Raw genomic sequence first — 72,089 nt, 5'->3', positions numbered from 1 at the left:
GATTAACAAATAGGATTAGCATCTTATAAATAACAGCAATTAAGTGTTTCAAGGCATATAGATGTCATGGCTCCAGGGTAATGAGCCTTTGCAATCAAATGTTCTTCAGACAATGGATGTCGTAAATCAGTCGCTATGACAACTGTATGAAAGAAATCGAAACGTATTTCATAAACGTATATGCTATTTCAATAAGCTACACTGCAAGTTCATAGGTTAAACACATTTGGGAAGTCAGGAATATTTCAGGAATGCACAGTTGTTTCTTCAATAAATTATTATCTTGAACCAACATTTCTAGTAATTTACACTTTGATAGACGGAACCTATTTTTTATACATATTTTGATAAGTGAATGATCTCATGTGTCGCCAGCGGGGTTTGAACCCGCCTCGTTTGATTTGAAGACTCCTAATTATTATCGATCTCGGCTACGGCGACACATGACAGAACAGTGTGAAAGTTACAATTAAATATTTTCAAATATTTGCATAATCCTTAAAAGTTTAAAAGAATACTGCAGGTTACCTATAACAGTGGTCATATTTAAATCAATTTGATAAACCTTTGACGAGAAAAAGTCGGTAAACATACATATCCTTTTTCAGGGCTCTACATTTCCTATAATCCCCGTCAGCATGTATTTACAACGTGCTAGCGATTGATTAAATACTCGTTTAGAACCCAACGAAATTATGAAGAGCCGTGTATACATGCATCGTAAATATCAGCTCGCGACGGAGCTTGGTGAAAGTGCAACAGCGGCAGAGAAAGTATTCGTCGTGCATCACGCAAAGGCGACTCACGCAGTATACATACCGTCAACAAAGAGTTCTGGTTTATTTTTCAAATATTGTAAATAAGAGCAAATGTTTTCCAAGTAGGGATGTGTTTTCAGAAGGGGAATATCCTAGTAACTCTCTATTCCTTTAAAATAATGGGCCTCGGCTCCATTACTTTTAAGGAATGGAGTTTTACTTGGACATACCTCTCTTCCTACATATTGAAACACAATATCGTGTTCAAATGCATTATAGAGACAATATTTTGCATTAGTTCATGATGTGTTTGAGCACACATATCGTGTGTAACTCTATGAAAAAAGCAACAAAAGTAGAACTGGCCCATTACAATAGTCTACTATTGTTAGTTTAAAATTGTGCATAACTACCTACTGGTAGACCCTTGAAGATGCATGTCATGAGAGGCAACATGAAGGGACAGGCACATGCACATGCACAATACAATAACTTCATATTTATCCCTTCTGGTTGCAGATTCCTGGTGGCAAAATTCAAAACCGAAAGGGCCCTTATGTCTTCGATTCCCACCAGTATTTTAAACAGGCTATGTTAACATCTCAAGTGTTAATTTTTAAAATCTTGTTTCTGTTATATAAGGCCACTATTTTAAGAAATCAAATGCTTTTCAATTTTATATTGTTTCATTGCCATGTTAACATATTAATTATTAGCCTTTTATAATCGTGTTTCTGTTAAATGAGGCCACTTATCTTAAAGAAGCCATACACATTTACTCGTAAGTTCCTTTCAATCCTTTATTGTTCAGTTGTACCCTTTTGAGGCGTTGTGCTTGCTTCGTTGTATACTCATTCGTGGTTTGTTACATTTCATGATAACCTGTATTTGTGTGTGTATTTATGTCACATGTTTTTAAGAACTTTTCTAAATTAAACCAAATTCCAAAATCTCTGATTTAATTCTAAATATAAAATCCTTATAAATATAATCAACACAACCCTTTTTCATAAACGTAAGACTGTACCGTTCTGACTATATCATGAGCATGTGTTTATGAATCCCTATCAAATAGTGATGATACCAGGTGTTCGCAAAAGGGCTGGCATATCCTTCTCCGCAGGTGCCCCATGTTTCGATTAAGATACCAGGAATGATTAGTTATGGCTTCATTATTTTTAAACGTAATTCTTCATTCAGATAATTTGTAATTTGTAATTGGAATGTTGGCTCTCATGACGTAGCAGATACAATTCGTGTTCAACGCTACAACGTTTTATCCATGAAAGACAAAGCCACAATACTACAGGTTTTGTGTCAACGAAACTAAACTTTTCTTGGTGAGGAATATGAGTACTGTGATTTTTGTCTGCAACAAGTGTTTGGCTTAAGAACATGTTGTGCTGAAAGAATATACTTCTGTTGTTCATTTTATCGACAGTTATACGTTTTACACCAAATCAAACAGGTTTTGTCAGTAATATCATATGGTTATTTACCCAAAATATCTACTATGGCGTCAAGTATGTTCGTTAATGCTATGTTCTTTAAACAATATGAAATGACTGATAAAGATATTTGCTATTTATAAAAAACATTATGTCGCATTGATGTGACAATAAAAGCGACAAAACCCTTTCCGTTTTCACAAACAAATCTCTGCTAAAAGCATAGTCGATTGGATATTTGCTATTTATACATTTCCGTTCATCAGAAAGATATACATTCTGTGGCACATACACATAAAATATGTGCTAAAAGCAGAGTCGATTGTACGATTCCGACTATGTCTTGAGCATGTGTTTATTAATCACTATCAAACAGAGATGATTCAATTTGTTCACGAAAGGAAATGTTAAAAGCTGTCTGCCATAGAACACATACAAATGATATAGTTCTACCTTCGCCCAATTTGTGAAAGAGTATATAAACTGTTTCCTGGTTTGCATATCGAGACACCAGTTTCACCAAACTACAAGTAAGTGTTTGACCATTTGGAAATGAGGACAATCTTTCCTCTCGTTTCTATTATCATAATGTTCAAATGTGCGTCCTGGATTATATTATTTCACATAATTAAATATTCTTTTCGAAGTGTGCACGGGTACTGTATGTACTAATATCCTTTGCATGACTATGGAAACAGTCTGACGTACAGAAATGATAAAGCAAATAATTACTTCCTTCAACACTCGGCAGATTACATTCCCAGTAGGGCAGAGTTGAGGTGGCACGGGTGTCGAGATGGACGTTGTCAGGTGGACTCTTGTGACAGTGATTGTCATCTCTGTTCAGTGTGGTATACAAGGTAGGTCAATTCCATCTCAAAGATTGATGTACAGGTATGTGTCAGTACAGGTGAAACGCCTAATGCATTTAAAAATTATCGCATGCAAAGAGGAGACCTGTATTTGTTTAATGCTCTGATATTTACTTTCGTTGATTAATGAATGAGATTGAACATATGTTATGACTGAGAGAGAAGACACATTCGCCAATAATTTCACCAATTGTGCTCCCCTCCTTGTTGATCTGCTATGCATTTGAAACGAACAATTTGATTGGATTGGCAAAATGAAAACAAGGAAATTTGGCCTAGGCTTTTAATTTAAGTTTCATTGATGATGTGATATCGTTTAGTAAAGGTCAAATATCCGCTTTCCTTGCTTCCCCCACCTGAACGAGAAATAAAAGAGATCAGTCAAACCACCTCATCTGTTTCATATTTAAGATCTATGCATACAGACTGAAAACGTACAATTGACTGCTTTTAGCAGAGATCGCCTATAACTATGAATGTTTGTTTTCTTCATTACTCAGTGGTAAAAGAAAAGGAACTATGTTAATATTTACCAGTGTGATAATGCATTGGTGTGTTCAATTCCCATGCATTTAATATAGATCATGTACATCTGGTAACACGATCGTTTATCTGTTAAAGCTGCAGAACGTTGTGAAGCTTCAATGAAGTGGATTGAAAAGAATGACTTCCTGAAAGAAAGCACGTGTAAGTACCACTCTGTAATAAAACAAGGTGTGTGTTATACTGATATTAAACACTTCTTATTATATAACAGCGTTAGCAAAGTAGTTATTACATACTACATATATCACGTGTACATTCATTAGGCATTCCGGACAATACAGCACAAAGCATACAAGGAATTCTTTCTCTGTTATATTGTTAGGGTAAATGCTGTAAAATTACAAGCCACACAGCCGCTACATATATAGAGGTTAACACATTTCGGCCAAATCCAACTTTTTTTATTTGTGGAAAAGATTTCAAGCCGCAGAGGTCTGCAAGCACAGATATGGCTACTGATCCCGCTTGGCTAGGCCTCGTGCCCTCGCAAAGTTGTTTCGAAATTTATATCTCCAAAGTTGCCAAAACTTATAAAATGCCTTAGCTACGTCACAGTTAGACACCGATTTTCCGTATATTAGACTGCATTTTGATAATGATAGCAATTATCCCTGTAGTTTATCCAGATTCCCGATGGTTAATTCTGACTCGATCGCCGAATGACAAGGGCGACGCCATGTTTGTTTATAAACACTGAAAGTAGTCCCCACTTGACCTTTGATATTTGCATCTCTATCCGTATATGGCCCCAACGGTTATCGTTTTTATCCGTTGGCTTTATCCTGCCGAGAAACCTACCCATTATATGATAAATCGATATATCACGCTCACGAGTAGTGTTAAAAGAGACATACATTCAGTTCTTGAGGAGAATGTTAGATTTTGTAGCCCCTAGTCAAGGGCAATTTTATGTGAATGTTTAAGTTAGTCCTTCGGAGATACGCACTGATACTTACTAGTATGACAATTACATAATATACACAAATTACAACATGAAAGTGAACAAGTTAGAGTTATTTGATCTGTCTACCTTCACTTTTATGTACTATACAGGCAGCCTTGATGTGTGTGGAACACCAGACTCGAGAAACATAACAGTCAACAGTCCTCTGTATCTTCATTCTCCGGAATATCCGAAAAGTAAACCTAGCAGTGGAACCTGTACCGCCAACATAAAGGGAAATTTTTTGAAAATCATTCGCGTTGATCATCGCCAGTCAAAAGGGCTTCTGACCGTCACAGCTGATGGAATCTGGAGTCACTTCAACACGTCGAAGGCCATGACTGACGAAACACTCGCATTAGCAGAGGGAGCTTCAACTTTGAAAATTGAATACAATAACATGGGTTCTGAAATGAACGTGGTTGTCAAGGTTACCAGTATGTATATCCTCTCTTCTATATTGTTATACGCATTAATCCTTTCTGGTATCAGCACAGGGGGGGGGGGGGGGGGGGGGAGTCGTCTAAGGCGCCGCAAGTCGCTGTCCAGAGTTGCCTTCCCGTGGGCACGCGAGAAACCTATGAATGTAGGTTCGAATCCCGGTCCGGCCCGGCCCGTGATATAACCGGAATACTTGTGGCGTTAAACCAAACTTACTCACAAACAGGAACAGGTTCACTGAAATGTAGCCAGAGAGTAAAGTTTGACCTGCTCATCGATATCGACATCAGGAGGACATAAACAAATGCCCAACCTTGTCACTATCTTTCCATTATCCTTTCTGGTATCAGCACGGGAGGGGGGGGGGGGGGGGGGGGGGGGGGGGGGGGGGGGGGGGATTGAGCATATTGATAGCAGGTGTTACAATGTTCGTTTGTCTGTTATGCACGTAGTTGTTCGTATTCGTTGCATACGTCGTTCTATCATGTGTGGTAAAGGTATTGTGATAGTTGTGTCCCGAATATTAATATTGTTTCATCTCTAGGTATCGGATCCATGTGTGTAACGCTCACTAGAGAGTCGGAAACATCCCGCATACCTACGTGTCTCCCTCCACAAACACCTGCAGCTACAGAAAGTACAGCGAAGATCACAGCAACAGGTGAAATCACCGCATCAACACTATTCTGTAATAAAACAAAACAACACATCAACAACCGCATCACCCATAACATGTAATTAAGTTAGTATCTAAGTAGAACATGATCAGTGCCCGTCTGGCGGAGCAGCGTGATAAACTCGTTCATTCATATATGCTAAGTATTCCCTAGGATATTCTTTCCCTTATCACAGGCCATACACATTTACAGACATGTCTGATAATATCAAAGGATAATTGTCACACAACATGTATCTTTACCATCTGTGTAGGAATCACAAGCATAAAGTATTTTGCCATTCATCTTAAAAAAGACACCGACCTTTTGATTTACATGACACAGTATATTTGATTAATAACTATATATCATTTTATTTGTGTACCTGCTTGTCCCAGCATCAACACCTTGAATAGTTGAGGAACATCGGTTATGGATTTGTTGAGCTTTCAGCTGGTCACAATTACAACATTTAAGAGGACCTGAGTGCCAGGATTGTTCCCCTGATTGGTAAACATGATCATGTAATCTCTGTTTGAAATGTGTAATAAACCCGGCATGATTTCCTATTTCCTGGCTACTCCAGAAAGAGAATAGACACCAAAACCTATGCACCAATGACTTAGTTGCTATACCTATGTTACAGAAACTATTGGATCACTCACAACAAAAATACAATGCTCTTCCTAAAACACAATTATTTTATATGAAACAGTTAAGTCACTACAATTGCCACATCATAATCAATATTCTTCCCAATATAACAGTATTCATTTAGTACAAGATTTCTTTGGAAGACAATCAGCGGTATAGATCAAAGAACTTGACGACGATCATCTTGATGTAGTTTTAATGGTTGCCATGTGTTGATGTAGTTGTAATGGTTGCCATGTGTTGATGTAGGTGTAATGGTTGCCATGTGTTGATGTAGTTTTAATGGTTGCCATGTGTTGATGTAGGTGTAATGGTTGCCATGTGTTGATGTAGTTGTAATGGTTGCCATGTGTTGATGTAGGTGTAATGGTTGCCATGTGTTGATGTAGTTGTAATGGTTGCCATGTGTTGATGTAGTTTTAATGGTTGCCATGTGTTGATGTAGTTTTAATGGTTGCCATGTGTTGATGTAGTTTTAATGGTTGCCATGTGTTGATCTAGTTTTAATGGTTGCCATGTGTTGATGTGGTTGTAATGGTTGCCATGTATTGATGTAGTTGTAATTGTCGCCATGTGTTGATGTAGTTGTAATGGTTGCCATGTGTTGATGTAGTTTTAATGGTTGCCATGTGTTGATGTAGTTGAAATGGTTGCCATGTGTTGATGTAGTTTTAATGGTTGCCATGTGTTGATGTAGTATTAATGGTTGCCATGTGTTGATGTAGTTTTAATGGTTGCCATGTGTTGATGTAGTTGTAATGGTTGCCATGTGTTGATGTAGTTGTAATGGTTCCCATGTGTTGATGTAGTTGTAATGGTTGCCATGTGTTGATGTAGTTTTAATGGTTGCCATGTGTTGATGTAGATGTAATGGTTGCCATGTGTTGATGTAGTTGTAATGGTTGCCATGTGTTGATGTAGTTGTAATGGTTGCCATGTGTTGATGTAGTTTTAATGGTTGCCATGTGTTGATGTAGATTTAATGGTTGCCATGTGTTGATGTAGTTTTAATGGTTGCCATTTGTTGATGTAGTTGAAATGGTTGCCATGTGTTGATGTAGTTGTAATGGTTGGCATGTGTTGATGTAGGTGTAATGGTTGCCATGTGTTGATGTAGTTGTAATGGTTGCCATGTGTTGATGTAGTTTTAATGGTTGCCATTTGTTGATGTAGTTGAAATAGTTGCCATGTGTTGATGTAGTTGTAATGGTTGCCATTTGTTGATGTAGGTGTAATGGTTTCCATGTGTTGATGTAGTTTTAATTGTCGCCATTTGTTGATGTAGGTGTAATGGTTGCCATTTGTTGATGTAGTTGTAATGGTTGCCATGTGTTGATGTAGTTTTAATGGTTGCCATGTGTTGATCTAGTTGAAATGGCTGCCATGTGTTGATGTAGTTGTAATGGTTGCCATGTGTTGATGTAGTTGTAATTGTTGCCATGTGTTGATGTAGTTGTAATGGTTGCCATGTGTTGATGTAGTTTTAATGGTTGCCATGTGTTGATGTAGTTGAAATGGTTGCCATGTGTTGATGTAGTTTTAATGGTTGCCATGTGTTGATGTAGTTTTAAATGGTTGCCATGTGTTGATGTAGTTTTAATGGTTGCCATGTGTTGATGTAGTTTTAATGGTTGCCATGTGTTGATGTAGTTGTAATGGTTCCCATGTGTTGATGTAGTTGTAATGGTTGCCATGTGTTGATGTAGTTGTAATGGTTGCCATGTGTTGATGTAGTTTTAATGGTTGCCATGTGTTGATGTAGTTTAATGGTTGCCATTTGTTGATGTAGTTGTAATGGTTGCCATTTGTTGATGTAGGGGTAATGGTTGCCATGTGTTGATTTAGTTTTAATGGTTGCCATGTGTTGATGTAGTTTAATGGTTGCCATGTGTTGGTGTAGTTGTAATGGTTGCCATTTGTTGATGTAGGTGTAATGGTTGCCATGTGTTGATTTAGTTTTAATGGTTGCCATGTGTTGATGTAGTTTTAATGGTTGCCATTTGTTGATGTAGTTGAAATGGTTGCCATGTGTTGATGTAGTTGTAATGGTTGCCATGTGTTGATGTAGTTGTAATGGTTGCCATGTGTTGATGTAGTTTTAATTGTCGCCATGTGTTGATGTAGTTTAATGGTTGCCATTTGTTGATGTAGTTGTAATGGTTGCCATGTGTTGATGTAGTTGTAATGGTTGCCATGTGTTGATGTAGTTGAAATGGCTGCCATGTGTTGATGTAGTTGTAATGGTTGCCATTTGTTGATGTAGGTGTAATGGTTGCCATGTGTTGATGTAGTTTTAATTGTCGCCATGTGTTGATGTAGTTTAATGGTTGCCATTTGTTGATGTAGGTGTAATGGTTGCCATGTGTTGATGTAGTTTTAATTGTCGCCATGTGTTGATGTAGTTGTAATGGTTGCCATGTGTTGATGTAGTTTTATGATACTACAAGTAATTCATTGGTTGCATTTGCAGATACTGCAACAACTTCAACAACTTCACAAGGGATGACCCGACAACCCCCACATCCGCCCCAAAACGCAACCTCATCAAGTGCACCAAAGCAATCGCCTACAACAACCACGCAACCCGCAGCGCTGCCAACACCAACAACCTCATCAAGTGCACCAAAGCAACCTCCAACAACAGCCACACCAACTGCATCACCGATGACCAAACATCCAAGTAGGACAGAAACACTTCTTATTGTCTATATTTAATGAAGATGAAAGAAATATGGACTTGGTTACCAACATTGATGATTGGTAACAGAATGTTGAGCTCAATACATAAGACACTTGGGTAGATGTCAGATTTCTTCAGGATAAAAACATGAGATAGCATCGCGGATCATGAATCCAACAAATTCTGGAACACATGACCTGTCATATTTCATAAAAACAACAACAACAACAACAACAAAAAACTGCTCTTCAGATATACATTTTGAAATTAGTTAACTTCCTCAAAGAAACAGAATCAAACATTGATATTTACTCAGTACACTTATCATTGTCCGCACAAGGTTGCTGAACTAGTTGTACACGTCGCTGGAGTAGGTTGTCAACATGTTTACATTTTATTGGACCCGGTTGCAAATAGTTATACTTAACAATTGAGTAGTTTATTAACTAGTTATATCAATATCACAGGAGTAGCTTGTCAACTAGTCATACATGACACTGGAAGAGGTTGTCAACTTGTTACACATGATGAGTAGTTTATCAACTAGTTATATGAAAGGTACATGATGAAGGTAAATGTGGCTGATGTTGATAGAGATGCCTTAAGCATATAGACGGTGTTTCTTGTTACAGATACCGTCGTGATAGCAGGGACAATTGCTGCAGTCATTGGTGTGGGCGTTCTCGTCATAGCCGTGGTTGCAGTTTGCAGGTAAACATTTAGGAGATATGATGAAGTCCCATTTTAGAGTAGATACCGCTTTTGTTAATTTTGAACCGAGCGCTTTGGCAAATGTATAAATAATCTACTCTTCATGGGACCACATCAAAACTTAAACACACTTTTATCTCCATTTTACCTTAACGACAAGACCGTCATGCAAGACAAGAAATGTGACAAATATTACGAATGTTCAAGATTAAAATACTCCTAGATTCGACTACTTCAAAATAAGTGTTCAAAACAGTTACATAAACCGTGTCATTTGTATGCAAAAATATGCCTTCGTTTACTGTTGTCATCTCATCATCTGATATATCAGGGTTACGGCCTGGGGCATTAAAATCGTCGCCAAAATATCAAACATAAAATGTACCGTATTTTCTCTATTAGACACCAGGGCGCCTAATAATTGACCCGTTGACCCGGCATGGATTATAGACCCCACGTCTAATAGAGGAATACGGAATGCAGTTCAGTTGGGTTATCGGCAGCCGATATCCGATTATTTATGCTCAATATGAATGCTAATCAATGTATTCATACGCATGTTTGTTGTGCAATTGCAAAGGCTTACTTTAAAAAAGGTTTCAGTAGGGAACAGGAAACTCCATAAAACCCATAATAATCAAGCATTCTTCAAATTCTTCAAGCACTGTTTCACCGGTGTTACGCATTTCTGTGAGAAGATAGACTGGGTTTAACTCCTCTTTAAACAGTACTTCTCGGTTAAATATATCGGATGTTTTGTGAAAACCACAAGCGCGGCTAATAATCCGTGCATATTTGGATTTCGAACGAAAGATCAATTCATCCTGACTTTGTAGCGGCCATAAAATTTCCGAGTACCTTGATGGGATTCGAATCACGGACCTTCTGATCCGAGGTCGGACGCCTTGTCCACATGACCAAAGAGGTTAACCCCGTCAGCAAGCTGACAAGGTAAGGATGTCATCTGTTGGATGACTCCACGCCCTGCTACATACTCCCCCGTCAACAGAAGGCACGTCCCGGGCCGCATAGTAGGGTACTGAGGCTTATTTAGCTCAAATTTAATATAAACGTGCTCAGCCCCACGTTGGGCACCAATGTAGCAGCTATAAACTTTCCGAGTCCCGTGATGGGATTCGAACCACGGACCTTCTGATCCGAGGTCGGACGCCTTGTCCACATGACCAAAGAGGTGAACCCCGTCAGCAAGCTGACAAGGTAAGGATGTCATCTGTGGGATGACTCCACGCCTTGCTAATGGGACGACCAATGTCCAAACATGTTGTTAAATACGTCCTCGAGGTTAGAATGAATAGTTATATACACATAGAGTTACATATATCACACTCAACTAGGCGTTGTTATGGTACCTGAAAAAGCCTTCAGGCGATATTTATGTTGTTTTTCAAATCTACATGTCAAACTGTAGAATGACAGGATCACATTCGATTTGCTTCAGAGGGAAATGTGCTGAGGCATCTTTAAGCACTGATGGTGATGATGATGATACCTTGCGCTGTCCCAAACCCGGTCCGTCGAGGAAGACACCTGCATCTGTACCCGAGGATACACACGTGGAAATGATGGAGAACAATATATATGAAAGGGGAACCACCCCTTCTACATCGCACTGTTACATGGTAGATAATTACATATACACAACTGGAAAGGGCGATGTGAGTGATAATGCTATGTATGTAACTGGGCGCCACACCGATGCAGACAGTGTTGTGTCGATGGTTGATAATGCTATGTATGTAACTGGGCGCGACACCGATGCAGACAGTGTTGTGTCGATGGTTGATAATGCTATGTATGTAACTGGGCGCGACACCGAGACATATGTGAGTGGAAATAAAAGGGATTCATAAATAGAGAAACGATATAACGCTGACATGAAATTTGTAAATAATGAGTTGATTGTTGACAACATGCATTATAAGTAAAGAGATGGTAGACGTACAACTTCTTTGTTCACGACTTTGCATAAATTCTAATATTGGTTAATTGAGGGCAACAATACTCATCACATGACCATCATTATGCTACACCTCTTCAAGATGAAATAGCATAGTGTGTGTGTGCGTGCGTGCGTTCGTGCGTGCGTTCGTTCGTGCGTGCGCGTGCGTGCGTGCGTGCGTGCGTGCGTGCGCGCGCGCGTGTGTATGTAAAAGAATTTAGGCCAGAGTCCATACATCTGCTGTCATAAACGAGTTTAAACAGAAGTATACGTTAACCATTCATCATTTCATGTTACATATCTGCACACGGCCTGCAGCAACTCTTCACTACTTCATACAAATGTGTTTGAAATGATTGATTTCTTATTTCTATGAGAGTAGAGGTTTTCCTTTGAGGAAACTTTTGAACGCTGATTAGAGCACATTTGTAAATGATACGGTATTGTGAAGGGTTTATCAGATCAGAGAATTACAAATTCAATATAATGTATATCATTATATTCAAAATCCGTTTGTTCAATCTCACACGCTGTTACATCCTGTGAGTGTTTCAGGACGTTGATTGCATTTGACTGAGTTTAGATAACTGGTTTCACTGTTAGGAAAAGAATACACGATATAGTGTGGCTACTGTGTGGTCCTATACACAAGGAAATGGTATATATTTATTCTGTGCTGCAAATAAAGTTTCAGAAAGGAGGAAGTACCTAGATAGAGTGAGTGAGTGAGTAAGTATGGTTTTACGACGCCGCTTTTAGCTCCTTTATACAATATTTAATTGATTTATATATTTATGTGCTAGATGTGTTTAGGAATACTTTTTGCCTATATTATTGTTATTACAGAGTGTCATGTAATAGCCACATTATTTGTGTGGAGCTTGCAGCGACCGGTCGTGTTCAACACGTTGAAAATAACCTAGTTGTCTGCTAATAATTGACTAAAGGTTACATTGAAGGACATTACGTTCAATTCTGATGTGCTTTTAAGTTATTGCAGTACTGAGTTTGTTATATACTGAAAAACAAAAGTTCCTGTGACATTGAATAAGATTTAATGCAAAGTTATGTTTTTGACCAAATCTGAAACAATTTCAGTTTGCAACAGATAAAAGACTCCTGTAAGTGTTCAAATGGTTTTATTTGCCATACTGACTTCAGAAAATGCATTAAATGCATCCCAGGATGATTTCATTTTAGAGAATGAAAGTGATGTTGAATTGCTGGATCTAGGAGAGATGTATGAAACAAATTTTTTCTGTGAAGGAAGAAAATCACAAGATGAGAAAACCAAATAAGTTTGGTTTGTCAGCATTAAATATATGTAAACAGTGGGGAATTCATATTGTAAATGGACAGAAACCAGGTGACTTTGAATGCTGTTTTACGTACAGAGGCCCAAATGGGACAAATTTGATAGATTATTTTCTTGCATCTTCAAACAGTTTTAATGCTATCAAAGATTTATATGTACACAGCAGAACGGAGTCTGACCACCTGCCCATTTCCTGTCAATGGTTACATTACATTAGTCAGCCGCCGTCACCGAGTGACCAGGAAACATTAATTACAATGAAACTTCCCAGATATGTGTCGGGCGAGGATGGATATAAGTACTATAGAGACAATATCTCTTCTCCCCCAGCAAAAGCAATCATTGACAGCTTTCTTGATTGCATTCACGTGAACGGTACTGCTGAGAAACTGTGGAGTTTATTTCAGATTACTGGTGCGCACATGGAAAAGACGCCGACAAATGATAAGGCTGCAAATAAGCAGCCTGGATAGTATGATGAGGAATGTTCAGTCAAATAAACGAACTAAATATAATCGATTACATATTCTTCGAAAATCAAAAACGAAAGCAAACCTAGATGTGTATTTAGAGTCCAAACGTGATTTTAAAAAGACCTGTAAGGAAAAGGAGATTACTTTAATAAAGATGCGACAGAACGTCGGCGCAAACGGATTTTTATAGCGCGGTATCCGAGTTTGTTAAAGAACATGATTGTTTGACATGTGACGATTGCAATAATGCGGATTTTATAGCTGGAGATGAAGTAAGATGGGTCATTAAATCATTAAAACCGGGTAAAGCTCCAGGAGTAGATGGTTTGCCACCGGAGTTTTATAAGAATGCTTTGCAATTCGTTCCATATATATACATATATCTTTTGTTTAATTCTATTTTGGATACTACAATTTTCCCAAATTTATGGAATGTAGGAATAATATTTCCGCTGTTCAAGAAGGGAGACACGTCCGATCCTAATAATTACAGGGGCATTTCACTGCTAAATGTAATGGGGCAAATTGTTTAACTCCATTATTGAACGTAGATTACGGCAGTGGTTGGAAGTAAATGAAGTTTTACCAGAAGCCCAAGCTGGTTTCAGACACGATCATTCGACTAGCGACACTATCTTTGTTCTACAGTCTTTAGCGCAAAAATATCTTCGAAAACCAAAGCATCGTTTTTATGCCGCCATTATTGACTTCCGGAAAGCGTTTGATTCCGTTGATAGAACTAAGTTATTATACCTGCTTTAAATGAAAGGCATGCATGGCAAAATGTTTAAAGTGTCAAATAATATGTATGAAAATGTTTTTGCTGGTGTTCGTACGGGAAATTTTAGAACTGACGCATTTCAGACCTCTAGTGGAGTCCGACAGGGCTGTATGTTAAGCCCTCTGTTATTTATATTCTTTATAAACCAACTTTCAACCGATTTAGATAATAGTGTAACAAAAGGAATTCTTGTTAATGAATGTATTGGTGAAATCAAATTGTTGCTGTTTGCGGATGACATTATCTTAGCAGCGGACTCTGTAATTGAGTTACAGAGAAAATGAGTGAAATTGGAATATTTTTGGGGCCTGGAAGTCAATATGGATAAATCAAATATAATTGTATTCAGTTATGGTGGTGTTATTAAACAAATTGAAAAATGGTACTATAAAAATACAGAAATGAAAATAGTAACATATCATAAATACTTGGGCATTGTCTTTTACATCATGTCTTCTGTAGTCTAAGGCCTGTGCAACCAAAGCGACACAGGCCAAGAAAGCATGTTTTCCTAGTTTTAAGTTGACTAAGCTCTATCCGTACTTGTCATTTAAGGTAATTGTTTCTATATTCAATAGTAAAATAGCTCCGATTGCTTGTTATGGAAGTAAAACTTGGGGATTTACTTATAGAGAAAATATAGAAAAAGTCAAAAGTTATTTTTTAAAGAGATATTTGTCAATCAGTAATAAAGCATCATCTAATGCGGTTCTTGGTGAAGTTGGCCGTTATCATCTAAGTGTTATTTATTTCAGCCGATGTATAAGATATTGGTGTAGATAGATGTGGATGAATTCAAATCGACTTCCACATGCTTGTTATAAAATGCTGAAAGTACAAGATGATAATCGTAGTGTTAATTGGGCATCTCATGTGAGAATGCTTTTGTTTGAAACTGGTTTTGGTTATGCGTTGATATCGCAGGACTGTGGGCATATACATTGTTTTACGGGATTATTCAAGAGAAGATGTATGACATTGTTGTACAAAAGAGTCAAAAGGTTGACAATTCTGTGTTCTTGAACCATTATGCCTCATAGAAATCACTATTGGAAACTCTATTTAATCTCAGGCTTTGATAAGGATCTTGTAAGAGTTTTGGCGAAATTTCGATGTTTAGCACATGGTTTAAAAGTACAAAAACAGCGCTTTGGCAAACAGTTAATACCACCTGAATTAATGTTCTGTGATAGTTGTGATTTATTAGAATGAGAAGATGAATATCAATTTGCAATAGTTTGCCCATATCACGAGAAAAGCAGAGAAAGTTTAATTCCACGTTATTTTCATCATTGTACATCAAGACAGATAGTTGCCTCCCTGATGTCTGAAAAAAATGTTAATGTTATAAGAGGTTTTGCTCTTGATCTGAACAGAAATTTGCCAGTTCACCGTTAAGCTCTCTCTCTCTCTCTCTCTCTCTCTCTCTCTCTCTCTCTCTCTCTCTCTCTCTCTCTCTCTCCCTCTCTCTCTCTCTCTCTCACACACACACACATTACATAGCGGGAATAAACATGTGTCTCCCACTCTGCCGCCTTGGTCCTCATTCAGCTAGACCCGCAGATGCTGCAACATCTGTGTGCCAGTACATGAGTGTTTAGGGGACAGTAAAGAGTAACGATCAATAGGCCACGTACTCCTTGGCTTGGCCAGACTCCGATGACCAGAATTGAAGAATGACATTATATGATAAAGAGCTCGAGGTTGTGTTTGGGGATGGTAAATATCATGTAATAGGAATAAAACACACACGATGTATTCAGCTTGACAAGAGTCGCTAAGTACAATATTTAATTCTAATACAGGATATTTAAAATCCCCAAACACACTCGCGTGATAACCTTTATTTGATACAATTTTCAAGAATACATCTAAATTTTGTCAAAGGTTTTTTTTAACCGTTATTTCAAAGTGGAACCCACTGAACTGCTGCTGTGGCAACTCAAGTAGCTTCTACAACAACCGAAACGTCACAATGCACCAGCACGTGACACAGAAACATGCTTTGCGTTATGGCGAGTACTATGAAATTCTGGTCGTCTGATAACACCTTAGGTGTCCTGGGTGAGGTGATCCTGTACACTAATTACTACTCCTAATTATCAGTGCGCTGCTGTTCATTGCCAGTGACACTAACCCTAACCCTAACCCTAACCCTAACCCCAACCCTCATCCTAACCCTCACCTCGACCCCAACCCTAACCCTAACCCTAACCCTAACCCAAACCCAAACCCAAACCCAAACCCAAACCCCAACCCCAACCCCAACCCTGATTTATGATGATGTCACACTTGCACGTGCACATCTTTACTTCCGTGGAGGGAGTGGATATGCACGTGGATACACGCGAGTGTTATAAGATGTTTGGAACTCACACATTTGCATTCCAACAAGCATCATAGTTTATTCTTTGCATCAATTTTTTTATCTCTGATACTGAAATATTAGTATTACACACTTCCCTATAAATACATCCGTGTAATCACATACTGAACAACAAAAGTCCCTGTGATTTATTGTCAATTTACAAATCAATAGCGTGTGTGTCCACCTCTGGTTGCGATGCAAGCAACACATCTTCGTCTCATGGAATGGACCAGGCGTCGCACAAAGTCCTGTGGGATATCTGTCCATGCACCGATCCATCTCATCCCACATGTGCTCGATTGGTGAGAGATCAGGGGAGCGAGCCAGCCAGGGGATGACATTCAATTTGTTCTGTTGAAGAGAATCCTGAACAAGTCGAGCATTATGAGGCCGAGCGTTGTCATGTTGAAAGGTAATGCCTGGGCCATGACGACGCAAAAACGGCAGAACAACAAGGCCCATGATCTCGACGCGGTAGCGCTATCCATTGAGATTTCCCTCTACCACTATCAAACGGGTCCTCTGTCTTGCTGTAATCCCACCCTATAACATAATGCTGCCGCCCCCGAACCGATCTTCTCCCATGGCACAATGATTGACGTAACGTTCACCTCGGCGTCGGTACACTCGAATCTGTCTATCGCTGTGACTGAGGTGAAGACGAGACTCGTCAGTGAAAACTTGTCCCCACTGCATGGCCGTCCAGCGTAGACGCTGTCTGCATCGGTGTAGACGTGCTTGACGGTGGTTTCCTGTCAAAATGGGACCTCTGGCGGGTCTTCTGGCAACAGTCCCTGCACAAGTGAGGCGGCGACATACGATTTGTGAATATATTCGTCGAAGACCAGGGATGCTTCTTGCTGTCACCGTTGCTGGCTGGAATCGATTTCGTAGGTGTGTTGTTCGAATCCTGTTGTCTTGTCGATTATTGGTTACACGTGGCCTGCCACCCCGAGGATGGTCTCTGACTGCATTCGTCTGTTGCCAACGTTGCCATAAACGCCAAATGGTGTTTCTGTGGACGTTAAATTGTCTTGCAACATCACGCTGACTCGATCCTGCTTCAAGCATAGCAATGGCTCGCAAACACTCATTTACGGACAGGCACATGGCATTTCGTAATGTTGAAAGCGTAATTTGTTTTTTTTCTGAGTGGTTGTTTTAGAGCACCATGGTAAACAATGCATAATTATGGAATCCCGTTAGCGTACATGTTTTTATATCCATTCTTGGGAAGTGAAATGCATGGGGCTTGCATAAAAGTCAACTTAGGCATGGAATGCATGCTTTTTCTGTAGCAGTGGCGTTGTTGTGACTTGATTCCATACATATACTACAATATTATAAACCAAACTTTACTTGTTTGAAAAATATACTAAAATATTGGTAAGTATTTATTGCAAGACCACGAATAATGGATGAAGCAATCATAAAATGAAAAATGTTCCCGTTCATCACATCAACTCCCACTGGCATGTGAACACAGTCTGGGGTATGCTGACTGCTGTCTCCCACTGACATGTGAACACAGTCTGGGGTATGCTGACTAATGTCTCCCACTGACATGTGAACACAGTCTGGGGTATGCTGACTGATGTCTCCCACTGACATGTGAACACAGTCTTTGGTATGCTGACTGATGTCTCCCACTGACATGTGAACACAGTCTGGAGTATGCTGACTGATGTCTCCCTCTGACATGTGAACACAGTCTGGGGTATGCTGACTGATGTCTCCCATTGACATGTAAACACAGTCTGGAGTATGCTGACTGATGTCTCCCACTGACATGTGAACACAGTCTGGAGTATGCTGAGTGATGTCTCCCACTGACATGTAAACACAGTCTGGGGTATGCTGACTGATGTCTCCCACTGACAAGTGAACACAGTCTTGAGTATGCTGACTGATGTCTCCCACTGACATGTGAACACAGTCTGGAGTATGCTGACTGATGTCTCCCACTGACATGTGAACACAGTCTGGAGTATGCTGACTGATGTCTCCCACTGACATGTGAACACAGTCTGGAGTATGCTGACTGATGTCTCCCACTGACATGTGAACACAGTCTGGAGTATGCTGACTGATGTCTCCCACTGACATGTGAACACAGTCTTGAGTATGCTGACTGATGTCTCCCACTGACATGTGAACACAGTCTGGAGTATGCTGACTGATGTCTCCCACTGACATGTGAACACAGTCTTGGGGATGCTGACTGATGTCTCCCACTGACATGTGAACACAGTCTGGGGTATGCTGACTGATGTCTCCCACTGACATGTGAACACAGTCTGGAGCATGATGAGTGCTGTCTCCCACTGACATTTGAACACAGTCTGGAGTATGCTGACTGATGTCTCCCACTGACATGTGAACACAATCTGGGGTATGCTGACTGATGTCTCCCACTGACATGTGAACACAGTCTGGAGTATGCTGACTGATGTCTCCCACTGACATGTGAACACAGTCTGGAGTATGCTGACTGATGTCTCCCACTGACATGTGAACACAGTCTAGGGTATGCTTACTGATGTCTCCCACTGACATGTTAACACAGTCTGGGGTATGCTGACTGTGTCTCCCACTGACATGTGAACACAGTCTGGAGTATGCTGACTGATGTCTCCCACTGACATGTGAACACAGTCTGGAGTATGCTGACTGATGTCTCCCACTGACATGTGAACACAGTCTGGAGTATGCTGACTGATGTCTCCCACTGACATGTGAACACAGTCTTGAGTATGCTGACTGATGTCTCCCACTGACATGTGAACACAGTCTTGAGTATGCTGACTGATGTATCCCACTGACATGTGAACACAGTCTGGAGTATGCTGACTGATGTCTCCCACTGACATGTGAACACAGTCTGGAGTATGCTGACTGATGTCTCCCACTGACATGTGAACACAGTCTGGGGTATGCTGACTGCTGGCTACAGCTGCATGTGAACTAGTACTAGTACACTCCTATTTATTGTCACAGTACTGGTACACTATTACCTATTGTCACAGAGGGGCGGTCGGGTAGCCTAGTGGTTAAAGCGTTCACTCGTCACGCCGAAGACCCGGGTAAGATCCCCGACATGTGTACAATACTCCGGTCTATTGTCACAGTACTTTGTCCCCGCTCCGACCTATTGTCACAGAACTGGTGCACTCCGACCTATTGTCACAGTACTGGTGCACTCCGACCTATTGTCACAGTACTGGTGCACTCCGACCTATTGTCACAGTACTGGTGCAGGAAAGATAATGATAAAATTGTACAAACAACTACATATCTTCTTACATTTGCTTGTCCAAAAGTACCAACCTCAATTAAAGCTGGATATTTCAACATCGGGGTGGATGTGTACATTCCAAATCCACTCCGATGTTTCAAGTGTCAGAAATTTGGACATGGAGCCAAATCCTGTGTCAAGTCCCCAGTTTGCTCCCGGTGCAGTAAAAGTCACGATAGTGCTGACTGCACAAATGATATCCAATGTGCAAACTGCAGCGGTGAACACTTCTCTTCATCAAAATCTTGTCCATACTATCAGAAGCAATCTCAGCTTCTAAAAATAAAACACACTAATAACATTTCCTTTTCAGAAGCTATGAAACTCTTGGCTAAACAAACTCCGACTACACCTTCCTCCTTGTCGTATTCTGCGGCCGTTTCCACTTCAACTCGCAAAGTCGACTGTGCATGCCAGACAGACATCTGCTGGGTCTCTGACAAGCAGTCAATCTTACCTCCAGTTTCTCGAGATTCTTCTTCGTCTGCATCTCAGACTGAGCTTCAGTCTGAGTCTGTGCCTGAGCCTGTGCCTGTACCTTTGGCAGTACCTGTGTCTGTACCTAAACCCGAGTCAGTGAGAGAAGTACCTAACACTAAACATCTCACGAACAAGGAAAAGAAACAATTAAAAAAGAAAGAATTGAGGGCCCTCAAACAAGTAGAGGTGCCATCTCCTTTGATAATCCCTGTAGAGGTTCATAACACTTTTGAACCTCTAGCTATGGAGGTCACTCCATCGCTGACATTGCAGCATAGAGGACCTTCCCCCAGATCGCGATCTCCAATTGAACCCCCATGAGCTGCTCTGCTCCCTTAATACAATGGAATTGTCGAGGACTTCGGAACAATTTCAATGACCTTCAGCTATTAATTCAAGATTTAAAACCTTCTGCTTTTGTTTACAAGAAACTTTCTTTAAAACTACGGACAAATTTGATTTAAGACAGTATGATTCATACCATTGCTTTTCCCCTCCAGGGGATAAAGCAACTGGAGGATCTTCTGTTATAGTGAGGCAGGGCGTCATTCACAGTCCTGTACCTCTCAATACCCCTCTTCAGGCTGTTGCGGTACGTGTAACATTAAATATTGTTTTTACTTTATGCTCTTTGTATGTACCTCCATCGTGCTCTCTTCGACAGTCTGACCTTCAGTCACTAAATGACCAGCTCCCTAAGCCCTGTGTTATCATGGGAGATTTGAATGGCCATAACCCGCTTTGGGGTAGTTGTGACACTAATAATAAAGGAAAATTACTTGAGGATTTTTTTCATAAATAACGATTTGTGCATTTTTAATGATGATACTCACACATATCTACATCCTGCAACTGGCACTTACTCTTGTTTAGACTTGTCAGTTGTAGATTCTAATTTACTTCAGGAATTTGAATGGTCAGTCCACGATAACCTTTGTGGAAGTGACCATTTTCCTACCATTTTAAAATCTGTGACACCATCTGATGTTCCTCCATCATCAAGATGGAATTTTACTAAGGCAAACTGGGCTTTATATGAAGTCCTCTGCACTAATCAACTAAAACCTGATGGTTTTCTTGATGTTACTGATCCTATTAAACTTTTTTCCGATGAACTTAATAAAATAGCTGATGAATGTATTCCGAAGTCCTCCTCAAATCCTGCAATGATTGCAAGCTAGCTAGGAAGGCAAGGAAAAAAGCTGAACACTATTTCCGTCGCCATCCTATGGTCCACAATTTAAATAAATTTAAAATATTAAACGCCAAAGCACGGCGTACATTTAAACAAAACAAGCGTCAATCTTGGCACCATTATGTCTCCATGATTAATTCACGTACGCCAATATCTAAGGTATGGAACATGATCCGGAAGATTAAAGGAAAGGGTTCAACATCTAGTATCCATCACCTTAAAAATGGGAATGAATTACTAACCGATACTTCTGATATTGCTAATACAATTGGTGAAACTCTGGCTCAACACTCTTCATCCTCAAACTATGTCCCTAAATTCCAAAAATTTCTAAAGCAGCAAGAAAAGAAACCTGTAAATTTTAGTTCTGATAATGGAGAAGATTACAATGAAACCTTTTCCATTCATGAGCTCAATACTGCCCTTGGGCAAGCTCATGATACTGCTACAGGGTATGATAATATACATTATCAACTCTTAAAACATTTACCGCAATCATGTTTAGAAACCCTCTTGATGATATTTGATAAAATCTGGACGTCAGGAGAATTTCCTTCTTCATGGCGTGATGCTATAATTGTTCCCATACCCAAACCTGGACGTGATCATACTGATCCTTCAAATTATCGACCAATTTCATTAACAAGCTGCGTTTGCAAAACCATGGAACGCATGGTCAATAACAGATTAACATGGTACTTGGAATCAAATGACTTAATCACAAATATCCAATGTGGTTTCCGTAAAAATCGCAGTACCATTGACCATTTAGTTCGACTGGAATCATTCGTTAAGAATGCCATTGTAAATAAGCAACATGCAGTGTCTATCTTTTTCGATCTAGAAAAAGCATATGACACTACATGGAAGCACGGTATTTTAAAAGACTTACATGGCCGTTTGCCTCAATTTATATCCAAGTTTTTATCTGACAGACAATTTCAAGTCCGCGTGGGTACTACCCTGTCTGATCATTATAATCAGGATCAGGGTGTCCCACAAGGCAGTATTTTGTCTGTCACATTGTTCAGTATTAAAATAAATAGCCTTTCTAAGGTTTTATATGACTCCATTGATGGATCTTTATTCGTTGATGATTTTAACATATCATGTCGTGGTAAAAACATGCATACTATCGAAAGACAATTACAATTATGTCTAAATAAGATAAATAAATGGTGTTTAGAAAATGGTTTTAAATTTTCAAAATCCAAAACAAATTGTATACACTTTTGTAGGAAATACAAACCCCATAAAGACCCTGATTTAATTTTAGATAGCACTCCGATTAAAGTTGTAAAAGAGGCTAAGTTCTTGGGTCTTATTTTTGACCACCATTTAACGTTTTTACCTCACATAAAATATTTGAAAAATAAATGCCTGAAGGCCCTTGATCTCCTAAAAGTTGTTTCAAATTCCAAGTGGGGAGGGGATCAGAAAACCCTCCTTCAACTGTACAGAGCACTTATTCGCTCTAAACTTGATTATGGCTCCATCATCTATGGTGGAGCCTGCAAAAGTAATCTTAAACTTTTGGACTCTATTCACCATCAAGGTCTGAGACTCTGTCTTGGATCTTTCCGAACTTCTCCTATTGACAGTCTGTACGTTGAGGCTGATGAACCATCCCTCAAACAACGCCGACTTAAATTATCCTTACAATATGTCACTAAATTACGCTCTAATACCTCGAATCCAGCATATGACTGTGTTTTTCACCCCCTTTATGAAAATTTCTATAAAAGAAAATCATCGGTTCTCCCCCCACTTGGAATACGACTTCAATCTGATATTTGTGCCGCTAAAATTAATCTTGCAGGTATAGCCCCCACGCAGCTTTTGTCTTCTCCACCTTGGCAGTTGGTAAAGCCAGAGGTGGATCTGACATTAACTAAATTAAAGAAATCGGAAACAAATCAACTTATTTATCAACAAAAATATAATGAATTAAGAAACACATATAATACTTACAAATCTATATTTACTGATGGTTCCAAGGATAGTGGCGCTGTTGCTAGCGCCACTGTCATTGGATCCAAGACTATCTCCTCCAGATTACCCGACAATAGTTCTATTTTCACAGCTGAGGCCAATGCCATTTTAACAGCTTTACAATATATCAGTAAACAGTCAAAATATCAGAAGTTTATCCTATTTTCCGATTCTCTTTCTTGCCTGCAGGCTATCCATAACATCTCATGTCAACATCCACTTTTAATCAAAATTATTGAATTATTTAATGAACTTGCTACTGGCCAATACGACATCGTCTTTTGTTGGTTGCCCAGTCATGTGGGCATCAAAGGCAACTCAATGGCTGATGCTGCTGCAAAAGCAGCACTCAACAAATCTGTGACACCACTTCTTATCCCATACACTGATTATAAACCTGTAATCAGATCTTATATCTGTGATCTGATGCAAAAGAAGTGGGACTCCCAAGTCGGTATCAATAAATAACATGAAATTAAACCAAATATTGGTTACACCTACTTGGGCTGTCAGTCCAGATTTGAAGAGGTCATTATGCGACGATGTCGTATTGGCCATAGCAGGTATACACACGAATATCTTTTAAAAGGTGAGGATCCTCCATTTTGTATCCCTTGTGATGAGAGAATCACGGTCAAGCATGTCCTGCTTGACTGTATTGATTTTTCCATCACAAGGGATAAATATTTCAGTGCAACTTCAATAATGGATCTTATTAATAATGTTTCGTCTCATTTAATAATTAACTTTTTAAAAGAAATAGAACTTGTACATAAATTTTGATAAACGTGTTTTGTAATTAATAAATTATCTTTTAATACTGGTCGAATAAATTGGATAACTAAGATTGTCAGTGGCTGTGCTTCGAAGGGGGTTGAAGTAGTGTAAAATGATTGTCCCCCGGAGATGGTACGTAAGTCCACGTCATTCACAGTGTATTTATTACTACCACGTTTTTAATTGCAGAATATATGTTCTTTTAATTCGGCTAAATTGACAATAATTGCCAACCACTGAAGGGATGGTGTAATTCCTGCTGGGGTCCATGCAGGTAGCAAAAGTACTGTAAGTCCCCATGGACCCTAGCGTGGTGATCTACCTTCAGTTGTTGGTGATCTATAGCCTGTTTTTAAAATGTAATGTATTTGTATAGTGCTATTGATTTTATTATTACATACTAGTTTTAAATTTTATTGCTGTGATACGTCTAGTTGTTTTACTGTCCCTCGTTGGCAGGTTTTTACATACTGCCGATTGCCGATTGCCGATGTGACTTAAAATTTTAACTCACTCACTCACTCACTCACAGTACTGGTGCACTCCGACCTATTGTCACAGTACTGTTACACTCCGACCTATTGTCACAGTACTGATGCACTCTGACCTATTGTCACAGTACTGTTACACTCCGACCTATTGTCACAGTACTGGTGCACTCCGACCTATTGTCACAGTACTGATGCACTCTGACCTATTGTCACAGTACTGTTACACTCCGACCTATTGTCACAGTACTGGTGCACTCCGACCTATTGTCACAGTACTGATGCACTCTGACCTATTGTCACAGTACTGTTGCACTCCGACCTATTGTCACAGTACTGATGCACTCCGACCTATTGTCACAGTACTGATGCACTCTGACCTATTGTCACAGTACTGTTACACTCCGACCTATTGTCACAGTACTGGTGCACTCCGACCTATTGTCACAGTACTGGTGCACTCCGACCTATTGTCACAGTACTGGCCCCCAATCCGACCTATTGTCACAGTATTGCCCCCCCACTCCGGCTTACTGTCACAGTACTGGCCCCCACTCTGACCTATTGTTACAGTACTGGCCCCCACTCCGACCTATTGTCACAGTATTGCCCCCCAACTCCGGCTTACTGTCACAGTACTGGCCCCCACTCTGACCTATTGTCACAGTACTGGTTCATTCAGCCCTTTTATCACAATACTAGAACACTCCGAACTATTGTCACAGTACTGGTACACTCCGAAATATTGTCACAGTACTGTTACATCCCGACCTATTGTCACAGTACAGGTACACCCCGACCTATTGTCACAGTACATGTACACCCCGCCCCTTTATCACAGTACAGATACACCCCGACCTATTGTCACAGTACAGATACACCCCGACCTATTGTCACAGTACTGGTATACTCCGACCTAATGTCACAGCACTGTTACACTCCGACCTATTGTCACAGTACTGGTACACCCCGACCTATTGTCATAGTACAGGTACACCCCGACCTATTGTCACAGTACTGGTATACTCCGACCTAATGTCACAGCATTGTTACACCCCGACCATTGTCACATCACTGTTACACCCCGACCAATTGTCACAGCACTGTTACACTCCGACCTATTGTCACATCACTGTTACACCCAGGCCTATTGTCACAGTACAGGTACACCCCGACCTATTGTCACAGCACTGTTACACTCCGACCTATTGTCACAGTACTGGTACACCCCGAACTATTGTCACAGTACTGGTATACTCCGACCTATTGTCACATCACTGTTACACCCCGACCTATTGTCACATCACTGTTACACTCCGACCTATTGTCACATCACTGTTAAACAACGACCTATTGTCACAGTACAGGTACACCCCGACCTATTGTCACAGTACTGGTATACTCTGACCTATTGTCACAGTACTGGTATACTCCGACCTATTGTCACAGTACTGGTATACTCCGACCTATTGTCACAGTACAGGTACACCCCGACCTATTGTCACAGTACTGGTATTTTCCGACCTATTGTCACAGTACTGTTACACCCCGACCTATTGTCACAGCACTGTTACACTCCGACCTATTGTCACATCACTGTTACATCCCGACCGATTGCCAAAGCACTGTTACACCCCGACCTATTGTCACATCACTGTTACACCCAGGCCTATTGTCACAGTACAGGTACACCCCGACCTATTGTCACGGTAGTGGTATACTCCGACATATTGGCACAGCACTGGTATACTCCGACATATTGTCACAGTACTGGTATACTCCGACCTATTGTCACAGTACAGGTACACCCCGACCTATTGTCACAGTACAGGTACACCCGACCTATTGTCTCAGTACTGGTATACTCCGACCTATTGTCACAGCACTGTTACACCCCGACCTATTGTCACAGTACAGGTACACCCCGACCTATTGTCACATCACTGTTACACCCCGACCTATTGTCACAGTACTCGTATACTCCGACCTATTGTCACAGTACTGGTACACCCCGACCTATTGTCACAGTACAGGTACACCCCGACCTATTGTCACAGTACAGATACACCCCGACCTATTGTCACAGTACTGGTATACTCCAACCTATTGCCTCAGTACTGGTATACTCCGACCTATTGTCACAGTACTGGTATACTCCGACCTATTGTCACAGTACAGGTACACCCCGACCTATTGTCACAGTACAGATACACCCCGACCCATTGTCACAGTACTGGTATACTCCGACCTATTGTCACAGTACTGGTACACCCCGACCTATTGTCACAGTATAGATACACCCCGACCCATTGTCACAGTACTGGTATACTCCGAAATATTGTCACAGTACTGTTACATCCCGACCTATTGTCACAGTACAGGTACACCCCGACCTATTGTCAAGGTAGTGGTATACTCCGACATATTGGCACAGCACTGGTATACTCCGACATATTGTCACAGTACTGGTATACTCCGACCTATTGTCACAGTACAGGTACACCCCGACCTATTGTCACAGTACAGGTACACCCGACCTATTGTCTCAGTACTGGTATACTCCGACCTATTGTCACAGCACTGTTACACCCCGACCTATTGTCACAGTACAGGTACACCCCGACCTATTGTCACATCACTGTTACACCCCGACCTATTGTCACAGTACTCGTATACTCCGACCTATTGTCACAGTACTGGTACACCCCGACCTATTGTCACAGTACAGGTACACCCCGACCTATTGTCACAGTACAGATACACCCCGACCTATTGTCACAGTACTGGTATACTCCGACCTATTGCCTCAGTACTGGTATACTCCGACCTATTGTCACAGTACTGGTATACTCCGACCTATTGTAACAGTACAGGTACACCCCGACCTATTGTCACAGTACAGATACACCCCGACCCATTGTCACAGTACTGGTATACTCCGACCTATTGTCACAGTACTGGTACACCCCGACCTATTGTCACAGTACAGATACACCCCGACCCATTGTCACAGTACTGGTATACTCCGAAATATTGTCACAGTACTGTTACATCCCGACCTATTGTCACAGTACTCGTATACTCCGACCTATTGTCACAGTACTGGTACACCCCGACCTATTGTCACAGTACAGGTACACCCCGACCTATTGTCACAGTACAGATACACCCCGACCTATTGTCACAGTACTGGTATACTCCGACCTATTGCCTCAGTACTGGTATACTCCGACCTATTGTCACAGTACTGGTATACTCCGACCTATTGTCACAGTACAGGTACACCCCGACCTATTGTCACAGTACTGGTACACCCCGACCTATTGTCACAGTACAGATATACCCCGACCAATTGTCACAGTACTGGTATACTCCGAAATATTGTCACAGTACTGTTACATCCCGACCTATTGTCACAGTACATGTACACCCCGACCTATTGTCACAGTACAGGTACACCCCGCCCCTTTATCACAGTACAGTTACAACCCGACCTATTGTCACAGTACTGGTATACTCCGACCTATTGTCACAGCATTGTTACACCCCGACCATTGTCACATCACTGTTACACCCCGACCAATTGTCACAGCACTGTTACACTCCGACCTATTGTCACATCACTGTTACACCCCGACCTATTGTCACAGTACAGGTACACCCCGACCTATTGTCACAGTACTGGTATACTCGACCTATTGTCACAGCACTGTTACACCCCGACCTATTGTCACATCACTGTTACACCCCGACCTATTGTCACAGCACTGTTACACCCCGACCTATTGTCACATCACTGTTACACCCATGCCTATTGTCACAGTACAGGTACACCCCGACCTATTGTCACAGCACAGGTATACTCCGACCTATTGTCACAGTACAGGTACACCCCGACCTATTGTCACAGTACAGGTACACCCCGTCCTATTGTCACAGTACAGGTACACCCCGACCTATTGTCACATCACTGTTACACCCCGACCTATTGTCACATCACTGTTACACTCCGACCTATTGTCACATCGCTGTTACACCCCGACCTATTGTCACAGTACAGGTACACCCCGACCTATTGTCACAGTACTGGTATACTCTGACCTATTGTCACAGTACTGGTATACTCCGACCTATTGTCACAGTACTGGTATAATCCGACATATTGGCACAGCACTGGTATACTCCGACATATTGTCACAGTACTGGTATACTCCGACCTATTGTCACAGTACAGGTACACCCCGACATATTGTCACAGTACAGGTACACCCGACCTATTGTCACAGTACTGGTATACTCCGACCTATTGTCACAGCACTGTTACACCCCGACCTAATGTCACAGTACAGGTACACCCCGACCTATTGTCACATCACTGTTACACCCCGACCTATTGTCACAGTACTCGTATACTCCGACCTATTGTCACAGTACTGGTACACCCCGACCTATTGTCACAGTACAGATACACCCCGACCTATTGTCACAGTACTGGTATACTCCGACATATTGCCTCAGTACTGGTATACTCTGACCTATTGTCACAGTACTGGTATACTCCGACCTATTGTCACAGTACTGGTATACTCCGACATATTGGCACAGCACTGGTATACTCCGACATATTGTCACAGTACTGGTATACTCCGACCTATTGTCACAGTACAGGTACACCCCGACCCATTGTCACAGTACAGGTACACCCGACCTATTGTCACAGTACTGGTATACTCCGACCTATTGTCACATCACTGTTACACCCCGACCTATTGTCACAGTACAGGTACACTCCGACCTATTGTCACATCACTGTTACACCCCGACCTATTGTCACAGTACTTGTATACTCCGACCTATTGTCACAGAACTGGTACACCCCGACCTATTGTCTCAGTACAGGTACACCCCGACCTATTGTCACAGTACAGATACACCCCGACCTATTGTCACAGTACTGGTATACTCCGACCTATTGCCTCAGTACTGGTATACTCCGACTTATTGTCACAGTACTGGTATACCCCGACCTATTGTCACAGTACAGGTACACCCCGACCTGTTGTCACAGTACAGATACACCCCGACCTATTGTCACAGTACTGGTATAATCCGACCTATTGTCACAGTACAGATACACCCCGACCTATTGTCACAGTACTGGTATACTCCGACCTATTGTCACAATACTGGTATACTCCGACCTATTGTCACAGTACTGGTATACTCCGACCTATTGTCACAGTACTTGTACACTCCGCCCCTTTATCACAGTACAGATACAACACCCCGACCTATTGTCACAGCACTGTTACACTCCGACCTATTGTCACATCACTGTTTGGCCCCGACCTATTGTCACAGTACTGGTACACCCCGACCTATTGTCACAGCACTGTTACACTTCTACCTATTGTCACATCACTGTTACACCCCGACCTATTGCCTGTTACACAACAGACTTACGACGGTTGTAGTGCTACGATCGCTTTGTGGAAGGGGGCCCTGGGCCCTCTTTCACAAAGCGGTCTTAGCGCTAAGAGCAGCGTAAGTCTATGTTTAAGTATGGGACTTACGATAATCTTAGCGCTAAGATCGCTTTGTGCAAGTGGGCCCAGGTCCAGCTGACAGCTAACGCCTGAACAGGAATCACATCTTCTGTTTGTTTGTTTGTTTGTTTGTTTGTTTGTTTGTTTGTTTCTTTAACGCCGCATATTCCAGCTATATGACGACGGTCTGTAACGAATCGAGTCTTAACCAGACAACCCAGAGCTTGGTTGGCATCGATCTACGCAACATGCAAGCAAGACATCAAGCCTGACCACCCGATCCCGTTAGTCGCCTCTTACGGCAAGCAGGGGTTGACTCACAACTGTCGGTCGAAAGACAAAAGAGTATTTTTGTCCCATGTTCATGTTGGCTTCCTTCAATAGACACAGAGAGTGACACAGAGAGTGACACAGAGAGTGACACAGAGAGTGACACAGAGAGTGACACAGAGAGTGACACAGAGAGTGACACAGAGAGTGACACAGAGAGTGACACAGAGAGGGACACAGAGAGTGACACAGAGAGTGACACAGAGAGGGACACAGAGAGTGACACAGAGAGGGACACAGAGAGTGACACAGAGAGGGACACAGAGAGTGACACAGAGAGTGACACAGAGAGGGACACAGAGAGGGACACAGAGAGTGACACAGAGAGTGACACAGAGAGGGACACAGAGAGTGACACAGAGAGTGACACAGAGAGTGACACAGAGAGTGACACAGAGAGGGACACAGAGAGGGACACAGAGAGGGACACAGAGAGGGACACAGAGAGTGACACAGAGAGGGACACAGAGAGTGACACAGAGAGTGACACAGAGAGGGACATGTGTTTTCCTGTACGGCCATGCGGAACTTACTTCCTCGTCGCTCTGTCCCACAGCTTTTCTCTGTATAGGCTGGTGTGTACACTATCAGTTTCAATGTAGTGTCTATATGTCTTTACACGAGGGAGTAGGTGAGATTACATTATCAGCTGTTAGTGAGGACAGTATGTAGCCATGGAGACTATTCCCTGATTCCATCCAGGACGATGATTGACACAACACGGACTGATATTCTGCTCGGTAATTAACAATGGACACATTCCAAGTTTTCTCCGTGGCTGTGATTTTACTTCAGATATATCAGTGTGTGGTTTCACAAGGTAGGTACCATGCTGCTTAGTTAGAACTACATGTGCTGAAAGAGGGAGACTTAACATCTCTATGTGTGCCTGCCAGCCCAACTGTTGTAGTGGAGGTGAATCAGGAAGTTCTCAACAACGTCCATTGTTTGCTCCGACTTTGTGCACGGGAGCTTCGAGAACCTCTTCACTATCACAGTCATGTAGATATGTTCAGGTCGGAATGAGACCAGCTATAAATAGAGAATCTCACCTGAGTGTCTTATGACATGTATCAAATATATCAACTCCAAACTGTATGAACGTCGGAGATTCATCTCATCTCGTCCCTAGACTAGTCCAGTGTATCATACCATCCCACACTAGTCCAGTTTATCATATCATCCCTACACTAGTCCAGTGTATCATATCATCCCTACACTTGTCCTGTATATCATATCCTCCCTACACTAGTCCAGTGTATCATATCGTGCCTACACTAGTCCAGTGTATCATATCATCCCTACACTAGTCCAGTGTATCATATCATTCCTACACTAGTCCAGTGTATCATATCCTCCCTACACTAGTCCAGTGTATCATATCATCCCTACACTAGTCCAGTGTATCATATCATCCCTACACTAGTCCAGTGTATCATATCATCCCTACACTAGTCCAGTGTATCATATCATCCCTACACTAGTCCAGTGTATCATATCATCCCTACACTTGTCCTGTATATCATATCCTCCCTACACTAGTCCAGTGTATCATATCATCCCTACACTAGTCCAGTGTATCATATCGTCCCTACACTAGTCCAGTGTATCATATCATCCCTACACTAGTCCAGTGTATCATATCATCCCTACACTTGTCCTGTATATCATATCATCCCTACACTAGTCCAGTGTATCATATCATCCCTACACTAGTCCAGTGTATCATATCATCCCTACACTAGTCCAGTGTATCATATCATCCCTACACTAGTCCAGTGTATCATATCATCCCTACACTTGTCCTGTATATCATATCCTCCCTACACTAGTCCAGTGTATCATATCATCCCTACACTAGTCCAGTGTATCATATCATCCCTACACTAGTCCAGTGTATCATATCATCCCTACACTAGTCCAGTGTATCATATCATCCCTACACTAGTCCAGTGTATCATATCCTCCCTACACTAGTCCAGTGTATCATATCCTCCCTACACTAGTCCAGTGTATCATATCATCCCTACACTAGTCCAGTGTATCATATCGTCCCTACACTAGTCCAGTGTATCATATCATCCCTACACTAGTCCAGTGTATCATATCATCCCTACACTAGTCCAGTGTATCATATCATCCCTACACTAGTCCAGTGTATCATATCATCCCTACACTAGTCCAGTGTATCATATCATCCCTACACTAGTCCAGTGTATCATATCATCCCTACACTTGTCCTGTATATCATATCCTCCCTACACTAGTCCAGTGTATCATATCATCCCTACACTAGTCCAGTGTATCATATCATCCCTACACTAGTCCAGTGTATCATATCATCCCTACACTAGTCCAGTGTATCATATCATCCCTACACTAGTCCAGTGTATCATATCATCCCTACACTAGTCCAGTGTATCATACCATCCCTACACTAGTCCAGTGTATCATATCCTCCCTACACTAGTCCAGTGTATCATATCCTCCCTACACTAGTCCAGTGTATCATATCATCCCTACACTAGTCCAGTGTATCATATCATTCCTACACTAGTCCAGTGTATCATATCATTCCTACACTAGTCCAGTGTATCATATCATCCCTACACCAGTCCAGTGTATCATATCCTCCCTACACTAGTCCAGTGTATCATATCATCCCTACACTAGTCCAGTGTATCATATCATCCCTACACTTGTCCTGTATATCATATCCTCCCTACACTAGTCCTGTATATCATATCATCCCTACACTAGTCCAGTGTATCATATCATTCCTACACTAGTCCTGTATATTATATCATCCCTACACTAGTCCAGTGTATCATATCCTCCCTACACTAGTCCAGTGTATCATATCATCCCTACACTAGTCCAGTGTATCATATCATCCCTACACTTGTCCTGTATATCATATCCTCCCTACACTAGTCCAGTGTATCATATCATCCCTACACTAGTCCAGTGTATCATATCATCCCTACACTAGTCCAGTGTATCATATCATCCCTACACTAGTCCAGTGTATCATATCCTCCCTACACTTGTCCTGTATATCATATCCTCCCTACACTAGTCCAGTGTATCATATCATCCCTACACTAGTCCAGTGTATCATATCATCCCTACACTAGTCCAGTGTATCATATCATCCCTACACTAGTCCAGTGTATCATATCATCCCTACACTTGTCCTGTATATCATATCCTCCCTACACTAGTCCAGTGTATCATATCATCCCTACACTAGTCCAGTGTATCATATCATCCCTACACTAGTCCAGTGTATCATATCATCCCTACACTAGTCCAGTGTATCATATCATCCCTACACTTGTCCTGTATATCATATCGTCCCTACACTAGTCCAGTGTATCATATCATTCCTACACTAGTCCAGTGTATTATATCATTCCTACACTAGTCCAGTGTATTATATCATCCCTACACTAGTCCAGTGTATCATATCATCCCTACACTTGTCCTGTATATCATATCGTCCCTACACTAGTCCAGTGTATCATATCATTCCTACACTAGTCCAGTGTATTATATCATTCCTACACTAGTCCAGTGTATTATATCGTCCCTACACTTGTCAAGTATATCATATCATCCCTACACTAGTCCAGTGTATCATATCATCCCTACACTAGTCCAGTGTATCATACCATCCCTACACTAGTCCAGTGTATCATATCGTCCCTACACTAGTCCAGTGTATCATATCATCCCTACACTAGTCCAGTGTATCATATCATTCCTACACTAGTCCAGTGTATCATATCATCCCTACACTAGTCCAGTGTATCATATCATCCCTACACTAGTCCAGTGTATCATATCATCCCTACACTAGTCCAGTATATCATATCGTCCCTACACTAGTCCAGTGAATCATATCATTCCTACACTAGTCCAGTGTATCATATCGTCCCTACACTAGTCCAGTGTATCATATCGTCCCTACACTAGTCCAGTGTATCATATCATCCCTACACTAGTCCAGTGTATCATATCGTCCCTACACTAGTCCAGTGTATCATATCATCCCTACACTAGTCCAGTGTATCATATCATCCCTACACTAGTCCAGTGTATCATATCATCCCTACACTTGTCCAGTACATCATATCATCCCTACACTAGTCCAGTGTATCATATCGTGCCTACACTAGTCATGTGTATCATATCGTGCCTACACTAGTCCAGTGTATCATATCATCCCTACACTAGTCCAGTATATCATATCATCCCTTCAAAAGTCCAGTGTATCATATCTTCCCCACACAAGTCCAGTGTATCATATCTTCCCCACACAAGTCCAGTGTATCATATCATCCCTACACTAGTCCAGTGTATCATATCATCCCTACACTAGTCATCATCGTCAATACACTGGTCATGTATATCATATCGTCAATACACTGGTCATGTATATCATATCGTCAATACACTAGTCATGTATATCAAAGCGCTGATACACAAGTCATGTATATCATATCGTCAATACACTGGTCATGTATATCATATCGTCAATACACTAGTCATGTATAATAAATTTATCATATCGTTAATTCACTGGTCATGTATATCAAATCGTCAATACACTAGTCATGTATATCATATCGTCAATACACTAGTCATGTATATCATATCGTCAATACACTAGTCATGTATAATCATCATATCGTCAATACACTAGTCATATATATCATATCGTCAATACACTAGTCATGTATATCAAAGCGTTGATACAAAAGTCATGTATATCAAAGCGTTAATACACAAGTCATGTATATCAAAGCGTTGATACACAAGTCATGTATATCATATCGTCAATACACTAGTCATGTATATCATAACGTCAATACACTAGTCATGTATAACAAAGCGTTGATACACAAGTCATGTATATCATATCGTCAATACACTGGTCATGTATATCATATCGTCAATACACTAGTCATGTATATCATATCGTCAATACACAAGTCATGTTTATCATATCGTCAATACACTAGTCATGTATATCAAAGCGTTGATACACAAGTCATGTATATCATATCGTCAATACACTGGTCATGTATATCATATCGTCAATACACTAGTCATGTATATCAAAGCGTTAATACACAAGTCATGTATATCATATCGTCAATACACTGGTCATGTATATCATATCGTCAATACACTAGTCATGTATATCAAAGCGTTGATACACAAGTCATGTATATCATATCGTCAATACACTAGTCATGTATATCATAACGTCAATACACTAGTCATGTATAACAAAGCGTTGATACACAAGTCATGTATATCATATCGTCAATACACTGGTCATGTATATCATATCGTCAATACACTAGTCATGTATATCATATCGTCAATACACAAGTCATGTTTATCATATCGTCAATACACTAGTCATGTATATCAAAGCGTTGATACACAAGTCATGTATATCATATCGTCAATACACTGGTCATGTATATCATATCGTCAATACACTAGTCATGTATATCAAAGCGTTAATACACAAGTCATGTATATCATATCGTCAATACACTGGTCATGTATATCATATCGTCAATACACTAGTCATGTATATCAAAGCGTTGATACACAAGTCATGTATATCATATCGTCAATACACTGGTCATGTATATCATATCGTCAATACACTGGTCATGTATATCATATCGTCAATACACTAGTCATGTATATCATATCGTGAATACACATGTAATGTATATCATATCGTCAATACACTAGTCATGTATATCAAAGCGTTGATACACAAGTCATGTATATCATATCGTTAATACACTAGTCATGTATATCATATCGTCAATACACTAGTCATGTATATCAAAGCGTTGATACACAAGTCATGTTTATCATATCGTCAATACACTGGTCATGTATATCATAACGTCAATACACTGGTCATGTATATCATATCGTCAATGCACTGGTAATGTATATCATATCGTCAATACACTGGTAATGTATATCATATAGTCAATACACTGGTCATGTATATCATATCGTGAATACACATGTAATGTATATCATATCGTCAATACACTAGTCATGTATATCATATCGTCCTTACACTAGTCATGCATACCAACGCGTTAATACAGTAGTCATGTATATCATCTCGCTCATACATTACTCCTGTTTATACTATCGTTCATACATTAGTCCTTTATATGGTACATGGTAATGGTACATATATTAGTTTTGTATTTCATGTCGTCCTTACACTAGTCATGTATATAATATCGTGAATATATTAGTCCTGTATATCATATTGTTCATACAATAGTCGTTTGATAGGCATTACTTACAAGTTGACGGATGTCAAAGTAGACACAATGTATGGATTTACAACATTTATAACATAACATGGCGTCACTCTGGCCCACCGATCACATGATTGTCTGGTTTTCTCAAAGGCTGACGTCGTATGGCAGGAGAACTGCTGTGCTGCATCAAACAATAAATACTTGCTTTTTTATGCAAATTGTACGTATGGCAGGTGCTTCCGGTAGTGAAGGACATGCTTACCCTCTTCGCGAACACCCTGTGTCATGACTGATTTTCAGTGATCCAGTCATATAATTTCCACAGCTATTTCCCTTGATGCCAAGTGGAAACTGTTTCGGCCGAAAATCTAGGCTGGTTATTTTCTTGCATTGACAATGTATATTCTATGGCGACATTGAAGTAAACAGAATAGGATGACAATACATGTGTTGTCTGGCTTCAGTGAATGCAACAACAGCCGTCACCACGCCCTCGGCAACGTCGACACAGACGTCAGCATCAGTCCAGACATCCATCGGGCAGCTCGTGATTCTACCATCGTCTGTGGCCACATCTGCAGTCGATACAACACTCACTCGAGTTACTGAAACAACAACTTCAACCACGAAGACATCGTCAACAGGAACATCATTACTAAAAACAGGTACCTTTAATATTCATTGAACATTTGACACAGTTCAGTACAGGATATACGTTACTTTCAATAATTTCTTGTATGTAAGAAAAAATATCGCTTTCAATTAAATATACGATTTTAACAGCATATTACTTTCAGTAGATAGTACATAGAACCTGTCAGGATCGACAGATATGGTATTTAAGGATGTACACGCATATTCTAACTAGTGTATGTTGATATCAAACATATCTTTTCAATTTGTATCAACACGAAAAATATTTGACATCAAAGGGTACGAGGTTGAGTTTCCGTATGCTCTAACACTGAAGGAGGATGACAATGCACTGGGTTGTCGATGTAGATTCCGTTAATTTCGTTTTGACAAGTCTAAATTAACCCGGAACCATATACGTAGGTACAGTTGTTGATCTGTTTGCTTTGTATGGCCCCGTGAAGCGCTGGTGAAGTTGCCCTGTTTACCTGTGGGCAGTAACAACGTAGGTACAGTTGTTTGATCTGTTTGTTTTGTATGGCCCCGTGAAGACCTGGTGAAGTTGCCCTGTTTACAGTAACAGCACAGCAGGCACAATGGCAATGTCTCAGGCTCATGAGTAACATATTTCCTCTTTCAACTAGAAACGTCCTCTCTGCCATCAAGAACATCTTCTGACACATATACACCCACACGTGGTGATTCACCGACGACAGCAGCAGCAACAACGGTCATGACAGCTTCAAGTACAACAAGCACTATAACACAGGTCACATCTGCATCAACAGCTACCATATTATCCCCAGCTACTGCATCTAGATCTTCTTATACATCAACAACTACACCTACACCTACACCTACACCTACACCTACACATACACATACACTTACACCTACACCTACACCTACACCTACATCTATATCTACCTCAACACCTACACCTACACCTACACCTACACCTACACCTATATCTACCTCAACACCTATATCTACATCAACACTTACACCTTCATCTACATCTACATCCACATCCACATCTACATCCACATCCACATCCACATCCACATCCACATCCACAACCACGTCCACATCCACATCCACATCTACATCATCATCGACACCTACACCTACATCTACACCAACATCTGCATCCATAATTACATCTACTCCTACATCTACACCAACATCTACATCCATAACTACATCTACACCTACACCTACACCTACATCTACACCAACATCTACATCCACAACTACATATACACCTACACCTGCACCAACATCAACATCCACAATCACATCGACATCGACATCAACACCTATATCTGCATCTACATTTTACACGACAACTACCTCTACGTTTACACCTGCATCCCAATATCCATCCACATCTACATATGCAGCAACAGCTATCTTTTCATCCCTTTCTACATCAACACCAACATCTACATCTTCTGCGCTGTCTACGCCTACATCTACACCTACATTCGGTCCTACATTTACAGTTGCGTCAACGACCTCTACGCACAATGAAGGTAGGTATCCCTTTATATAAACATACAAAGAATGTAATTCAAAGTTATCACAGATTCTGTCTTCACCGAAAAATATCCGAAGAGTATCGAAGATTACCGACCCAATGTAATGTGTGACTTCTTGGACAGCGTAACGTGTAAACATGGTTGAATGTGGTTTTGGTATTCTTGCAGATATGTCCAGGCTTATTATACCGGCTGTATCAAGTGCAGTGGGCGGGGTTGTCATCCTGGTTGTGGTCGTTGTGTCCGTGATTTGCTACAGGTAAGGAATCTCCCCCTACTATCGCGAATGGCAGTGACGAATTATATTGAAAAATATTAAACTATCTTGGAAAAAATAAGTTGATACACTGCTGGGAGCTCCGCGTAATACTATGTCAGCCTGTGCTGGGAGCTCCGTTTCATGCTACGTCAGCCTGTGCTGGGAGCTCCGTTTCATGCTACGTCAGCCCGTGCTGGGAGATCCGTGTCATACTACGTCAGCCCGTGCTGGGAGATCCGCGTCATACTCTGTCAGCCTGTGCTGGGAGATCCGTGTCATGCTACGTCAGCCTGTGCTGGGAGATCCGTGTCATACTATGTCAGCCTGTGCTGGGAGCTCCGTGTTGTGCTTTCTGTACGATCAGTTTAAAGTTTGGATCGGGAGGTCGGGCTCTGTCCATTGTGTCATTGTGTCATTGCTGATTGTGGGACATTGCACATCTTTCAATACAACCCTTACACGAATCTAGGCATACAGTACATCTTCCAATACAACCCTTACACGAATCTAGCCATACAGTACACCTTTCAATACAACTCTTACACGAATCTAGGCGTACAGTACATCTTCCAATACAACCCTTACACGAATCTAGGCATAGAGTACATCTTCCAATACAACCCTTACACGAATCTAGGCATACAGTACACCTTTCAATACAACCCTTACACGAATCTAGGCATACAGTACACTTTTCAATACAACCCTTACACGAATCTAGGCATACAGTACAACTTTCAATACAACCCTTACACGAATCTAGGCATACAGTACACCTTTCAATACAACCCTTACACGAACCTAGGCATACAGTACAACTTTCAATACAACCCTTACACGAATCTAGGCGTAAAGTACACCTTCCAATACAACCCTTACACGAATCTAGGCATACATTACATCTTGCAATACAACCCTTACACGAATCTAGGCGTACAGTACACCTTCCAATACAACCCTTACACGAATCTAGCCATGCAGTACACCTTCCAATACAACCCTTACACGAATCTAGGCGTACAGTACATCTTCCAATACAACCCTTACACTAATCTAGGCATACAGTACACCTTTCAATACAACCCTTACACGAATCTAGGCATACAGTACAACTTTCAATACAACCCTTACACGAATCTAGGCATACAGTACACCTTTCAATACAACCCTTACACGAACCTAGGCATACAGTACAACTTTCAATACAACCCTTACACGAATCTAGGCGTACAGTACACCTTCCAATACAACCCTTACACGAATCTAGCCATACAGTACACCTTCCAATACAACCCTTACACGAATCTAGGCATACAGTACACCTTCCAATACAACCCTTACACGAATCTAGGCATACAGTACATCTTCCAATACAACCCTTACACGAATCTTAGCATATAGTACACCTTCCAATACAACCCTTACACGAATCTAGGCATACAGTACACCTTTCAATACAACCCTTACACGAATCTAGGCATACAGTACAACTTTCAATACAACCCTTACACGAATCTAGGCCACCCACAATGCCACCACGTCAGTGAACTATTCCTGTGCCGCCATTGTTCTCCTGGCGTCTACACCATACAGGGGGCACTACACACACTTCGTGTGTTTGATATTTAGATGTAATCACCGGACGTGATGATCGAAACGAGACTCGCTGTGTACATGAACATGAATGATTTCAAATGCCTATTTCAGAAGGAGATCAAAGGAGATGTTCCCTGCCGACGCAGATGATATCAGCTACCACAACTTCCGTGTCGGTCGTATGGAGCTACATTCGTTCAGGAAGGATGAAGCCGATTTGGACCTTGATTCCACTTTTATGAACGAGGACGTTGATACCAAACTCAAACTATCTACATTTGGTCGGGGTTGAATAGGTTTTACTGAAACAGTGTCAAACATGATACAGACGGTTTGATGATTTCATTGACGTTGTTAGTGGAAGGGTGAGTGGGGTGTCGCATGCAGCCAGGTAACTGTCTATTAGGGGGTTGCCAAAACGAATACATGTAAAACACTGTCACTCTTAATACGACACGGATGTGTACAGATCCAATACAGGTTCCTCAAGAACATCAGTGATCACTGCTACTTGCACGCACATTCTACAATATTCATCCACAGAGTTCCCATGTTACTGCGGCGTCCTACAATATTCCTCAACCCAGTCTCCATGTTACTGCGGCGTCCTACAATATTCCTCAACCCAGTCTCCATGTTACTGCGGCGTTCTACAATATTCCTCAACCCAGTCTCCATGTTGCCGGTGTGCTGTGCGTGACGGGAGGACGTGTACAGAAGGGTGATTTACAAAAGTCTCATTGTCAGGTGGTTTACTTCCTTGTTGCATTCATTCACTGTGGACTAAGTAGGAGCTAACAACAGGAGTATGGAGGCCTTTGTGAAAGACCCATTGACATATTTCACATATGGCGTTGTGTGTTTATCAGAGAACAGAATGTGAACATTATACTGAATTGAACTTTAACCCTTCGTAGATTGTTTATATTCAGCCTTGCATACACTGGTAACTTATTCATGACACTGGCGTCTCAAACTTTGATAAATCATCACCATACGCCTAGGCTCTGATCACAAATGTCCCACTGCTTAAAGTGGTTTTGTAAAAATGCATTAAATGCGCGAACTATAGTACGTAAAAATGATGTCTTGTACCGCGAACTCTAGTTTATATAAATAATGTCTTGTACTACGAACTATCGTTTAAATAAATAATGTCTTGTTCAACGATCTATAGAATACAAAAATAATGTCTTGAACCGCGAACTATAGAATACACAAATAATGTCTTGAACCACGAACTATAGAATACACACAAAAACGTGTCGTGCCCGGAACTATAGTGTTTACAAATCTAGCACTTTTTTTGTCTGTTGTGTCACGTGGTGTGTAATATTCATTGAAGAAATTATGTCTTAATTTACCAGCAGGAGCACTGAGTGGTCTGACGTTATCGTCCACTTCCAGAACCATACCAGTCATCTGCAGAATCCATTGCAGGATTCCGACTATATGATAAGCATATGTTTATGAATCACTATCAAATAGTCAGAATACCCTGTTCAGCGACAAGGTGAGCGCACCTTGTACACTGGGGGCACACGCCACAAGCACATGCCAAGGCAAGGCATTTCTTCACCTGAACCAATACAAGTTCAAATTGGAAATTGCATCAGACTCTTTAATAGCTTTGAAAGTTGTAAGCCTGACCAAGCCACTTTGACCCTCTTTGAAAGGGCATGTCCAATTGTACCTCAGGAGTTGTGAAATGTGGACATCAAAGGCTGGAACTGCTAGAATATTGCTCGACATAAAGGGAAATGTTGGCCATTGGAAGGTTGAAGTTATCAATCATGTTTCTTTTGCGTGTAGCTCAGGTGGGTAAATTAGGACAAGGAAATTAGCTATTTGACCATTTTTAAACGATATCATATACATTTGTTTTCATTTTTAACAAATTGTCAGAACATTTGAAAACAGAGATGAAACTAAACTGTCGGGCATAAGAAAGTCTTCACCCTTGTATGATGGCGGCTACACATGGAACATACAAGAAAAGGCTATACGATGGCGATGTATTTGATACAGGAATCAAAAGATATTTACATCCCTCATATCAATGAGCATCTCACAACAGGTGACGTGCACATGACGTCACAGTGAACATAGGGGTAGCACAGGACACACTGCTCAGGGAACATAGGGGTAGCACAGGACACACTGCTCAGAGAACATAGGGGTAGCACAGGACACACTGCTCAGAGAACATAGGGGTAGCACAGGACACACTGCTCAGAGAACATAGGGGTAGCACAGGACACACTGCTCAGAGAACATAGGGGTAGCACAGGACACACTGCTCAGGGAACATAGGGGTAGCACAGGACACACTGCTCAGTGAAGCAGGTATCGTCAGTTTGAGTTGGTTCACAAATACCAGACATCCTCACTAACGAATATAACACCTACTAACACGCCCATCGTCGTCTTATCGATATCGTCAGCCGCCTGACGACGTCACTAAACATACGTTGTCACTCGTCCCTCAACTGTTGTCGGTTCTGTGGAGGATGAGGACACACCCTGATTTGACGATCCAGCTGATATCACAAGTGTTCATTTGGATGTAAGTCTGGTGATTGAGCTGGCGACGAACGGCGACGTTGGCATGATGTAAGAGTGTTCTCTGTTGTTGGTGAGAGAATGGTAGCACCACTGTTTGAATAAAGTCATCCCTATAGATCTGGTCGGTGGTTGCAACATATTCCTCCCCAAACTATCACCCACCACAACCATATGGATGCTCTTCCTGAGTGCAGCCTGGTGCCAATCCTTCCCCACTGCGACTATAAAACTGAGCACGATCAGCATTGTGGAATAAGCAGAATCTACTTTGGTCAGTAAAAAGCAATCTCTAACAGTCAAAGCTTTGTACTCACCTTCCCAGTGCCGTCGTCACGTTTGATGTCCATGGGTATTTTCACAGAAACGGTGACGTTGTGCGCAGACAGGAAATCCTGGACGACCCTTGCAGTGTGCGGCCTATCACCCCCACCCTCACCCCCACCCTCACCCCCTTAATCTAAGCCAATATTTTATACATTGCCCAAATGAATCAACATATAACGGGTATCTACCACACTATCCCACAGCCATAACATTTTGAGTTTGTGACGGTAAACAAAGAAATCTAGATCTTTTACATGCATAAATCTGAATTTTTTCAAGTGGATCAAATGTATTGGTGCCCCAAATATCTGCACCGCATAATAAAATAGGCTTAATCTTTACATCAAATATTCTAAAGAATATGTCATAAGACATGCACCCAAGTTTATTTAGTGATCTTAAAATTTCATAATGTGCTAATTTACCTTTTTGGCAGGTGTATTTCACTGTTTTTATCATATTCATATTTGAGTAAAACACAACACCCAAATATTTATAGTGTTTTAATATTTCGACATTTTGGTTATTAAAAGTCCATCGTTCGTGTTTTTTCAAAATTCCATATTTTCTAAATACCACTATTTTTGTTTTGTCTAAATTAACTGTCAATTTCCATTTGTTGCAATACTTATTGGGAGTATTTAATTGGTTTTGTAAACCTGAAATCGTATCTGAAAACAATACAATATCATCTGCAAATAAAAGTATCAACAATTCTATATATTCAGGATAATGTTTTGCACCTCTAATGTTTTCGTTGTCTCAAGTATGAACGAGTTCGTTTATATACAGAGAAAATAATAAAGAGCTTAAAACACACCATTGTTTTAAACCTATGTGAGATTCAAATATATCTGAAAATTTCCCATCAGACTTTACGGTGTTTCTAACCTTTTCATACACAGATTTAATAGCATTAAACATATTTCCTTTCAGACCTATGTGTTCCAAGAGATATAATACATATTTTGTATCTACGGAATCAAACGCTTTAATGTAACTGGTTCCTATGTAAAACCATTTAAGGATTGACTGTATTTGTTTCGGTTCATTGGGGTATGAATCGACAAACCGATGTGCAAACATCTGTATGAATCGACAAACCGAGGTGCAAACATCTGTAGGAATCGACAAACCGATGTGCAAACATCTGTAGGAATCGACAAACCGATGTGCAAACATCTGTAGGAATCGACAAACCGATGTGCAAACATCTGTAGGAATCGACAAACCGATGTGCAAACATCTGTAGGAATCCGCTAAGCGATCTTACAAAAGTTTGCACATCGGTTTTCGATTATTGCCTCAATGAACCGAAAAGAAATACACAGTCAATAATTAAATCCGACAACGTAAACATGTTGTATCTACAATAGTTTAACCAAAAACAGTTGTATATATGAAAGCAGACAAGAATTACGAGATTGATAAACATTCTAGGTGTAGGAATACATACTGTGGCGTGTCATTAATCAGGTGATTGTTTTATTTATTCACATATCTTGACACGCATATGTAGCAAAGCGTGGAGTCATATTGTCAGCTTGCTGACGGGGTTAACCTCTTTGGTCATGTGGACAAGGCGTCCGACCTCGGATCAGAAGGTCCGTGGTTCGAATCCAATCATGGGATTCCCGTCAATCAAGGGAAGAGGCGAGAAGAACTGCAACAGTCAGACGGGAACAAATATGTCCGGGGGAAGGCGGCTGTTTCAAATGACATGATCAGATACTGCCAGTTCCAAACATTAGTTCCCTGAAAACGGGAAGACACAGTTGGAAAAAATGCTTGTTAGAATTGAAACCCGATGACATGAAAGTTGTGGAACCGAGGCGAGCGGGAAGAAAACATGCTAAATGCCCTGTGCGGTAGTGGTGAGGTGGTCGGAGTTGTGCCTAGAGTAACACTGCTACTACTAATGAATGAGTACCCTTTATCAGAGATTTTGCTATTGGCGCTTTTACTTACAGTGGGTGAGATCTGGGACAATAGTCTAGTCGAATGAAGTCTATGTTTATGCGGGAAGGGGCATGTCTTGCATTGTTTGCTTGTGGCTGTACACCCTAATCAGCCCTATCACGAATATGAAAATATGTAGTCTGAGCCCAACATACATAGACTGCCGCACCAGGTGACGAGGATGGATCCCTGTGTGATTAGGACCTACTCTGACGCAGAATTCCACGGGTTTTCTACCCATATTGGAGGTCGGATCTGTGTCTTAGGCGTGATGATGATAACGCTGGTGTTGATGATCATACGATGTTCCTGATGGCGTTATCTATCCATCTAGTGAGTGAGTATGGTTTTACGCCGCTTTTAGCAATTTGCCAGCAATATCACGGCGGGGTACACCAGAAATGGGCTTCAGACATTGTACCAATGTCGAGAATCGAACCCGGGTCTTCGGCGTGACGAGCGAACGCTTGAACCACAAGACTATGCGAAAGCCCCCCGATCGATCTAGAATTAAGTCGCCATGATAATCGCAGGGTAAAAACCCAGCAACATGGCAAGCGCTCGGTCTTCCTCCTACATCCACGTGACCAGGAAAACTCACACCCGGTAGTATGTAATGGATCTGATACGCATCAGTGACGCTGGAACCATACTCGGAATTTCATACACAAAATAACCAGCACTTTTGAATGTATGTTTTGAGGACAGTATCTGGCTGGAGATAGTTGCTGCAGCAGGTGACACTTGACACTCACGTTGTAAGTACATCAACAGGACTATATACTACAGTCTGATCAAGTCAATAGACATGTGCATTTTGGGCATGGGCGTTTAGGTTTAAGTGCATAAAATTTAAATATTGACAATTGTAGTCGACGATTTATAAAATCGCACAGTATGAATATGTAGACAAAAGTGGATATTTTGTGTGACATGTCTCTTCAATTCTCGTTTTTCAGCGCCTGATACCTAACGTGCATCCTACCAAGAGCTGACGCGATGAGCACAGGGTCTCCAAAACTAGGCGTACATCCGACAACGACATCCGGGTCCCTCTCGTAGAGTTGGGTCATCATGGCAACATTCAAAATGTTCCTATTTGTTGCCATAGCTGCCCTGTTCCCGGAATGCAATGCATGTAAGTGACACCTACCTACCTACCTACCTACCTACCTACCTACCTACCTACCTACCTACCTACCTACCTACCTTCCTACCTACCTACCTTCCTACCTACCTACCTACCTACCTACCTACCTACCTACCTACCTACCTACCTACCTACCTTCCTACCTACCTACCTACCTACCTACCTACCTACCTACCTACCTACCTACCTACCTACCTACCTGGTAGCCCATGGCACGTTGAGCGTGATGACGGATTCTCAAGTCTATTTCAATTCAGTTTTGTTAAAATTTTCATTTTTTACAATTAGCTCCATATCGTAAAGGTTCATCATGTGTGATAGAATCAATCATTTTACAGTCACTATCACTTAAATATCCATTGGTATGTATATTTTATTATTAATATAGGCAATTATCACAGTAATTGATACATAGATATATGTATCGATACATGTATAATTGACTATAAATTGACCAAGCTGTATGTTTAGCGTTCATGTTTCTATAGACCTTAAAAGAATAGGCCACGCCCACTAGGGGACTACTGTTTTCTGATTGGTTGATACTAGCGTGGTCGGGGCCCGTGTTGCGTTAGTGCTGATGTCGCTGATTTCGTATCGTTGTCTACAATGTCTTTGGTGTTGATTAAATTAGAATTCTCTGAAATTATTAATATTGACTAATTTGTTGATACACTTCAACATATTTGTTTGCTTATCAGAAGGCTTATACACCGCGTGCTGGGCACCGGCCTTTACTGTTATACGTCCATAAACACGAACACATATGGAAGTCCGTCCTGAACATAATTCTGAAACGATGTTAAACAAAGGGGATGAAGGATTATGTTGACTTTTCCTCTGTGTTACATCGACAACTTCGACCTCTTTATCTGCAGCGGCAACACCACCTACCACTACGCCGATATCTGCACCAACAACGACGCCTACCACTATGCCGACATCTGCATCATCAACGTCAGCTACCACTACGCCGACAACATCTGCATTAACAACGTCACCTACCACGACGCGAACATCTGCATCAACAACGTCACCTACCACTACGCCGACATCTGCACCAACAACGTCACCTACCACTACGCCTACAACATCTGCATCAACAACGTCACCTACCACTACGCCGACATCTGCATCAACAACGTCACCTACCACTACGCCTACAACATCGGACATTGTTCCATCGGCATCAACATCAATAACATGTATGATATTATATGTAAACAGTGTTACTTACGTTAGATCGGTTTCATTGAACTTTGATAAGTAGCTTGGACAACATGGTGTGTGCCCCGGGTGTTCCTGGCCGCAGCAACATGGCCCATGCTGGTGCCCCGGGGTAAATCCCTTCCCCACTGCAGCACAGTGAACCAAAGACAGTACTCCGTCAGAATCAGTGAAACGTTCTCTCTCTTCTGGTGAGGTGTAAATGGGGTTTAACGTCGCGTCCAAGATTATTGCACTTATGTAGCGACGTGCATGCACGTGTGTGTGTGGCTGCTTGTACTAGTCCGGACAGATGCCGATTTATAGTGCTAGCCCACTGAGATACCATGCCGCAGTTTAACATGAATACCACAATCAGACACAGTATACTGACTCCGAGCCGACCAGTACTTGTTTTAGCCCCTTAATGCAGAGCGCCAGACAGGGTAACAACAAGTACCATATTTTAAGTCTTTTGGTATGACGCGACCGGGGATCGAACCTACGACCTTCCGCTCTCCGGGCGGACGCTCAACCACTAGACTACAGAGGCGGTCCTCTTCTTAAGTTATGAGTGAGTGAATATGGTTTTACGCCGCTTTTAGCAATATTCCAGCAATAACACGGCGGGGGACACCAGAAATGGGCTTCACCACTTTACCCATGTCGGGAATCGAGCCCGGGTCTTCGGCGTGACGAGCGAACGCTTTAACCATTAGGCTACCCGACCGCCCCCTTCTGAAGTTAAAATGTACAGTTGTATCGCTGTGTGATCTAGACGTCCATATGGCCCTTTACTTCTGTTTCATCCGCACATCAATTCCAATCAAATCATTCTTCATTCTGGCAGATTCATCAACCACAGAACAGTCTATTTCTTCCTCGACTGCGTCAGCCGTGTCCTCATCAGCTCCGACAACGACATCAGGGCCGTCTGAGTCAGGTACAAACCACAGGCAGACCTGACATCTCGAGGAATGCCTCACACAAACTAAATGTGTCCCCAGTCTGAAATGAATACCCATATGCCACAGCACATTACTATGAATCCGTTAATCACTGTTGCTGTTGTTGTAACGTTCAGGACTATGGGTGGTCCAATGGTATCCGCAGAGTTGCGTCCCTTAGTTGTCCGGATCCGCTAGCCTTGGGTTGAATCTCAGATAGATTCGTCTCGATCAGGATCCGTCCATTTTCCTTCTGTCATTTACTGACTCTATGTTGCAAGCTGTCGAGGCTTGTACAGTGACTGGCGCGGTCTGAAGACATCTGTCATTTACTGAGTCTATGCTGCAAGCTGTCGAGGCTTGTACAGTGACTGGCGTGGTCTGAAGACATCTGTCATGTACTGACTCTATGTTGCAAACTGTCGGGGCTTGAACAGTGACTGGCGTGGTCTGAAGACATCTGTCATTTACTGACTCTATGTTGCAAGCTGTCGAGGCTTGTACAGTGACTGGCGTGGTCTGAAGACATCTGTCATGTACTGACTCTATGTTGCAAGCTGTCGTGGCTTGTACAGTGACTGGCGTGGTCTGAAGACATCTGTCATGTACTGACTCTATGTTGCAAGCTGTCGTGGCTTGTACAGTGACTGGCGTGGTCTGAAGACATCTGTCATGTACTGACTCTATATTGCAAGCTGTCGTGGCTTGTACAGTGACTGGCCATGGCGTGGTCTGAAGACATCTGTCATGTACTGACTCTATGTTGCAAGCTCTCGATGCTTGTACAGTGACTGGCGCGGTCTGAAGACATCTGTCATGTACTGACTCTATGTTGCAAGCTGTCGAGACTTGTACAGTGACTGGCGTGGTCTGAAGACATCTATCATGTACTGACTCTATGTTGCAAGCTGTCGAGGCTTGTACAGTGACTGGCGCGGTCTGAAGACATCTGTCATGTACTGACTCTATATTGCAGGCTGTCGATGCTTGTACAGTGACTGGCATGGTCTAAAGACATCTGTCATGTACTGACTCTATGTTGCTAGCTGTCGTGGCTTGTACAGTGACTGGCGTGGTCTGAAGACATCTGTCATGTACTGACTCTATGTTGCAAGCTGTCGAGACTTGTACAGTGACTGGCGTGGTTTTAAGACATCTGTCATGTACTGACTCTATGTTGCAAGCTGTCGAGACTTGTACAGTGACTGGTGTGGTCTGAAGACATCTGTCATGTACTGACTCTATGTTGCAAGCTGTCGATGCTTGTACAGTGACTGGCGTGGTCTGAAGACATCTGTCATGTACTGACTCTATGTTGCAAGCTGTAGATGCTTGTACAGTGACTGGCGTGGTCTGAAGACATCTGTCATGTACTGACTCTATGTTGCAAGCTGTCGATGCTTGTACAGTGACTGGCGTGGTCTGAAGACATCTGTCATTTACTGACTCTATGTTGCTAGCTGTCGGGGCTTGAACAGTGACTGGCGTGGTTTTAAGACATCTGTCATGTACTGACTCTATGTTGCAAGCTGTCGAGACTTGTACAGTGACTGGCGTGGTCTGAAGACATCTGTCATGTACTGACTCTATAATGCAAGCTGTCGATGCTTGTACAGTGACTGGCGTGGTCTGAAGACATCTGTCATGTACTGACTCTATGTTGCAAGCTGTCGAGGCTTGTACAGTGTCTGGCGTGGTCTGAAGACATCTGTCATTTACTGACTCTATGTTGCAAGCTGTCGTGACTTGTACAGTGACTGGCGTGGTCTGAAGACATCTGTCATTTACTGACTCTATGTTGCAAGCTGTCGTGGCTTGTACAGTGACTGGCGTGGTCTGAAGACATCTGTCATTTACTGACTCTATGTTGCAAGCTGTCGTGGCTTGTACAGTGACTGGCGTGGTCTGAAGACATCTGTCATGTACTGACTCTATGTTGCAAGCTGTCGTTGCTTGTACAGTGACTGGCGTGGACTGAAGACATCTGTCATGTACTGACTCTATGTTGCTAGCTGTCGGGGCTTGTACAGTGACTGGCGTGGTTTTAAGACATCTGTCATGTACTGACTCTATGTTGGAAGCTGTCGTGGCTTGTACAGTGACTGGCGTGGTCTGAAGACATCTGTCATGTACTGACTTTATGTTGCAAGCTGTCGAGGCTTGTACAGTGACTGGCGTGGTCTGAAGACATCTGTCATGTACTGACTCTATGTTGCTGGCTGTCGGGGCTTGTACAGTGACTGGCGTGGTTTTAAGACCCCTGTCATGTACTGACTCTATGTTGGAAGCTGTCGTGGCTTGTACAGTGACTGGCGCGGTCTGAAGACATCTGTCATGTACTGACTCTATGTTGGAAGCTGTCGTGGCTTGTACAGTGACTGGCGTGGTCTGAAGACATCTGTCATTTACTGACTCTATGTTGCAAGCTGTCGTGGCTTGTACAGTGACTGGCGTGGTCTGAAGACATCTGTCATTTACTGACTCTATGTTGCAAGCTGTCGTGGCTTGTACAGTGACTGGCGTGGTCTGAAGACATCTGTCATGTACTGACTCTATGTTGCAAGCTGTCGTGGCTTGTACAGTGACTGGCGTGGTCTGAAGACATCTGTCATGTACTGACTCTATGTTGCAAGCTGTCGAGGCTTGTACAGTGACTGGCGTGGTCTGAAGACATCTATCATGTACTGACTCTATGTTGCAAGCTGTCGAGGCTTGTACAGTGACTGGCGCGGTCTGAAGACATCTGTCATGTACTGACTCTATATTGCAAGCTGTCGATGCTTGTACAGTGACTGGCATGGTCTAAAGACATCTGTCATGTACTGACTCTATGTTGCTAGCTGTCGTGGCTTGTACAGTGACTGGCGTGGTCTGAAGACATCTGTCATTTACTGACTCTATGTTGCAAGCTGTCGTGACTTGTACAGTGACTGGCGTGGTATGAAGACATGTGTCATGTACTGACTCTATGTTGCATGCTGTCGAGACTTGTACAGTGACTGGCGTGGTTTTAAGACATCTGTCATGTACTGACTCTATGTTGCAAGCTGTCGATGCTTGTACAGTGACTGGCGTGGTCTGAAGACATCTGTCATGTACTGACTCTATGTTGCAAGCTGTAGATGCTTGTACAGTGACTGGCGTGGTCTGAAGACATCTGTCATGTACTGACTCTATGTTGCAAGCTGTCGATGCTTGTACAGTGACTGGCGTGGTCTGAAGACATCTGTCATTTACTGACTCTATGTTGCTAGCTGTCGGGGCTTGAACAGTGACTGGCGTGGTTTTAAGACATCTGTCATGTACTGACTCTATGTTGCAAGCTGTCGAGACTTGTACAGTGACTGGCGTGGTCTGAAGACATCTGTCATGTACTGACTCTATGTTGCAAGCTGTCGAGGCTTGTACAGTGTCTGGCGTGGTCTGAAGACATCTGTCATTTACTGACTCTATGTTGCAAGCTGTCGTGACTTGTACAGTGACTGGCGTGGTCTGAAGACATCTGTCATTTACTGACTCTATGTTGCAAGCTGTCGAGGCTTGTACAGTGACTGGCGTGGTCTGAAGACATCTGTCATGTACTGACTCTATGTTGCAAGCTGTCGTTGCTTGTACAGTGACTGGCGTGGTCTGAAGACATCTGTCATGTACTGACTCTATGTTGCTAGCTGTCGGGGCTTGTACAGTGACTGGCGTGGTGTTAAGACATCTGTCATGTACTGACTCTATGTTGGAAGCTGTCGTGGCTTGTACAGTGACTGGCGTGGTCTGAAGACATCTGTCATGTACTGACTCTATGTTGCAAGCTGTCGATGCTTGTACAGTGACTGGCGTGGTTTTAAGACATCTGTCATGTACTGACTCTATGTTGCAAGCTGTCGTGGCTTGTACAGTGACTGGCGTGGTCTGATGACATCTGTCATGTACTGACTCTATGTTGCAAGTTGTCGATGCTTGTACAGTGACTGGCGTGGTCTGAAGACATCTGTCATGTACTGACTCTATGTTGCTAGCTGTCGTGGCTTGTACAGTGACTGGCGTGGTCTGAAGACATCTATTATTTACTGACACTATTCTGCAAGCTGTCGTGGCTTGTACAGTGACTGGCGTGGTCTGAAGACATCTGTCATGTACTGACTCTATGTTGCAAGATGTCGTGACTTGTACAGTGACTTGCGTGGTCTGAAGACATCTGTCATGTACTGACTCTATGTTGCAAGCTGTGGAGACTTGTACAGTGACTGGCGTGGTCTGAAGACATCTGTCATGTACTGACTCTATGTTGCTAGCTGTCGTGGCTTGTACAGTGACTGGCGTGGTCTGAAGACATCTGTCATGTACTGACTCTATGTTGCAAGCTGTCGTGGCTTGTACAGTGACTGGTGTGGTCTGAAGACATCTGTCATGTACTGACTCTATGTTGCAAGCTGTCGAGACTTTTACAGTGACTGGCGTGGTCTGAAGACATCTATCATGTACTGACTCTATGTTGCAAGCTGTCGAGGCTTGTACAGTGACTGGCGTGGTCTGAAGACATCTATCATGTACTGACTCTATGTTGCAAGCTGTCGAGGCTTGTACAGTGACTGGCGCGGTCTGAAGACATCTGTCATGTACTGACTCTATATTGCAAGCTGTCGATGCTTGTACAGTGACTGGCATGGTCTAAAGACATCTGTCATGTACTGACTCTATGTTGCTAGCTGTCGTGGCTTGTACAGTGACTGGCGTGGTCTGAAGACATCTGTCATTTACTGACTCTATGTTGCAAGCTGTCGTGACTTGTACAGTGACTGGCGTGGTATGAAGACATGTGTCATGTACTGACTCTATGTTGCATGCTGTCGAGACTTGTACAGTGACTGGCGTGGTTTTAAGACATCTGTCATGTACTGACTCTATGTTGAAAGCTGTCGAGACTTGTACAGTGACTGGTGTGGTCTGAAGACATCTGTCATGTACTGACTCTATGTTGCAAGCTGTCGATGCTTGTACAGTGACTGGCGTGGTCTGAAGACATCTGTCATGTACTGACTCTATGTTGCAAGCTGTAGATGCTTGTACAGTGACTGGCGTGGTCTGAAGACATCTGTCATGTACTGACTCTATGTTGCAAGCTGTCGATGCTTGTACAGTGACTGGCGTGGTCTGAAGACATCTGTCATTTACTGACTCTATGTTGCTAGCTGTCGGGGCTTGAACAGTGACTGGCGTGGTTTTAAGACATCTTTCATGTACTGACTCTATGTTGCAAGCTGTCGAGACTTGTACAGTGACTGGCGTGGTCTGAAGACATCTGTCATGTACTGACTCTATAATGCAAGCTGTCGATGCTTGTACAGTGACTGGCGTGGTCTGAAGACATCTGTCATGTACTGACTCTATGTTGCAAGATGTCGAGGCTTGTACAGTGTCTGGCGTGGTCTGAAGACATCTGTCATTTACTGACTCTATGTTGCAAGCTGTCGTGACTTGTACAGTGACTGGCGTGGTCTGAAGACATCTGTCATTTACTGACTCTATGTTGCAAGCTGTCGAGGCTTGTACAGTGACTGGCGTGGTCTGAAGACATCTGTCATGTACTGACTCTATGTTGCAAGCTGTCGTTGCTTGTACAGTGACTGGCGTGGTCTGAAGACATCTGTCATGTACTGACTCTATGTTGCTAGCTGTCGGGGCTTGTACAGTGACTGGCGTGGTTTTAAGACATCTGTCATGTACTGACTCTATGTTGGAAGCTGTCGTGGCTTGTACAGTGACTGGCGTGGTCTGAAGACATCTGTCATGTACTGACTCTATGTTGCAAGCTGTCGATGCTTGTACAGTGACTGGCGTGGTCTGAAGACATCTGTCATGTACTGACTCTATGTTGCAAGCTGTCGTGGCTTGTACAGTGACTGGCGTGGTCTGATGACATCTGTCATGTACTGACTCTATGTTGCAAGTTGTCGATGCTTGTACAGTGACTGGCGTGGTCTGAAAACATCTGTCATGTACTGACTCTATGTTGCTAGCTGTCGTGGCTTGTACAGTGACTGGCGTGGTCTGAAGACATCTATTATTTACTGACTCTATTTTGGAAGCTGTCGTGGCTTGTACAGTGACTGGCGTGGTCTGAAGACATCTGTCATGTACTGACTCTATGTTGCAAGATGTCGTGACTTGTACAGTGACTTGCGTGGTCTGAAGACATCTGTCATGTACTGACTCTATGTTGCAAGCTGTGGAGACTTGTACAGTGACTGGCGTGGTCTGAAGACATCTGTCATGTACTGACTCTATGTTGCTAGCTGTCGTGGCTTGTACAGTGACTGGCGTGGTCTGAAGACATCTGTCATGTACTGACTCTATGTTGCAAGCTGTCGTGGCTTGTACAGTGACTGGCGTGGTCTGAAGACATCTGTCATGTACTGACTCTATGTTGCAAGCTGTCGAGACTTTTACAGTGACTGGCGTGGTCTGAAGACATCTGTCATTTACTGACTCTATGTTGCAAGCTGTCGTGGCTTGTACAGTGACTGGCGTGGTCTGAAGACATCTGTCATGTACTGACTCTATGTTGCAAGCTGTCGTGGCTTGTACAGTGACTGGCGTGGTCTGAAGACATCTGTCATGTACTGACTCTATGTTGCAAGCTGTCGTGGCTTGTACAGTGACTAGCGTGGTCTGAAGACATCTGTCATTTACTGACTCTATGTTGCAAGCTGTCGTGACATGTACAGTGACTGGCGTGGTCTGAAGACATCTGTCATGTACTGACTCTGTGTTGCAAGCTGTCGAGACTTGTGCAGTGACTGGCGTGGTCTGAAGACATCTGTCATTTACTGACTCTATGTTGCAAGCTGTCGTGGCTTGTACAGTGACTGGCGTGGTCTGAAGACATCTGTCATTTACTGACTCTATGTTGCAAGCTGTCGTGGCTTGTACAGTGACTGGCGTGGTCTGAAGACATCTGTCATTTACTGACTCTATGTTGCAAGCTGTCGTGACTTGTACAGTGACTGGCGTGGTCTGAAGACATCTGTCATGTACTGACTCTATGTTGCAAGCTGTCGAGACTTGTGCAGTGACTGGCGTGGTCTGAAGACATTTGTCATTTACTGACTCTATGTTGCAAGCTGTCGTGACTTGTACAGTGACTGGCGTGGTCTGAAGACATCTGTCATGTACTGACTTTATGTTGCAAGCTGTCGTGGCTTGTACAGTGACTGGCGTGGTCTGAAGACATCTGTCATCTACTGACTCTATGTTGCAAGCTGTCGAGGCTTGCACAGTGACTGGCGTGGTCTGAAGACATCTGTCATGTACTGACTCTATGTTGCAAGCTGTCGAGGCTTGTACAGTGACTGGCGTGGTCTGATGACATCTGTCATGTACTGACTCTATGTTGCAAGCTGTCGAGACTTGTACAGTGATTGGCGTGGTCTGAAGACATCTGTCATGTACTGACTCTATGTTGGAAGTTGTCGATGCTTGTACAGTGACTGGCGTGGTCTGAAGACATCTGTCATTTACTGACTCTATGTTGCAAGCTGTCGAGGCTTGTACAGTGACTGGCGTGGTCTGAAGACATCTGTCATTTACTGACTCTATGTTGCAAGCTGTCGAGACTTGTACAGTGACTGGCGTGGTCTGAAGACATCTGTCATGTACTGACTCTATGTTGCAAGCTGTCGATGCTTGTACAGTGACTGGCGTGGTCTGAAGACAGTTGTCATTTACTGACTCTATGTTGCAAGCTGTCGATGCTTGTACAGTGACTGGCGTGGTCTGAAGACATCTGTCATTTACTGACTCTATGCTGCAAGCTGTCGAGGCTTGTACGGTGACTGGCGTGGTCTGAAGACATCTGTCATGTACTGACTCTATGTTGCAAGCTGTCGAGGCTTGTACAGTGACTGGCGTGGTCTGAAGATATCTGTCATCTACTGACTCTATGTTGCAAGCTGTCGAGGCTTGCACAGTGACTGGCGTGGTCTGAAGACATCTGTCATGTACTGACTCTATAATGCAAGCTGTCGAGGCTTGTACAGTGACTGGCGTGGTCTGAAGATATCTGTCATGTACTGACTCTATGTTGCAAGCTGTCGTGGCTTGTACAGTGACTGGCGTGGTCTGAAGACATCTGTCATGTACTGACTCTATGTTGCAAGCTGTAGATGCTTGTACAGTGACTGGCGTGGTCTGAAGACATCTGTCATTTACTGACTCTATGTTGCTAGCTGTCGGGGCTTGAACAGTGACTGGCGTGGTTTTAAGACATCTGTCATGTACTGACTCTATGTTGCAAGCTGTCGAGACTTGTACAGTGACTGGCGTGGTCTGAAGACATCTGTCATGTACTGACTCTATAATGCAAGCTGTCGATGCTTGTACAGTGACTGGCGTGGTCTGAAGACATCTGTCATGTACTGACTCTATGTTGCAAGATGTCGAGGCTTGTACAGTGTCTGGCGTGGTCTGAAGACATCTGTCATTTACTGACTCTATGTTGCAAGCTGTCGTGACTTGTACAGTGACTGGCGTGGTCTGAAGACATCTGTCATTTACTGACTTTATGTTGCAAGCTGTCGAGGCTTGTACAGTGACTGGCGTGGTCTGAAGACATCTGTCATGTACTGACTCTATGTTGCAAGCTGTCGTTGCTTGTACAGTGACTGGCGTGGTCTGAAGACATCTGTCATGTACTGACTCTATGTTGCTAGCTGTCGGGGCTTGTACAGTGACTGGCGTGGTTTTAAGACATCTGTCATGTACTGACTCTATGTTGCAAGCTGTCGTGGCTTGTACAGTGACTGGCGTGGTCTGAAGACATCTGTCATGTACTGACTCTATGTTGCAAGCTGTCGATGCTTGTACAGTGACTGGCGTGGTCTGAAGACATCTGTCATGTACTGACTCTATGTTGCAAGCTGTCGTGGCTTGTACAGTGACTGGCGTGGTCTGAAGACATCTGTCATGTACTGACTCTATGTTGCAAGTTGTCGATGCTTGTACAGTGACTGGCGTGGTCTGAAGACATCTGTCATGTACTGACTCTATGTTGCTAGCTGTCGTGGCTTGTACAGTGACTGGCGTGGTCTGAAGACATCTATTATTTACTGACTCTATTTTGCAAGCTGTCGTGGCTTGTACAGTGACTGGCGTGGTCTGAAGACATCTGTCATGTACTGACTCTATGTTGCAAGATGTCGTGACTTGTACAGTGACTTGCGTGGTCTGAAGACATCTGTCATGTACTGACTCTATGTTGCAAGCTGTGGAGACTTGTACAGTGACTGGCGTGGTCTGAAGACATCTGTCATGTACTGACTCTATGTTGCTAGCTGTCGTGGCTTGTACAGTGACTGGCGTGGTCTGAAGACATCTGTCATGTACTGACTCTATGTTGCAAGCTGTCGTGGCTTGTACAGTGACTGGCGTGGTCTGAAGACATCTGTCATTTACTGACTCTATGTTGCAAGCTGTCGAGACTTTTACAGTGACTGGCGTGGTCTGAAGACATCTGTCATGTACTGACTCTATGTTGCAAGCTGTCGTGGCTTGTACAGTGACTGGCGTGGTCTGAAGACATCTGTCATGTACTGACTCTATGTTGCAAGCTGTCGTGGCTTGTACAGTGACTGGCGTGGTCTGAAGACATCTGTCATGTACTGACTCTATGTTGCAAGCTGTCGTGGCTTGTACAGTGACTGGCGTGGTCTGAAGACATCTATCATTTACTGACTCTATGTTGCAAGCTGTCGTGACTTGTACAGTGACTGGCGTGGTCTGAAGACATCTGTCATGTACTGACTCTGTGTTGCAAGCTGTCGAGACTTGTGCAGTGACTGGCGTGGTCTGAAGACATCTGTCATTTACTGACTCTATGTTGCAAGCTGTCGTGGCTTGTACAGTGACTGGCGTGGTCTGAAGACATCTGTCATTTACTGACTCTATGTTGCAAGCTGTCGTGGCTTGTACAGTGACTGGCGTGGTCTGAAGACATCTGTCATTTACTGACTCTATGTTGCAAGCTGTCGTGACTTGTACAGTGACTGGCGTGGTCTGAAGACATCTGTCATGTACTGACTCTGTGTTGCAAGCTGTCGAGACTTGTGCAGTGACTGGCGTGGTCTGAAGACATTTGTCATTTACTGACTCTATGTTGCAAGCTGTCGTGACTTGTACAGTGACTGGCGTGGTCTGAAGACATCTGTCATGTACTGACTTTATGTTGCAAGCTGTCGTGGCTTGTACAGTGACTGGCGTGGTCTGAAGACATCTGTCATCTACTGACTCTATGTTGCAAGCTGTCGAGGCTTGTACAGTGACTGGCGTGGTCTGAAGACATCTGTCATGTACTGACTCTATGTTGCAAGCTGTCGAGACTTGTACAGTGATTGGCGTGGTCTGAAGACATCTGTCATGTACTGACTCTATGTTGGAAGTTGTCGATGCTTGTACAGTGACTGGCGTGGTCTGAAGACATCTGTCATTTACTGACTCTATGTTGCAAGCTGTCGAGGCTTGTACAGTGACTGGCGTGGTCTGAAGACATCTGTCATTTACTGACTCTATGTTGCAAGCTGTCGAGACTTGTACAGTGACTGGCGTGGTCTGGAGACATCTGTCATGTACTGACTCTATGTTGCAAGCTGTCGATGCTTGTACAGTGACTGGCGTGGTCTGAAGACAGTTGTCATTTACTGACTCTATGTTGCAAGCTGTCGATGCTTGTACAGTGACTGGCGTGGTCTGAAGACATCTGTCATTTACTGACTCTATGCTGCAAGCTGTCGAGGCTTGTACGGTGACTGGCGTGGTCTGAAGACATCTGTCATGTACTGACTCTATGTTGCAAGCTGTCGAGGCTTGTACAGTGACTGGCGTGGTCTGAAGATATCTGTCATCTACTGACTCTATGTTGCAAGCTGTCGAGGCTTGCACAGTGACTGGCGTGGTCTGAAGATATCTGTCATGTACTGACTCTATGTTGCAAGCTGTCGAGGCTTGTACAGTGACTGGCGTGGTCTGAAGATATCTGTCATCTACTGACTCTATGTTGCAAGCTGTCGAGGCTTGCACAGTGACTGGCGTGGTCTGAAGATATCTGTCATGTACTGACTCTATGTTGCAAGCTGTCGTGGCTTGTACAGTGACTGGCGTCGTCTGTCATTTACTTCATCAAAGAACTCTGGGGCCTATGTGCAATGTCGATTTTCCGTCTACCTTTTGTATCGCAGCCATGTATCTACACTCTACACACTTGTTTTACAATAAGCAAATGGACCACTAATTCTAATACGTGAAGACTGTGATTATTTAACAGTTGTCGTAAAGTCTAACAAACTGATGCCCTCATAGATATGTTTCAGTTGAGAAGACATGTCATCGGTTGACATTGTAATAACTTCAGGTAACATTGTGATTACATCTGCTAACAAGGTTATTAGGTTAGTTTACATGTTATATCTTCAGGTAACATTGTTATTACATCTGCTAACATGTTTATTACATCAGTGTACATGTTATATCTTCAGGTAACATTGTAATTACATCTGCTAACATGGTAATTACATCAGTTTACATGTTATAACTTCAGGTTACATTGTTATTACATATGCTAACATGTTTATTACATCAGTTTACATGTTATAACTTCAGTTGATACGTTATATATTCTGTTAACGTGGTAATTACAGCAACCAGTAACGTTCCGCCTGGTCCATCTTCAACTACACCCATAACGCCCACCCTCAGTAACAGTTCATCTGACGTATCAACCCCTTCAAAACCAACATCAACCGGACAGTCAGCAACGACAGATGCATCAACCACTTCAACACCATCGACAGACCTGAAGTCCACGACCTTATCAACGGACGCAACGTCGACAATGGCATCAACGACTTCTAAAATATCCTCCTCCACGAGAACGCAATCTGCTACATCGGTCAAATCCACAACAACATCTTCACAGTGGTCTACTTCGACTACATCCCCGTCAGTGACTGCAACACCGACCACAGCGGGCAGCTCCACTGGAGGGCCTCACTCTTCATCAGCAACTACATCAGCATCTACACTCCATGCAACAACATCACAGTTGACAGCCACACCTGGGACGACTTCATCAACTACGTCATCAACTACGGATAAATCGGGAGAACAAATCATTGATAGGATAGGTGAGACAAAAAGACGATTACCACTTAGAATATGACCACGCTATTTTATTTACATGGGTTTTTTTATCCGTTTATTTTTAGCAGCTTAAACTAATAACAAAATGTAAAATCGAAATATTTTGATACAAAGATGACCAAAAAAACGGTTCTAATGATGTTTGCAGTGGCGTGAAACCGCACTATGATTGATTGATGAAATTGCCAGGCGGTAGGTCACTTCGTAAAACGCCCCCTAAAACTAGAGTAGTGTGTTAAGGTATTCAGCAACTCACAGCTGCAGTGCGTCGCCACCCCGTGTCCGAGTGAGTGGTTAATGATTCACTGGACTATCAGCTATTGCTGTGTTTGTGATGTTCACACAGAAATGTTTGACAGGATCGTTTTGACACACAACTATATAACCAGTATGACTATGTATAAAATGTTTTTTTGGACTAGCTGAACATCTAAGTTTGGAGGAATAAATGCCAGTTAGAAACATAGATTGAGTTGCTTACATGAATGACGACATTACGCCTTTCTGTTGTCAGATGACTCCCTGGTGACGATAGTTGTGGCGTCTGGGGTCGCGGTGGCGAGTGTCGTCGTGGCCGGTGTTGTCATTATTGTATTTTGCAGGTAAAAGAACACTTTGCATTAAGATCCAAAGAGAGAGAGAGAGAGATGAGAGAGAGAGAGAGAGAGAGAGAGAGAGAGAGAGAGAGAGACACACACACAGAGAGTCAGAGAGAGAATACATGTATACAAATGTGTCTATATCATAAATCCGGTTGGGAAATTGTCTGTGGGTGGTGTTGGTTGTCACACAATAGTTACTTGACTTGGAGAGATTCATATTATTTACATAATCTTTCTTGCGGTTTCATTAGGAGGAGAAGAGCCAAGTCCAAGCCAAGCCTCGAAGAAAGCTTCATATATGAAAATTCCACTATCGGTCGCACTGAACGCTCGGCGTCTATCGTGACACTGACTGGCGTCAAGAATGGTGTGTCGGGAACTAACTGCTGGGAAATAGACCTTGCTTTCTTCGTCGCCACAGAGGTTGAGGAATCTGCCAAACTGAAAGTAGATCAATCCCAACCGGAGAAGTCAACTCACGCGGGAAGCAGGACTGAGACTCGAGACAGCGAGAACACGGGACTTAAAACTTCTTCACACTCTGTGACCAGAGATAGTCAGGCTGGTAGTCAGGCTCCGATAAATGATCAGCCCAAGACAGATGGCCAGGAAACGCTAAAGGATCAGCCCAAGACAGATGGCCAGGAGACGCTAAAGGATCACACTAAGACAGATGGCCAGGAGACGCTAAAGGATCACACTAAGACAGATGGCCAGGAGACGCTAAAGGATCAGCCCAAGACAGATGGCCAGGAAACGCTAAAGGATCAGCCCAAGACAGATGGCCAGGAAACGCTAAAGGATCACACTAAGACCAATGGTCACGCCAATACAGGACGTCCAGGTGCGAGAGACGGTCAAGTCAAAGCAGAGGGCCATGGGGCGAGAGATAGCCAAACAAAAGTTGATATACAAGCCAAGAAAGATGAAAAGAAAGATGATCTTACAAAGATAGACGAGCAAGCTGTGGCTAATGGTCAGGCTACGAAAAATGGTCAAGCTGACGTAGATAGCCGAGCTACGGTAGTTGACAAAGAAGAGATAGGTGGACGAGCTGAACAAAATAAACAAGGTACGGGAGATGACCACAGTTCAGGAGATGACCAAGAAATGAGAGACGATCAACTGAAGAAAAACGATGAAGCAGCTGATGACAGAGGATGTCCACAGGACAAACAGAGTTCAAAACCAGATGCTTTCAGGATGAGAGCTGGCATGGTTAAAGTGTTTCCATGAAAGAGGATCATCATTCGTAAATTTGTGTTTTTACGACTTACGTCTCGCGTCTGACCAGGCTGACGTGAGTTGCCCTTGACACGGGACGACACCTGGAATAATTAGTGCAGACTATGTGTGACCTGGTTACAATGGACATTACTCGGACTTTACAAATACATCTTTCGTTTGTACCTGCATATGCAAAAACTAAGCACCACGGCAATCCGATTTTATGCATTCAGGGAGGAAGTTAAACATTTCCATTTCCATAAAAGGATCCTCGACAACGAGCAGTGAACTACGATATTGTAATACGTAATGTACGTGCAAAAAATCTTTAAAATTGTTTTATCATCACTTTGGGATTTTTCCCAACGCCTGGATATAACTGAAATCCAATTCAAAGAAGCGTTGATCTAAATTCCTTCACTCGCTGACAATATGTATTAAGTATGTTCCACTTCACCCAGTGGTTTGTTTGAAGTAAAACAATGGGTCTGTGTGTCTGCATCTCAATTCAACATCCGTGTCGGATCGGGTTGCGGCTGCAGGAGGAAAGTGACGGTGGTTCGTGCCTTCAGCTTCCTTATGCAACATTGTCCACAGCTTGTTTAACCAGCTGGGCGTTTCCCTTAATTCAACGAACCACGCCTTTGTAAATACTATTAGGTTTTATGACGTTTCCACCTTTTATCCACCATAGATATGAATTACACGCATATGTGTTGTACATCTGATATCGGGGCGTAGTCTGTGCTGGTATCATAAACTGAAACATTATGCCATATTTTTCCTCACACGCATGTATGTAAAACTCTTAATTGAAAGGGTTTACTGATAAAAATAATATTCATTTCATGTATCAATGTACCAGAAAATGCATTAGCGGTGAATATAGAATGTGTACATAAAGGTACTGATAGCGAGAAAGATTTATAATGTTTGTTGCCCTAAAAACTTTCCACTGTGTTCATAGGTTTGTAATATGAACGATTTAGATATATGTTTACAGTTTGTGAAAAATGACATAGCAATCTGTAGAATAACGTGAATGTTATTGAGGTAACTTTTTACCATTCATATATTCAAATACAGAGTTGGGGAGTATGCTTTAAGCCACTTTTACCAATAAACCATCAAAAGCACACACAACCAATGTTATTAGTGCTTAGAGAGATTACTGTGAGATGCAGTGCCGCCCAGAACGTGGCCTCCCGCTTCACCCGGGTTGTTGACATATGGTTTATTCCCAGTTATAATTAAGTAAGTATATTCCAATGCAACGAAGGTTATATGTAAGTTTATTCCAGGGAAGGTTTTATGTAAGTATATTCTTAGGAAGGTTAAGTAAGCGTATTCCATGTTATAAGCAAGAATATTCAAAGTTATTAGTTACTTTATTTGAAGGAAGATTGAAGTAAGTGTATTCCAAAGAGGGTTATAAGAATGTTTATTCCAACCTATAAGTATATATATATTCCAACTTATTGGTAAGTATATTCCAAGGAGGGTTAGAAGTAAGTATATTCCAACTTATAAGAAAGTATATTCCAACTTATAAGTGAGTGCATTCCAAGTTATTAGTAAGTATATTCCAAAGAAGGTTATAAGTAAGTATATTCTAAAGGTTATAAGTAGGTATATTTCTGGTAATTAGTTTGTATGTTCCATGTTATAAGTAAGTATATTCCAGGTTATGAGCAAATATATTCAAAGGAGGTTTATAAGTAAGTACATTCAAAATTATAAGTAGTAATTACATTCTAAAGAAGGTTATAAGTAAGTATATTACAAGTTATAAGTAATTATATTCTAGGGTAGGTTATAAGTAAATATATATTCCAGGTTATAAAAATGTTTATTCCAAGTTATGAGTAAGTATATTCTAAGGAAGGTTACAAGTAAGTATATTACAAGTTTTATGCCACAATATTCTAGGGTAGGTTTTAAGTAAATATATTCCAAGGAATGTCACAAGTAAGTATATTCCAAGTTATAAAAAAGTTTATTCCAAGTTATGAGTAAGTATATTCCAAGGAATGTCACAAGTAAGTATATTCCAAGTTATAATTAAGTATATTCAAAGGAAGGTGATAAGTAAGCATATTACAAGTTTTAAGTAGCTTATTATATGGGTAAGGTTATTCCAAGTTATAAGTAAGAATATTCCAAGTTATAAGTAAGTTTATTCCAAGTTATAAGTAAGTATATTCCAAATTATAAGTAAGTTTTTTCCAAGTCATATACCAAGTTATAAGTAAGTATATTCCAAGTTAAAAGTAAGAACACATTTCGTATTTTAAAAACGCTTCTTTCTCAAGCTTTATCGACATAAAAAACAATTCCTAGACACATGTTGGTCTGTGAACATCCTGAAATACAGCGTAGTTTATCACTGAAGATTTCAATATTCGTGGATGTTTCGGAACCTCTGAATTAAAAACGCAGTGAGAATATATCCCAATTGTTTCACTCACGTCTGAATATACTTTAATTGAATCAAAATATAAGCCAGGATATTATTTGAAGGTTTGTAGAAAGTGAAGTGTTTCTTTAAGGGCGCATCGGCCGATCATCCGAGCAGCCTATAAACCCTAATTGATGTGAAATATTAAAATATACACAGTTGACCAGACCATTCGATTCAAATTATTTGATGTTATGTATCGAATAAAAAGTGGTTGTCCGATTTGCTTGTTGTTAAACGCTGCACTCAGCAATAGTCCAGCTATATGAAAACGGCATGAAAATAATCGCGTCTGGACCAGTCAATCGAATAAAACGCTAAACTACATCATGCGAGAACTTGACAGAAAGTTCCAGCATAAGGACTAGAACCCATTCACAGGTGGAGATGCTGACCAATGTACAGCCGAGAGCAAGGATGAGGAGTCCATAACACCGTTATTTACGTTACCTGTCATTATACGTCAAGGTCTACTTTACCTGTCATTATACGTCAAGGTCTACTTTACCTGTCATTATACGTCAAGGTCTACTTTACCTGTCATTATACGTCAAGGTCTACTTTACCTGTCATTATGTGTCAAGGTCTACTTTACCTGTCATTATGTGTCAAGGTCTGCTTTACCTGTTATTATACGTCAAGGTCTACTTTACCTGTCATTATACGTCAAGGTCTACTTGACCTGTCATTATACGTCAAGGTCTGCTTTACCTGTCATTATGTGTCAAGGTCTGCTTTACCTGTTATTATACGTCAAGGTCTACTTTACCTGTCATTATACGTCAAGGTCTACTTTACCTGTCATTATACGTCAAGGTCTGCTTTACCTGTCATTATGTGTCAAGGTCTGCTTTACCTGTTATTATACGTCAAGGTCTACTTTACCTGTCATTATGTGTCAAGGTCTGCTTTACCTGTCATTATGTGTCAATGTCTGCTTTACCTGTCATTATACGTCAAGGTCTACTTTATCTGTCATTATGTGTCAAGGTCTACTTTACATGTCATTATGTGTCAAGGTCTGCTTTACCTGTCATTATGTGTCAAGGTCTGCTTTACCTGTCATTATGTGTCAAGGTCTACTTTACCTGTCATTATGTGTCAAGGTTGACTTTACCTGTTATTATACGTCAAGGTCTGTTTTACTTGTTATTATACGTCAAGGTCTACTTTACCTGTCATTATGTGTCAAGGTCTACTTTACCTGTCATTATGTGTCAAGGTCTACTTTACCTGTTATTATACGTCAAGGTCTACTTTACCTGTCATTATGTGTCAAGGTCTGCTTTACCTGTTATTATACGTCAAGGTATGTTTGAACTGTTATTATACGTCAAGGTCTACTTTACCTGTTATTATACGTCAAGGTCTACTTTACCTGTCATTATGTGTCAAGGTCTGCTTTACCTGTTATTATACGTCAAGGTCTGTTTGAACTGTTATTATACGTCAAGGTCTACTTTACCTGTTATTATACGTCAAGGTCTACTTTACCTGTCATTATGTGTCAAGGTCTACTTTACCTGTTATTATACGTCAAGGTCTACTTTACCTGTCATTATGTGTCAAGGTCTGCTTTACCTGTTATTATGTGTCAAGGTCTGTTTGAACTGTTATTATACGTCAAGGTCTACTTTACCTGTTATTATACGTCAAGGTCTACTTTACCTGTCATTATGTGTCAAGGTCTACTTTACCTGTTATTATACGTCAAGGTCTACTTTACCTGTCATTATGTGTCAAGGTCTACTTTACCTGTCATTATGTGTCAAGGTCTGCTTTACCTGTTATTATACGTCAAGGTCTGTTTGAACTGTTATTATACGTCAAGGTCTACTTTACCTGTTATTATACGTCAAGGTCTACTTTACCTGTCATTATGTGTCAAGGTCTGCTTTACCTGTTATTATACGTCAAGGTCTACTTTATCTGTCATTATGTGTCAAGGTCTGCATTACCTGTCATTATGTGTCAAGGTCTACTTTACCTGTCATTATACGTCAAGGTCTACTTTACCTGTCATTATACGTCAAGGTCTACTTTACCTGTCATTATACGTCAAGGTCTACTTTACCTGTCATTATGTGTCAAGGTCTACTTTACCTGTTATTATACGTCAAGGTCTACTTTACCTTTCATTATACGTCAAGGTCTACTTCACCTGTCATTATGTGTCAAGGTCTACTTTCCCTGTCATTATACGTCAAGGTCTACTTTACCTGTCATTATGTGTCAAGGTCTGCTTTACCTGTTATTATACGTCAAGGTCTACTTTACCCGTCATTATACGTCAAGGTCTACTTTACCTGTCATTATGTGTCAAGGTCTACTTTACCTGTCATTATGTGTCAAGGTCTGCTTTACCTGTTATTATACATCAAGGTCTATTTTACCTCTCACTTGGTGTCAAGGTCTACTTTACCTGTCATTATGTGTCAAGGTCTACTTTACCTGTCATAATGTGTCAAGGTCTACTTTACCTGTCATTATGTGTCAAGGTCTGCTTTACCTGTTATTATACGTCAAGGTCTATCTTACCTCTCACTAGGTGTCAAGGTCTACTTTACCTGTCATTAGGTGTCAAGGTCTACTTTACCTGTCATAATGTGTCAAGGTCTACTTTACCTTTCACTATGTGTCAAGGTCTACTTTACCTGTAATTATACGTCAAGGTCAACTTTACCTCTCACTAGGTGTCAAGGTCTACTTTACCTGTCATTATGTGTCAAGGTTTGCTTTACCTGTCATTGTGTGTCAAGGTTTACGTTAGCTGTCATTATGTGTCAAGGTCTACTTTACCTCTCATTATATTACGGTTAACTTTAGCTGCCATTTTGTGTCAAGGTATACTTTATCTGTCATTATGTGTCAAGGACCATTTTACCTGTCATTATGTGTCAATGTCTACTTTCCCTGTCATTATGTGTCAAGGTCTACTTTACCTGTCATAATGTGTCAAGGTCTACTTTACCTTTCACTATGTGTCAAGGTCTACTTTACCTGTAATTATACGTCAAGGTCAACTTTACCTCTCACTAGGTGTCAAGGTCTACTTTACCTGTCATTATGTGTCAAGGTTTGCTTTACCTGTCATTGTGTGTCAAGGTTTACGTTAGCTGTCATTATGTGTCAAGGTCTACTTTACCTCTCATTATATTACGGTTAACTTTAGCTGCCATTTTGTGTCAAGGTATACTTTATCTGTCATTATGTGTCAAGGACCATTTTACCTGTCATTATGTGTCAATGTCTACTTTCCCTGTCATTATGTGTCAAGGTTGACTTTACCTGTAATTATGTCAAGGTTTACTTTAACTGCCATTATGTGTCAATGTCTACTTTACCTGTCATTATGTGTCAAGGTCTACTTTACCTGTCATTATGGCAAGGTTTACTTTACCTGTCATTATATCAAGGTTGACTTTACATGTCATTATGTGTCAAGGTCTACTTTACCGGTCATTATATGTCAGGGTTTCCTTTACCTGTCATTATGTGTCAAGGTACACTTTACTTGTCATTATGTGTCAAGGTCTACTTTACCTGTCATTAAGTGTCAAGGTCTACTTTACCTCTCATTATATCACAGTTTACTTTAACTGCCATTATGTGTCAAGGTCTACTTTACTCGTCATTATGTGTCAAGGTCTACTTTACCTGTCATTATGTGTCAAGGTCTACTTTACCTGTCATTATGGCAAGGTCTACTTTAACTGTCATTATATCAAGGTTGACTTTCCCTGTCATTATGTGTCAAGGTCCACGTTACCTCTCACTAGGTGTCAAGGTCTACTTTACCTGTCATTATGTGTCAAGGTCTACTTTACCTGTCATTATGTGTCAAGGTATACTTTACTTGTTAGTATGTGTCAAGGTATACTTTACCAGTCAGTATGTGTCAAGGTCTACTTTACCTGTCATTATATGTCAAGTTCTTCTTCATCTGTCCTAATGTGTCCAGGTCTACTTTACCTGTCATTATGTGTCAAGGTATACTTTACTTGTTTGTATGTGTCAAGGTATACTTTACCAGTCAGTATGTGTCAAGGTCTACTTTACCTGTCATTATATGTCAAGTTCTTCTTCATCTGTCCTAATGTGTCCAGGTCTACTTTACCTGTCATTATGTCAAAGTCTACTTTACCTGTCATTATGTGTCAGGCTTACTTAACCTGTCATTATGTGTCAAGGTCTACTTTCCCTGTCATTATGTGTCAAGGTCTACTTTACCTGTAATTATGTGTCAAGGTCTGCTTTACTGGTTATTATACGTCAAGGTCTATTTTACCTCTCACTAGGTGTCAAGGTCTACTTTACCTGTCATTATGTGTCAATGTCTACTTTTCCTGTCATAATGTGTCAAGGTCTACTTTACCTTTCACTATGTGTCAAGGCCTGCTTTACCTGTCATTATACGTCAAGGTCTACTTTACCTGTAATTATACGTCAAGGTCAACTTTACCTCTCACTAGGTGTCAAGGTCTACTTTACCTGTCATTATGTGTCAAGGTTTGCTTTACCTGTTATTATACGTCAAGGTCTACTTTACCTCTCATTATACGTCAAGGTCTACTTTACCTGTCATTATGTGTCAAGGTCTACTTTCCGTGTCATTATGTGTCAAGGTTTACTTTACCTGTCATTATGTCAAGGTTTACGTTAGCTGTCATTATGTGTCAAGGTCTACTTTACCCCTCATTATATCACGGTTAACTTTAGCTGCCATTATGTGTCAAGGTCTACTTTACCTGTCATTATGTGTCAAGGTTTACTTTACCTCTCATTATGTGTCGAGGTCTACTTTACCTGTGATTATGTGTCAAGGTCTACTTCACCTGTCCTTATGTGTCCAGGTCTACTTTACCTGTCATTCTGTCAAGGTCTACTTTACCTTGTCATTATGTGTCAAGGTTTACTTTACCTGTCATTATGTGTCAAGGTCTACTTTTCCTGTCATAATGTGGCAAGGTCTACTTTACCTGTCAGTATGTGTCAAGGTCTACTTCACCTGTCATTATGTGTCAAGGTTTACTTTACCTGTCATTATGTGTCGAGGTCTACTTTACCTGTCATTATGTGTCAAGGTCTACTTCACCTGTCCTTATGTGTCCAGGTCTACTTTACCTGTCATTCTGTCAAGGTCTACTTTACCTTGTCATTATGTGTCAAGGTCTACTTTCCCTGTCATTATGTGTCAAGGTCTACTTTACCTGTAATTATGTGTCAAGGTCTGCTTTACTGGTTATTATACGTCAAGGTCTATTTTACCTCTCACTAGGTGTCAAGGTCTACTTTACCTGTCATTATGTGTCAATGTCTACTTTTCCTGTCATAATGTGTCAAGGTCTACTTTACCTTTCACTATGTGTCAAGGTCTGCTTTACCTGTCATTATACGTCAAGGTCTACTTTACCTGTAATTATACGTCAAGGTCAACTTTACCTCTCACTAGGTGTCAAGGTCTACTTTACCTGTCATTATGTGTCAAGGTTTGCTTTACCTGTTATTATACGTCAAGGTCTACTTTACCTCTCATTATACGTCAAGGTCTACTTTACCTGTCATTATGTGTCAAGGTCTACTTTCCGTGTCATTATGTGTCAAGGTTTACTTTACCTGTCATTATGTCAAGGTTTACGTTAGCTGTCATTATGTGTCAAGGTCTACTTTACCCCTCATTATATCACGGTTAACTTTAGCTGCCATTATGTGTCAAGGTCTACTTTACCTGTCATTATGTGTCAAGGTTTACTTTACCTCTCATTATGTGTCGAGGTCTACTTTACCTGTCATTATGTGTCAACGTCTACTTCACCTGTCCTTATGTGTCCAGGTCTACTTTACCTGTCATTCTGTCAAGGTCTACTTTACCTTGTCATTATGTGTCAAGGTTTACTTTACCTGTCATTATGTGTCAAGGTCTACTTTTCCTGTCATAATGTGGCAAGGTCTACTTTACCTGTCAGTATGTGTCAAGGTCTACTTCACCTGTCATTATGTGTCAAGGTTTACTTTACCTGTCATTATGTGTCAAGTTCTACTTCACCTGATCTTGTGTGTCAAGGTCTACTTTACCTGTCATTATGTCAAGGTTTACTTTACCTGTCATTATGTCAAGGTTTACTTTACCTGTCTTTATGTCAATGTTTACTTTACCTCATATTATGTCAAGGTCTACTTTACCTGTCATTATGTCAAGGTTTACTTAAGCTGTCATTATGTGTCAAGGTCTACTTTACCTGTCAGTATGTGTCAAAGTCTACTTTACCTGTCATTATGTCAAGGTTTACTTTACCTGTCATTATGTCAAGGTTTACTTTACCTGTCATTATATCAAGCTTTACTTTACCTGCTATTATATGTCAAGGTCTGCTTTACCTTGTCATTATGTCAAGCTTTACTTTACC

At 41.8% G+C, this 72,089-nt stretch overlaps 2 protein-coding genes and 1 long non-coding RNA gene across 7 annotated transcripts; all 3 read left to right on the top strand.

Moving 5' to 3' along the window:
• Positions 1-31,159: 31,159 nt before the first annotated feature.
• Positions 31,160-42,311, top strand: LOC125372799 (mucin-2-like). The gene is made up of 5 exons (XM_048383434.1): positions 31,160-31,529; positions 37,494-37,694; positions 38,307-39,197; positions 39,372-39,462; positions 41,170-42,311. Exons 1-5 carry the CDS (start codon positions 31,460-31,462, stop codon positions 41,348-41,350), a joined length of 1,434 nt encoding a protein of 477 aa, XP_048239391.1. The 5' UTR covers positions 31,160-31,459; the 3' UTR covers positions 41,351-42,311.
• A 4,193-nt stretch (positions 42,312-46,504) lies between these two features.
• Positions 46,505-64,367, top strand: LOC124112377 (cell wall protein DAN4-like). 5 transcript variants are annotated; one of them, XM_048383403.1, is made up of 8 exons: positions 46,505-46,664; positions 46,866-47,044; positions 47,935-48,109; positions 48,185-48,261; positions 49,113-49,205; positions 60,894-61,379; positions 61,910-61,997; positions 62,249-64,367. In XM_048383403.1, the coding sequence occupies exons 2-8, from the start codon at positions 46,981-46,983 to the stop codon at positions 63,231-63,233; spliced, it is 1,968 nt and encodes a 655-aa protein (XP_048239360.1). In that variant the 5' UTR covers positions 46,505-46,664; positions 46,866-46,980; the 3' UTR covers positions 63,234-64,367. The 5 variants fall into 5 exon arrangements, with proteins under 5 accessions (XP_048239360.1, XP_046328418.2, XP_048239361.1 ...); XM_046472462.2 differs by having other exon boundaries at positions 47,935-48,148; positions 48,224-48,261; XM_048383404.1 differs by lacking the exon at positions 49,113-49,205 and having other exon boundaries at positions 47,935-48,148; positions 48,224-48,261.
• Positions 64,368-65,055: 688 nt separating this feature from the next.
• On the top strand, positions 65,056-65,904 carry LOC125372776. The gene is made up of 2 exons (XR_007218233.1): positions 65,056-65,355; positions 65,400-65,904. It is a non-coding gene; the product is annotated as an uncharacterized LOC125372776 (long non-coding RNA).
• Positions 65,905-72,089: the final 6,185 nt, after the last annotated feature.

The sequence above is a fragment of the Haliotis rufescens genome, unplaced genomic scaffold, assembly GCF_023055435.1.
Source record: "Haliotis rufescens isolate VD_foot unplaced genomic scaffold, xgHalRufe1.0.p SCAF_48, whole genome shotgun sequence".
Lineage (NCBI taxonomy): Eukaryota > Metazoa > Mollusca > Gastropoda > Lepetellida > Haliotidae > Haliotis > Haliotis rufescens.
The sequence above is the reverse complement of the archived record's forward strand: the minus strand, read 5'-3'. Positions and strand labels throughout refer to the sequence as shown.

Coding starts and splice junctions, on each gene's coding strand:
- LOC125372799 (XM_048383434.1), top strand. CDS start 31,460: ATGGACACATTCCAAGTTTTCTCCGTGGCTGTGATTTTACTTCAGATA. Junction 37,695..38,306: donor AACATCATTACTAAAAACAG/GTACCTTTAATA, acceptor TCTTTCAACTAG/AAACGTCCTCTCTGCCATCA. Junction 39,463..41,169: donor GTGTCCGTGATTTGCTACAG/GTAAGGAATCTC, acceptor TGCCTATTTCAG/AAGGAGATCAAAGGAGATGT.
- LOC124112377 (XM_046472460.2), top strand. CDS start 46,981: ATGGCAACATTCAAAATGTTCCTATTTGTTGCCATAGCTGCCCTGTTC. Junction 47,045..47,934: donor GTTCCCGGAATGCAATGCAT/GTAAGTGACACC, acceptor CTTTATCTGCAG/CGGCAACACCACCTACCACT. Junction 49,206..60,893: donor ATCAGGGCCGTCTGAGTCAG/GTACAAACCACA, acceptor TGGTAATTACAG/CAACCAGTAACGTTCCGCCT.